General features: G+C 31.7%; 4 protein-coding genes across 9 annotated transcripts in view; 2 read left to right on the plus strand and 2 right to left on the minus strand.

The window, feature by feature from the left end:
- Nucleotides 1-3,589: 3,589 nt before the first annotated feature.
- Nucleotides 3,590-27,807, minus strand: LOC132723702 (deoxynucleoside triphosphate triphosphohydrolase SAMHD1-like). Of its 2 annotated transcripts, none has more exons than XM_060708484.1 (17): nucleotides 27,752-27,807; nucleotides 19,108-19,362; nucleotides 16,135-16,201; nucleotides 15,122-15,212; nucleotides 14,475-14,635; nucleotides 13,687-13,802; nucleotides 12,898-12,968; nucleotides 12,358-12,504; nucleotides 11,531-11,578; nucleotides 10,749-10,913; nucleotides 9,679-9,770; nucleotides 8,876-8,932; nucleotides 8,104-8,302; nucleotides 6,910-7,005; nucleotides 6,222-6,326; nucleotides 5,300-5,437; nucleotides 3,590-4,615 (listed from the first exon to the last, which is right to left on the minus strand). In XM_060708484.1, exons 2-17 carry the CDS (start codon nucleotides 19,340-19,342, stop codon nucleotides 4,472-4,474), a joined length of 1,932 nt encoding a protein of 643 aa, XP_060564467.1. In that variant the 5' UTR covers nucleotides 19,343-19,362; nucleotides 27,752-27,807; the 3' UTR covers nucleotides 3,590-4,471. The 2 variants fall into 2 exon arrangements, with proteins under 2 accessions (XP_060564467.1, XP_060564466.1); XM_060708483.1 differs by lacking the exon at nucleotides 27,752-27,807 and adding an exon at nucleotides 21,767-21,918.
- Nucleotides 27,787-40,818, plus strand: LOC132723703 (uncharacterized). 2 transcript variants are annotated; one of them, XR_009624781.1, is made up of 4 exons: nucleotides 27,787-27,917; nucleotides 31,468-31,568; nucleotides 34,198-37,420; nucleotides 37,683-40,818. XR_009624781.1 is itself a non-coding variant. In XM_060708485.1 (3 exons), the coding sequence occupies exons 1-3, from the start codon at nucleotides 27,880-27,882 to the stop codon at nucleotides 34,983-34,985; spliced, it is 927 nt and encodes a 308-aa protein (XP_060564468.1). In that variant the 5' UTR covers nucleotides 27,787-27,879; the 3' UTR covers nucleotides 34,986-37,662. The 2 variants fall into 2 exon arrangements, 1 of the variants encoding a protein (XP_060564468.1); XM_060708485.1 differs by lacking the exon at nucleotides 37,683-40,818 and having other exon boundaries at nucleotides 34,198-37,662.
- A 7,648-nt stretch (nucleotides 40,819-48,466) lies between these two features.
- LOC132723704 (acyl-coenzyme A diphosphatase FITM2-like) lies at nucleotides 48,467-49,618 on the minus strand. Its single transcript, XM_060708486.1, has one exon. The coding sequence runs from the start codon at nucleotides 49,600-49,602 to the stop codon at nucleotides 48,670-48,672; it is 933 nt and encodes a 310-aa protein (XP_060564469.1). The 5' UTR covers nucleotides 49,603-49,618; the 3' UTR covers nucleotides 48,467-48,669.
- A 1,993-nt stretch (nucleotides 49,619-51,611) lies between these two features.
- Nucleotides 51,612-72,089, plus strand: part of LOC132723705 (uncharacterized aarF domain-containing protein kinase 5-like) — a 26,729-nt gene continuing 6,251 nt past the window's right edge. For 2 of the 4 annotated variants that reach the window (XM_060708487.1, XM_060708490.1), the window contains exons 1-12: nucleotides 51,612-51,760; nucleotides 56,109-56,447; nucleotides 56,831-57,095; nucleotides 57,428-57,568; nucleotides 58,816-58,929; nucleotides 59,621-59,752; nucleotides 60,490-60,573; nucleotides 60,966-61,047; nucleotides 61,715-61,885; nucleotides 63,285-63,495; nucleotides 70,194-70,268; nucleotides 71,085-71,297. In XM_060708487.1, the coding sequence (XP_060564470.1) occupies nucleotides 56,161-56,447; nucleotides 56,831-57,095; nucleotides 57,428-57,568; nucleotides 58,816-58,929; nucleotides 59,621-59,752; nucleotides 60,490-60,573; nucleotides 60,966-61,047; nucleotides 61,715-61,885; nucleotides 63,285-63,495; nucleotides 70,194-70,268; nucleotides 71,085-71,297 (1,775 nt within the window). In that variant the 5' untranslated portion in view covers nucleotides 51,612-51,760; nucleotides 56,109-56,160. Of the gene's footprint in view, nucleotides 51,761-53,230; nucleotides 53,279-56,108; nucleotides 56,448-56,830; nucleotides 57,096-57,427; nucleotides 57,569-58,815; nucleotides 58,930-59,620; nucleotides 59,753-60,489; nucleotides 60,574-60,965; nucleotides 61,048-61,714; nucleotides 61,886-63,284; nucleotides 63,496-66,510; nucleotides 66,695-70,193; nucleotides 70,269-71,084; nucleotides 71,298-72,089 lie in introns of those variants that run through there. The other 2 variants (XM_060708489.1, XM_060708488.1) reach the window with 2 other exon arrangements.

The raw sequence follows: 72,089 nt of genomic DNA on the forward strand, positions 1-72,089 counted from the left end.
CAATCATCAGCAACTAGTGAATATTTAACAATTGATTGTGTCTTTATTTCGTAACAAAAAAAGGAAAAAGAAATTCAACGGTTCAGTATAGAAGAACAGAAGAAATCCTGTCCTAAATCGTTACCAAACCAATGGTTCAGGAGAAAGAATAAAAGAAACCCCGTCCTAAATTGGTACCAAACCAATAGTTTAGTAGAAAAAAAAAATCCAAAAAAATCCCATCCTAAATTGATACCAATCCAATGGTTCAGTAAAAACTAACACTGTCCTAAAATGGCTGACTAAACAGAAAGACCAAGAAAAATATCATTTTTACTTACTGTTCAGTATGTATGTATATGCAAAAGTATACATAGCATTAATATGTAATTTGGCATGTTTACATAATAATTGGTAAAATGATCTAAACATGAAAATTGTGCTATGCAGACTAAGCAATACATTATGAAAACATTCACACTAAAAATAATATAGTGAATAGTAATTCTCTGTTATATTTCTGACCAGCATCTGCCTTTTCCTTCCCCTAATTTTTCTGCAAACTATACCATTTCTTATCAAGAGATTATCTGTAGTAGACTAAAATACAATTATTATATAATTACAAGTAAATGTTAGCATATGGGTTTGTTATCATAACATCATTAATATTCAATAAAAATGTAGTTCTATAAAGAGATTCTCCTATGACATATTATCACAGTTTAATGTCACTCGGCTGAACTATACTAGCAGGTATGGACAAGCCAGGAATATCTAATGGGACAAGCCAGGAACATCTGACTGGACAAGCCAGGTATACCTGATGGGACAAGCTATGGAAGACATGCTAAATATACAATAATGTCACTCAATTCATCTATAATTTTGACTGTTAAATCACCGAGAATGTATCAGACTATTTCACATTATACCAGTTATATTACCTCCAAGATAGGGGCTACACTAGTTATATTACCTTCCACACTGTGTGAGACAGGACATGAAGAAACAGAATCTAAATCATTAAAAAATACAATAATAATTATGTAACAGCTTGAACATATAAACATGTATAATAATTATTCAGTAAAAGATCAATAACAACTTACTAAAATGGATAAATTACCAAACAACAGCAAACAATGTAAGTAACAAATATTTTCAGTCAGGCCTGCAGAAAAAAATGTAAAATTTGGCTTTGGCTTTTTCTTTAATCACTTTATGTGTTTTATTATATTCCATTACAGAAAAATTCAGGAATAAAAGTACTGGTAATCTTTAAAAGCAAAATATCTTGAAAATCCTTTATACAGTAAGTCACATACTCATTGTTTACCAACTGCAGCAGGTGTAAAGTTCAGAAGGATTTCAATATCACAAACCTTTTGCAGATGGCCATGAACGCCCCAAATGTTTGAGATCTTGGCCAATAATAATAACATCAAAAAATTATTGAGATTTGAAGCTGCTTGCTAAACTTTAAAACAAGTACTATGCCAATGCCAAGGCGAGTAGGACTGCTCCACTATTCTTTGAAATAGTTCAGCTAAAATGACCAACATCAGTTATATAGATTTAGACAGGTTATATGACCCTGTATAAGGGTTGTTTGTATATATAACCGGTGTTGCTAGACTCGGGTTATTTTGCAAATAACAATTTATATCCTCTCAAGAATCTTTATAACAAATTTATAAAACTGCAAACTTCCTTTTTTAGAGAGAAAAAATTAAATTACTTCATAAATCAACAGTAGCCATGTATATAGATTATATAAATGTCTTGATTATCCAATGAAAAGAGAGGTTACAAACGTGCAGTATTATAATAACAAAATATAACAATCACATTATCCTTCATACATGGGAAAGACTAAACATGGAAAAAAGTGTTAAAACAAAACATGCATCAAACATTAACATAATCTATTAATCACAATGTTATATATAAGTGAGAATGGATTATATGACTAAAGGCCACACTTTAGGTAGCAAGTAAAAAGGGTAGATGAGCAAACTAAACTACTAAAAAGGTAAAACAATGCACCATAAAAATATGCTGAGAGGGTGGGTGTGTGGGTGGAGGTGGGAGGACTGACTGTGTATTAAATACAATCTCACATTAGAAAACAAAATATGCAAACTAAAGCTAAGGACGTTTTATGACAAAAAGTAAGTATATACTATATACTAATTATATTGGGTGAAATAAAGCAATACATATTGAAAAGTTAACACAAGAAAAATTCTAAACAATCAGACTTAAAAAATCAACAACTGACAATGATTTCATTAAAAAGAAGAAAAATAAACAATAAAACTGGATTTTTTTTAAAATCTATTACCGGGGTACTCCCTAGATTTCTCTTTTCTTAAAGCTTAATGTATATTACTTTTAAATTTACTTTTAAATAACAAAACTTAATAAAATCATATGAAAATATTGGCTTAATGAACAGAAATTTGTAATTACTAAAATCAAAATACATGTACTTTTAAAATCAGACAACTAAAATTATATCAATAAAATCATTGGACAATATATTTATTAAAATAATGCAAATTTTCAAAATATTTGGATAAAACAAAAATATAAACAAAAATTAAGGTTATGAACAAAAGCATGGTTATAACACTTAAGAAGCACATATTTTAATACATGTAAAGATAAAAGTCAAAATATGTCTTGAACAACTGTTTGTCAAGTGAAGTATATTGACATTTTTTACAAAAGATTTACTGTGCTTGAAAATCTAAAATTAAAACGAGCACTTTCTGCTTGTAATGAGTAATCCACATGACCAACCAACCATGAAGCGTAAATAAAACATACAACAGAACTTTGAAACCTCAAACCACTGATATCCCAAAGAATGATGATTACTTCAAATACACATTCAAACTGCAGCAAAATTACTTCTCTTTCATATAAAACGAAACAAAGGTGATCTTTTACACCTGAAGACTTCAATCTGGAATAGTATTTGAGGTTCACACAAGACTCTGGTCATTAATTTTGGTATTAACACTTATTAAACCTCAAATTGAAATTGAGGAAAAAAATAAAAAGGGACAATACCAGTCACCTAAGTCAAGAAGTGCCTACAAATCTCAAATATTTTTCAAGTTTCAATAGGTTATTTCCTATAAGACAAAACAAGTTATATACATTAATAGAAAAGTTTTAACATTGAAAACAAAGTGATATTTCTAATAAATTGACTTAGTATATTTATAATGCATCTATTGTGGAGAAAAAAAACAACAAAACATATTACCTGATGTTTTTAAATGCAATTGGCAGATGAACACTGGTAAAATAAACGAGCTGAGCTATAAATAACTAGCTAGCAATCTTTTACAATATCAGAAATGAACACAATTCAAAACTGAGGTAAAATGCATTAATGCCAAATACAAACTTGGTTGGCAATGACTAATTTTGCGCCACAAGAATCTAAAATGAACACAAACATATACAGTATATTGAATATGGGACTTAATTGTCTTTGGGTTTCATTGATCTCAAATGATATGTTTATTGATTTAGACTAATTTTGTGTCTCTTCAAATTTCTTATAAAGTGTCACACCTCCATATTCAAGATAACTTTAATGAAATTTTACAAAGTGTTTAAAATAGAAAAAATTTTTTTTTTAAAGCCTTGAAAAATAATCTAAGCTAGTCTTAGGCATTTACAATCCAGAAAATCTAATTAAAATGGGTCAAAATTATGCCAAAAATATCTCTATGGTCTTAATAGTAACAGAAAAAGTAAAATTCTAAAATAAAATAAAAAATTCAGCCAAGTCTCATGGATTGTGAACAACTTTACATATTCATAGTCAGTTTCATTATTTTCTTTTATCTGTAGGCGTGGACCTTTAAAACTTTAAATTTTGAATTTGTAACACAAATGTTTTTGAAAAACCATTTTGCTTAAGTTTGTTTCTTAAAAGATTGAGAGTGGCAGTGTATACAATAAAAATCTAATTCACACTCAGAAAATTCATCTTAATAAAAACTGGGAGGAATATAGATCTAGTTTTCCTTCCATTCTTGTAATCATTTACAAAAAGAGATACAATTCATATTATTATGATATACATTTTAACATAACAGTAAACAATTAATAGGTTACTTGTATATAACTATGTTTCTGTGCAATATTTAAACACCCCTATACAATAACCAGTACTAAAAATTTCCCATATTTTCAACACTCTTAATTGGTATGTTTCCACTTCAACTTCTGTTTGCTTCTACTGTTATCAATTTTTTATTTGCTTTTTTTCTCTCAATCACCAATTAATCTTACTCTCAAAAGTATCATCTAACTCAACATTCTTAAAACTGTAAGTTCTCTTAACAAAATGACAATAACTACTTTGACTTTTCTATCTAAGGTATGGCTTGTTCTCAATATTAAAGCCAGGACAAATATAAACCACAACTTATGATCTCCTCTAATCTCCCCAGCAAACAAATATTTAGAAGGAGAGGCGGGACTTAAATTTTCCTGCACTTCCAGGTGTGAGATCCTTGGAGTTTCCATTCTGTACAGAATTTGTAGGCGTGGCTGGATCTTCCTGTCTCTTCACTGGGGTCAGTTCAAGGGAGTTCACTTCACCACCCTGTGTTCAAATCATACAAAATATGTTTTACACTTTTGATGATGTCTGAAGGAAATACTACAATCTCACAATTTTATACCACCAGTAACAAAAATCATGTTTCTTTTTGGCTAATCATGCATGTGATAGGCAAATAAATGCCTATACCCAGAGGTCTTTTTGAACTCTTAATTCTTAAATTTCCTACAATTTCTAAAACATTCCTACAGTGTGGCCGAGTAGTTAACACGTCAGACTAGTAATCTCAGGATTGCTGACTGAGTGGGTTCAAACCCTGTCAGGGGCGAGCCTTTGATTCCTTGAGCAAGAAACTTATTATTGCTTAGTTTGTTTGTTTGTTTGGGTTTTACATCACACCGACACAGTATAGGTCATTTGGCTACTTTCAGCTTTACTGGTGGAGGAAGACCTCAGGTGTCCTACTGTGCATTATTTCAGGCATGAATGTTATTGCTTAGTACTAGCTGGTTCCAGGAACAGATTCGAGAGTGTTTCAATAAACTTATAGCTTCCTTCACAATCAAACTAAAATAAATTAGTATAAAGTAAATTTCCTACAGTTCCTACAGTAGAAAGTTAATATAACAGAACATATTTTATTACACACAATATAAATATCAGTGATCATCCAATGAAAACTGATGTTACAAACGATTAATATCAAAATTAAAAATTCAATTTTACCTTTGGTGGCGGATGATTTTTATCCTTACACCAGCCTCTGAATGCATCTTTCACCATATTTAACGTTGGCTCATCTACTTGCTTGCAGTATACTCGGATCTGCTGTTCAGCAAATGTTTCCGGTAACAGGTTCGACACCTAGGAGTAAAAATTTCTAAAAATATTATTCCAGGAAATCATGATATCATTTGTATCTGCATTGGAGAATTAATGCAAGAACCACACAAAAATAAACTACATTGTATATATACATTGCATATTTAATGTTGACTGTTATTGTTTAGGCTTAAGGATTAAATCAGTACATGACATGTAGAATAGAATACAACAGAATAACTATTATTTCTAATCAAGTGTCGTGTTAACTGACATATAAATCACAATAATAATGAGATAAGATCAAATAAAGATGTTAAAGAAAATAAAAGTTGATTCATACTATAGTAGTAACAATGAACTTAAAAATATATGTATGTATGTATATGACAATCATCAACAATAGGAATTGATGTCAAAATATAAAATGCTTATAAAAAGCAACAGATGTTACATAGTATTATCAACACAGTAACATGAAGTCATACTGAACTATCAAGGTCTTTTAGAACCACAAACTTTTCCGGGGGTGGCAAAATCAATTGTCAGTAATGCCCAGGTTGTCCCACAGAATGTACAGACAAGCGAAAATTTTGAAGAATTTACTACATAGATATTTTGTGGACATATAAGAAATGTTTCAGATAAAAATGGACACGTCAATATGTGATTTTGCTGGCTCTACTTTCATAAACTAGCTAGCCAGTTTTCTCACATGGAGGTCAACAATCTGAAATGTTTGCCAACTGCAAAGCTTGGCACCCCCCCTCCCCCACTCCCAGAACAAAACAATAGGACTCTATTTCAATTATTTCTGTTAAATCACCTGGTCTTTCCTGACTCTCACGGCTCTGTCTGGATTTTCCTTGCTGTAGAATCGTACATTGTCTATCGGATTCTTATCCTTCATTCCATAATCCAAGTATACCAACTGCAAATAGTACAAGATCAATATATATAATATTATTATTCCATGCATTCTGACTGACAATATCATACCATTAAATTGAATATAAAACAAAATTAATTTATACCAACTGTAAATACATGTAGAACACCATTAATATATGGATTTAACTCATTACAGGACTGGAGCAGTACCTCGACGCTTGCAGAAATCATGATCACAAATAGACAAATATCGTTTTTTTCGCCGATTATTACATTTTTCATTCATTATCATACATAAATCGGAGTGAAAAGATGAACTAGACCTTTTAAAGTTCACTCTGCTGGGTAAAAAGGCAAGATTTTACCATTTTACCATTCTAGCGCCTTGTCCGGTATATACCAGACTAAGGTATTTAGTGTGATGCTCCAATCCTTTTTAGTCTCACTTTTAATATATACCATATTCTTCCATGAATACAGACTGACAATAGCATACCATTAAATTCAATAAAAAGGATTAAATTCTCTCTTATAATAACAATTACAACACACTTACCCCCCTCCAAATGCCATTAACCACTATTTTTCAAAATCTGACAAAACACTTATTTATATATACATACATGTACAATGATACTGTCATCTCTTAGGTTTGAATTCTTTCGTTCCATTGGATTTATTCTGGAAATTATCTCCCCTGTTATCTTTGGTAGCTGGTGCTAAAATAAGAATATTAAAAGATGTTCAAAAGAACAAGAGTTGTTGTTAAGACAGCATGCTTGACTATTCTCACTGCCTGACAGTAAGAAAAGGTGCACAATTCTGTTAAAAGGTAACTAAGAGTTATGGGACCTGTGCTGTTAGCTAATCATAGAGAACAAGTGTGTAAAGTTTCAATTAATTTTCTTCCGTAGTTTTAGAGATATCAACTTGCATGCAAAAACTTAGCCAAAGCATGACTGCCACAGAAATGCCTTGGTGAGTACAATAGCTCTCTTTACTCTTTTGAATAGTGAAGCTAAAAGGGAAAGAAAATAGATTTGCAACAAAAAATATTTCATTTCATGTTTGTCTAGATATAAAAATGATTAGATATAGTTTTCTTGAATAGCCATGCTTCAGCAGTTTCAGTGTAACCTAGAAATAGAGCTTAAAAGTCTTTCCCTTACTTATTTGCTAAATTTCAAAAAGGATTAATCTTATATCCCATTAAAAATGGCTTTTGGCAGTCATGAAATTGTTAGTGTCATAGATATAAGTTTTTAACATTTTTCAAAACTAAAAATAAATAGATTACCTCTCAAATAAGTATCTTATATACATTAACTTATAAATATAATATAATGTATTATAAAAAATACATTCATGCTTTAATTCTGTCTGTACTACTCACCTGTAAAAAGTTTTCCAACATCCGTAAACAAAACAAGGGCAACATTGATGCAAAGATGCCCGTCACAGAAGTATTTGACAAAGATGTCAGCATTATAGATATGCATACAGGAGATATACTCTTGGCAATATCTGTACAATATCTGGATACTTCACATCTCTAGTGACCTTGACCTAAATTACATACATGTGTCACACTTGTAGTCATGATAGTTATCATTTGTGTTACAAGCCATCAATCAATGTTGACTAACTGGTCCCCGTACACATCTTGTTTTAATCTTTCATTTGACATCTCTATGTGACCCTGAATTAGGTACATGTAGGAGGGAACAGTAGCCCATCCCGTCAGGAGTGTTCCTATAATACGACCTGTTTTTGAAACAGGCTTTTAAAAACTATTAGAATGCATGCGCCTCACTTACCTTTGAAATAGTATGTTCATGTTTAAGTTGTGTCTGACCAACACACTTGTAAAGATTTCTTTTCATGATATTGCTAAGGATTTCTCTAGATTCCTGTAGTTTAGGGTCTGTGGAGTTGAGGATCAGGAAGAACACATGATCTGTCATCTGACTGTACGCCTTCATGTCATGTATAGTGTCTGACATCCTTACCTCACTTCTATAATTAATATATTAACATGGTATTATTTCCTACCTCACTTCTATAATTAATATATTGACATAGTACTATTATTCTAGTATTTCTTTCGGGTAAAGCGTTAAATGACTCAGTGAGGCAGACTTTCTGAAAGGCTAAAAAATCTGCCAGACCTCTGGTCAGACAGGCTAGAAATTATTATCAGATTGAAAGAAAATCTAAGTAAATACAAAACAGTTAATATTTAGCTTTAGTTATTTATATTTACTCATCATAAAACACCTTTCAAAAACATAATTCCAGCTATGTACATAAAAAACCTAAATGTATATTCATTATTATATCATATTTAATTTGTTCTTTGAATCAGGCTTCCCATATTTTGGCAGTGGTTAGTAAAGACATTAAGTCACATGCATATCTGTCACTTGGATTGTACATGTACCGAATAAGATGACAAGGCAAAGCTGTAAAAAGTTATTTTATCCCCGATTATTGAGAAAATGAAGAATATTTGACACTGTTTGGGCATTATTAGTTTGCTCTGAGGGTGCGCTTTTTTTATTATTGCTGTCGAAATAATATAAAACTTACCCATCTTTTCCAGCAAACTTAATGCAATCATTTGCTTTTATCATAGCTTCAACAAGCCTGTAAATATATTAATGCATTCATTATTATTACAAGTAAAAGATAATCAATATAACAGCTTATGAGGTTTTTTTAAAATAGATTTTAAGCCAACAAGTACTGTCTAGGATTTTAAGTCAACCAATTCTGTCTAGGATTCTTAGTAAACCAATACTGTGTAAGATTTTAAGCCAACAAGTACTGTCTAGAATTTTAAGTCAATCAGTACTGTCTAGGCTTTTAAGCCAACAAGTACTGTCTAGGATTTAAGCCAACAAATATTGTCTAGAATTTTAAGTCAACAAGTTCTTTTTAGCATTTCAAGCCGACTAGAGTTATGATTTAATTCAACCAGTATGTTTAGGATTTTGAGCCAACCAGTTCTGTTTATCAGCTCTTTCTAGGATTTTAAACCAAAAAGTTCTGTCTTGATTTTCAGCCAACCAGATCTGTCTAGGATTTTAAGCACATCTGGTCTCTATAGGATTTTAAGCACACCAGTACTGTCTAGGATTTTAAGTACTGTCTAGTTTTGTGCCAACCAGTACTGTCTAGAATTTTAAGTCGATCAGTACTGTTTTGGATTTTAAACCAACCAGTATTATCTTGATTATATGATATGACAACTGTGCAGTAAGTACAGACTCTATACCGTTAGCTTCCAAATTTCATCATTTTGATATTAAAATCCCACTATTAAACTAGTAATGGACAATTCAGAATTCAAAGACGGACAAATCCATTACAATTATTTCTGATATACTTACATAGTATCTATTACATTTGTGGTTTTATGCTGGTATGCCCGTCTGTGAAGTGTACTTCTTGTGTGAAACATATCATATAAGTTTCCAACCTCCTGCATGGAAAGAGCAACAATACTTTATGTATTAACATCCTGATTTATGTTAATATTTATGACAATCTAAAAACTATTCTTATTTGTAAAAGGTTGCCATGTGCACAAGACATGTGATACCCATAGAAATTACCTAGCAATTTTTCTCTCTATATAAGTGGTATGGAATAAGTAACCCATTCAAAATCAAAACTTTCAGACCAGATCTGTTCACAATTCTGGTGAAAATTCACAATCTTGACCATATTAGGCTACAAATTTATATGTCTTTTTACATTTTTTTTTAATATAATGACATTTTAATTCTAAATTTGGTATTGTTTTTTGAATTTTTTTTTTTTTTTTTTTGGAAAAAAGCATTTGTGGAACTATACATTCAAACTGAAAGTTGAATTGTTTCTAAAAAATAACATTGCAATTTATTTCACCAATTTTTTGTCTTCTTCAGTTATATCAAAAGTTCTTAGAACAGCATATTTGTGCTGAACCAAGATCTTTCATTTTTAAAAACCTTGACAGTATTATTGATAGTTTTACACTTAGTTTTATACTAAGTCTTAGGTTACAAAGATTTCCTAAAAACTGATCATATTAAAATGTTTCAAATTGTTTCAAAACAATATAGGATATTTGTCATTAGGACTGTCAATTTACCTTTTGGTGTCCTGTTGCAGTTTCCAAACAATTATTCATAAGCTGTAAAGCTGAGGGATATAAATTTTTGTTGACATTTTTGCAGTTAGTGATTTGGTGTTTTGTTAAGATGTCAAATAACCACATTACTTTTACATTTAGCTACCTTATTGACAACATCTTTCACATTCAGTGCTATTTTCTTCAGTTTATAAGCATTCAACACATAGTCACTCTAAATCCATCACTACAACATTATCAAGCACATGTTTGCTTTTTCTAAAGACAGAAAAATGTATTCATATCCGAGACTTAAGGTGCCATTAAAATATCAAGTAACCATACCTTATCTCTTGAGCAAATCTGCCATTCACCTTCCACGTGTAGAACCCGTGCAAAATGTATACATCTATTGTGGTCAAAGTTATTCTTTATACCCAGCATATGACAGTCTCGAGCAAAATAATCCCATTTATCAACATCTATACCATTTCTCTTGTTGGCAACAATCTAATGTTTAAAAACAATATATGAGCCGTGTCACGACAAAACCAACATAATGGGTTTGCGACCAGCATGGATCCAGACCAGCCTGCGCACCCACGCAGTCTGATCAGGATCCATGCTGTTTGCTTACAAACTCTATAACAAGTAGAGAAACTGATAGCGAACAGCATGGATCCTGATCAGACTGCGCGGGTGCGCAGCGCAGGCTGGTCTGGATCCATGCTGGTCGCAAACCCATTATGTTGGTTTGTCGTGACGCGGCTCATATAATTATGTTCTTGATTCATACATTCAATCAGAGTTATAATTTTGATCCTTGAGAAACTTTCAGCACAAATTTTTCGTAAATGTTGGATTCTGCCTAAGCTGACGCTAGTGTGTTTTAAGTCTGGTTGCATTAACCACTTCCATCATAAAACAGGGCATTTGCCATGTTTAATTTGTTAGGGGATTTTAAGATTCCATTTTGACTATAACACTTGTATAATTGCTTTAAAAAAGAACCTGCTTGTTTTGTAGTTATATCACCTACACATTTATAATTCCCTAACAGAAATGTAAGACACATAACAGCTTGCCTTTGGCCGACAGAAACATTGAACTTGTTATAAAAAAATTACCTCATATAAAAAGCTTTTGTTTCTCAGTCTTCCTTCATATGGCCAAGTCTGAAATACACATTTTCAACACTGCATAAATTGATTAATTCATAGCATACTAGTAAGCATGGAAAGAAAACTAGGGGTGTCAGGGATAGAAAAAATGTCAACCTTTTAAACGGAGAACAGACACCGTGTTAAGCGTTTATTCCACCATACTTAAAAAATCCTTAGATTTTCAACATTTACTTTGTTTCTTTATGACAAGATATGACATTTCATTTGTGTCTTCTTGAACTCAAAATGATTACAATAAATATCTGAATAGAAAGTGACTGTTTTGTGTTAGGGTTGTACCATACTTGAAAAATACATCGTTGAGTGCAACTCAAATACAAACCAAATTGTTATATCTTCTTATCTTTGTTAAATACTAACTTTGGTTACCGGTTATTGAATTTTCTAACCAGTTTTTAGCTAAAAACCGACCGTACCTGTTTAAACAGATAAACATGACATCCTTAAAGAAAACAAAATTTCAGGGGAAAACTATTAAGTATAAGTGCACACCTGCTTTAATTTCTATACTCATTGATCTAGAGTATTCATTTGTTTGTTAGCTATATAAAAATATAGTTAAAAGGGTTGAAAGGACAAAGTAGATGTTCTCACTAAAACTTTTATCAGGGAGTAAAAAAACAAACTGAATAAATCTTGAAAAAAATACAAACAGCAAAGTATGTAATCAATAATCACTTCAGTTTAGCAACAGCATATCCCATATATGACATATGTGTTACAAAAAGACAGATCTTAAGTATCAGTACTTTAAAGAGGTGACCTCTTACCCCAGGTTCATAGTTTTTCTTTGGTCCAGTGACTTGTTCTTCGATGAAGGTTATATCAGTAGCAGAAAGTCCTTCTTGCTCAAACACTGGTCGTAAATCATTCTCCTCCAACATGTAATGGAACATCATACGTGACGCATCTTCATGCTTTTAATGAAAAGAAATTAAACAAAATTTAATATAAACTTAAAGTGACACATCTTCAGACAAGTAAATAAATCTTCAACAAGAGCTGCCGTTAGGACAGAGTGCTCGCCTATGCACAGTGCTTGATAGTAAACATGGGCCTGGATAATAAATATAGAATTTTCTCAGTAGTTCTATCAAAATCCATGTTAAAATGGACCTTCGAGAGTGACCTGTTAAACTCTCAAGTAAGTGTCTGAAGTTTCAAATTTCCATTTTATAAAGTTAGGATGATAGGGTTAACCTTTCTTTGACATAATTCTTTATCAAATATCAATACTTACAATAATCTGAACAAATTTTTAAAAAATCCTGTTTTAAAATACAAGAAAAATTGCAAAAATATCTTTTTACCCTCCATTTACTGTCTGGGCACATATGAGGAATAAATTTACCATCAAATAAATGAGAGAAAGGTCCATGACCTGCAGAAAAGAAAAAAAGATATCAGCATATATGTTCCTTTATACATAAACAAGAGCTGTCAGTAGGACAGCATGCTCGACTATTCTCAGTGCTTTGCCTGGATAAGGTAGAATTTTCTAAGTTCAATAAGGGCCATTATTCTGTCAAAACCCATGTTACAGTTATTGGCCTTGGGAAGTGACCTTCTTTTATGCTCTCAAATAGGCGTGTGAAGTTTCAACCAATTCCCTTCAGTAGATACCAACTTGCACGCAATAACCAAAGTGTGATGCAGACACCTAGGGGAGTACAATAGCTCTCCCTATTCTTCAAAGAGTCAAGTTAAAAATAGCACATTTCATGGACACATAGTTTCAGCCCTCAAAAACAACTTACTGACTGACTAGTATAAACTAGAATTTTTTAATGTAAGCTGAAATAATCAGATTAAATTGAGTTTTCTTTCAAATAGATTTCAGGGCACACCAACATTGAAAACGTCATATCACAACTTCAAGACTGTGTTGGGGAAGAAAGTTCCCCCAAGTCATTTCTGGCATGATACAACATTGATTTTTAGCAACTTAACAGGATTGCTTCCTCAAAGAAAGAATTCAACATACGTTTAGAAATCTGAACCCAAAAAGGTGAAGGAAAAGTGATTTAAAATCAAATCCTCTCAAAAGCTCCTGGTATGTTTTCACTTATAATGTGCGAATAAAGTTTTCAAAAACTCACCAAGATCATGGCAGAGACCAGCTATTTCCACACAAAGAACGTCTTTTTCAGTTATACCTAACTTAGGTTGTCTGGCCTTTAACGCTCGAACAAGTCGTCCCGCAAGATGGCACACCCTGAAATATTATACGAAATACAAAAATATTTAGAGTCATTCAATGATTTCAAACTCTGACAATATAATCAGATATGAAGCCCAAGTGGACATATACAAGTTACCTCAGTTTTTGGAAAAGTAGATATCAAGTCCCCAAGTGGACTTATATCACTCACCTACTGTAAAAGTGGTTAAATTAACGATGCAGAAATATTGGCGAATTTTGCAAATTGACAAAAATTGCTAAAATTTCCTCTAACGTAAATATAAACCAATCTATTATTAAATTCTACCCTTGCAGGATTTGCCAATATTTTGTAACACGAAATGTCTGGAATTTTAAATTAAAAACTTTTGGACATGCAGAAATATCCACTTATACAGTAAGTAAATGGAAAAGTATAAAGTTCTTAAGGTCAGTTCATTTTTGAACCCAGTTCTAAAATGATTTATCTAACTTTTGAAGAGACAATGTCTTTAATCACCATCTTATGTCTGTGATTTTTAAGTTACAAAAAAGAAAGAATTAAAATCTGCTTTTTGTTTAAATAGTATAATTATGGAGTTTCTATTATAAACCTGAAATTTCTTATTAGAAGATTTTTTGACGGAATTTTCCCCAGTTTTACTGATTTTTAAAGAAATGATAAAAGAAAAAAATTAAACTGTATTTCGAAATGCATATATTTACCCTAAAGAATGTTCGAATCTATTATGTGTAGCTCCTGGATACACAAAGTAACAGGTTCCAAGTTGTTTGATGAAGCGCAACCTCTGAAACTGTGGTGTATCTATTATCCTAACACACAAGGGATGTAACTCTATGTGTCCATGAATTGGGTCATTAAATATCTGAAATATGCATATCATGCAATAAGATATACAGACATAAAACCATTATTACCAACCAGTGAAATTTTATACTTATATGCTCATGTTTCACCAGGTAAGGAAATGAAATGTAAGACCTTTTTATCTTTTATTTTCATGACCTCATAAAAATGGATATGTTAATAAAAAAGCCACTTCAAAACACTAAATATTCACAACTTCCATCCTGTGGGAATACAGTAAATTATATTTTATTTGCTGAATATACTTTTTAAAACATATTTTTCAAATTTAAATTTCATATTGATACTTCAAAGAAAAATCATTAACATGGTCCTAATAAACATTTAAAACATTTCTTTCAATCAATGGACACAAATAAGACAAATGGATAGGAGGGAGAGAGGAAGGAAATAAAGAAGGAAGTATAGAAAGAAGGAAGGACAGAGAGAATGAAGGACATAAAGAAGGACAGAAGGAAGAAATTTCATATTTACAATCATTTACCTTTCTATTCCTTTCATCCATGTCAATGTCTATCACTTTCATTGTGACATCCTCTATAAACTTCATAACCTGCAGCTTCTTCCCAAGTTTACTGTAAAATATAAGAACATTTTTTGTTCGTCTGTATTGTGTGTGTGTGTGTGGGGGGACTTTCCAGCTGAACTGGTGAAAGAAAACCATAGGTGCCCCTCCTTGCACTATTTTTGGCACTGGCATTTTTGCACTGAGTAGAACAACTGATGTCCTGCAAGCTAGCTGGATAGCTTCCTCACATCAAAGAATTTAAACTCCCTGGTGTACCTAAATACAATTATTATTTTCACCATTACATTACTAACATAATGATACTTGTTTTATCACATATTATTGACAATTGACATGTTAAGCCACATTGGCACATGGATGTTTTATAGCTTTACTGCTACAAGTCTGAGCAGACCGTCTTTCCATAAATCTAGTTTGATATAAAAAGCTTTGTAATATGAACAAACTATGTCTTTAGCAAGATTTGAACACAGAGGATTAACATCAAGTCACAAGAAATCAAACAAATTTCATAATAAAAATTAAAGCACAAATTTAGGTTTCACTACAACAATGTTTCATAGAATTACAATAAAAAATATTCTATTTATACATGTTGCAGAATTTATCTATTAAAAGATTTATGATGGTGGTGGTGTAAGTAGGTTTCACTCCGAATCACAACAGTAAGCCACATTGAATTCACCAGAGCACAGTTCAACCACGGCATCGTTCCTGGGCAGGCTGTCAAGCAGTTTACCATGGAACTGAAACTTCTGTACATGCAAAAGCAGAGGTACAGTGGGAATGACACTAGAAAGGATTTCATAATCAATCATAACGAAAGTGACCTGCGCCGTCCGGGAATCAAACCCGGGTCGCCCGATTCACAGTCCAACGCTCTACCTATTGAGCTAAATGGACGGCTGCTTATTAGATTTATGGTTAGAGAATATGTTTATTATAGAATAATTAATACCAGCACTGACCTTATACCATATCTATCCAGGTGATCTTCGGTCAGTTTAGGCAGGACACAGCCTGGTATCTCTTGATCTACAAAACATGTATCAATTCATTCAATTATCACTACCCTCTGGCACTAATTGTTAATTATCAATAAGTTGATAATATATTGATAACAGACTGATGTTATGGCATACTGACCAGATAAGTGAAAATTATATACATGTATACATATGTATACATGTGTTTTCTGCAAGCGAGAATGCAGGACAAGTTTACACAGGTAGAGAAAGAGCCTTTCATTTAAATTCGGGAAAAATAATGCAAAATTTCTGCAAAAGGGAGAAGAAAAAAACAGATGAAAACTGTATTTTGGGAGAAAACTACATGATTTCAAAGCCATATTGTGTAAATTATCAACCGTCACTTTTATATGTCTTAAAATTGTAAATAAAATACATGTATACTGAGAATCCATGTTTTAATCAATAAGTTTTTAGTCAGGACTTAAGCTGTATAATGAAAACTTTATATTTTCTTTAACTTGTATTCTAGACAAAGGAATAAGGAATAAATATATTCATTAGATATTAAATATTCATTTCAAAATCTTTTTGTTCTTTTTTAATGTAACATGCCTCCAAGTTCATGATTATTTTGATGAAACTATCAGCATTTTATTCTTAAGAATATGCAAATGAGAATAACCAGATTTCTTTTGTTTTTATCAATATTTGAAATATGTATGCAAAATATGCCCATTGTAGACCAATACATTTTAAATAGTCAGAATCTTTAAATGTGTATGGTTACATAAAAATAAATACTACTTAAAATAGTCATGGGTTTGCATAATTTACCTTTCATTTGTTTAAAAAATTGTCAAGTTTTGTAATCTTTTTATTTCTTATCCCCCTTTCATAAATTAAAGTACTAAGTATAATATGCAAGTTGTTGAGATACATGTACAGTCTATTGTTTGATGAACAATGTCAAATGTTTTGGAAAACATGTAACATTGACAGCAGTAATACACTACATTCTTTCCCACAGTTGTCACAGTTTTTTTCCTTATTAATAAGTGAAGGTTGCAAAATAGGGTACTTTAAAATTGAGAGACAATAGATCAAAGAAATGCGATCAGAAACAGCAACAGCTGTTGAATGACAATAAACAACTTTGGGCCCTTACAAACATGCCACTTTTTGAACCTAGTCTCAAATAACATTTTCTAACTATTAATGGACTTTAATCCAGCTTGTATTTTTGGAACTGTCCATTATCAATTTAGGGGATAATTTACAGTTTGTGTATATTATATCTAGTTTTTTGTGGAAATGAAATACTCTGAATCCCAAGAGAACATTTATCTTCTGTGTATTGTATATATTATAAAATTATGTATGATATAAATGCCCTTATGTTTTTTTGTAACATTATAATAAATTGTAAGGTAAAATAGTGGATGGATCCCTGACCCTATTTTACCTATTACGGGGACAATAAACTGAGTTACCTCTTGGGCTTCAAAAAAAAATAAAAAAAATTTAGGGGATATTAATATCTAAAAGCACACAATGTCTCGGACACGAATAATTTTTTCCTCTATCTTTAGAATGGGCAAATATGAATTCTATTATGTTCGATATTTGTTTTAGAGCATGTAAGAAGCTTATCAATATCACCTGAAGAAAGTAGCCATGCATAAGAAAAGAAAATTAATTGTCATAAAAGTTGCAAAATGTAAACAAAGTACCGGGTAGTACTTTTTTTCTACTTCCATACAAAATAGTAAATTACTATAGCTGCATTAATTTCTAAAAAAGCAACAGAAGTGAAACATGATTCTAGTAATTGGCCAACTTTTTTGGAAACTATAACAGGCGATCAAAAATAAAAACCTTTTTAGAATTAAAATTAAAAGCATTTCTGGGGCATAATGGGCTTTTGAAATTAAAATTTCCAGCTTGTCAGCCAACAGTATAGTCTGGTCAGACTTAAATTTCTTACATTTTTTTAACTACAGAAATGAAATTGAAATAAGATATAAGCTTATAAAGTATGGATTATTTATAGTCAACAGATTAATGATGCAAGACTTAAAACCCATCCAAATGTATAAGATATATTGATTCTATATCTGATTAAACAGAAATAACTCATCTTTAAACCTTTCAATTCTATATACTTATTTAATATGGGAGAAACTTAACTGCCTTGACATAAAAAAGGTTACATCAATGCCTTCAAAATGATCTGTATATTTAAGTAACACATAATATTACATATATTTTGGATAAACATGTTTATAATGTTATGAAACATTACATTCCAATTACAAAATGTCATTACTTTCACGTAGGAAAATATTATTAATTTCATCTCGTACAAAAAGCAAATTTTCCACTTCAACGACCTAATCAACACTTAAAACTTAAGCAGTGACTTATTTCCCCATGAAGTACTGTGCAAACATAGTCAAAGTACATATCTGACATCTATTAAATTTTGTAATTTAGTTTTCTAAAAATTAAATAATGTTTATTTAAGTAAAGTTTTCATTTAAACTTAGATTTAATGATTAGCCACAGTAACTTTCAATTTGAGTACCAGTAGATGTTATTTTTACAAAGAAATTGTTATGAAGGTTTGAACTATCATGGGTTTTAACATCCAAACTCAAGAGCCAAGCTAGTTCTGAATTACCATAGCTTGGCTAAAAAATTTCTCCTATGAAATGACCTGAAACCAGCATTTCATTATGACTATTTACATGCGTATAGGGAAACAGTTTGTGTTGCCTAATTGGAAATTTTGTAAGTAATAATTAGGTAAATTGGAAGTCACCACAATTGCCAAACTGAATTTAACCACCATTTTGGGAGAGAAAAAAAGCAATTTCTAACAGGTCCATTTAATAGTATAGATCCATCTAACGATGAAGGCAACACTGGTAACAACATCAATCAGACAAAAGATTAATTCAAATCATGTACCTTTAAATATGTCTGCCACATCCTTAAGTCCCTGCTCCTCTAACTTGAAAGCCAGTAAATCACTATTCCATGTCTCCCAATCACGGTTATGCGATCGTGAACTGTTGTTCTGGTTCGTGTTTTCATACGAATTGCACCGGAACCTTTTCGGTGGTCTGGGAGCCTCTTCATTGTCATCAGATTCCTGTGAGAGCGGGACGAGGTCTTCCTCCAATCCAAACAAAGAAGCTGCCATCTTGTCCTACAACCAGGACACTGAATTTCAAAAAACTAGAAAATAAATCCTTAATATGAACCTATCCACCTGCAACAGATGTGCTGTATTAAGTTTTTGTTTGTTTACTTTGCATAGATTCACATAACACTGGGAAGATAATGTGACGACTGGAGGAAGAAAATGTCAAGTGGTCCATTATGCATCTTGCCGAGTTCAATACCTTTTTAAGATAAGCTAGAGACTATAATTATATAAAGTATCATCAAATCTAGATATCCTTGTTTTCTTTATGTGAGCTAAGATTTATCCAATAATATGTGTATATCATGACTGTACAGGGATTTTTTTTGGCTTATTTTATACATGTAGCCGATATTCAGTCATATTCCCAATTGAAAATAGTATATTATTTTCCCAATCCACAGGAAAAAATTTCTAATTGAATGTTGCAAAATAAAAATATTGAATAAAAAATTCTAAAATACATGTATTTTTGAAAAAAGGGCTTCTTCACTGTAAACTTATGGTGCTTAAATGTTTGAAGATGTCATCCTAGACAGTGATTTATCAATGTTTGTATTCATTTAATAACTGCAAAATTTTATTCATGATTTTTTCCCAATCATCACTGAAATTCCCAAATCCATGGGTATGGGTCATGTTCCTTAAATCCTGGGAAAAAAATCCTCCTTTTAAAGCAGCATGCCTCTACATTCAAGTTAATTTTAATTATTTTTACGTTTCAAATTGTCATAGAAAAGTTGAAACTAGAAATGCTCAAAGGTAATCAAAGTGCTGCAGCACTGAATGCGACGGACATGCAACCGGAGAGACATTAAGGCTTCTTTTAGAAAAAACAAAACAAAAACAAAACACAAAATATATAACAGAGAAAATTCGTTCCATACAAGTTCGAGATTTGTAGAGCAATATATTTTGTGTCCCAAACTGATATAATTCAGATTTTCTACTTTCAAGCACTTAAATACAGAATGAAATTTATGCCTAAAAACTCTGGTCAAACTTGTAAATCAGTGTCCTTATCGATTTATTCCAAGAAATGATATGTAAATAGAAAAAAAAACTGTTAACGAAATATTTCTAAAATAAAACCAGGCAAATAAACTTCAAACATAAATTAATACATTATACATTCGAGAATGCTATTTAGAATTGCTTCGTGTTATATCATAGTGGGCATATAGACAATAAAATATAAGTCATTTGTATTTTTTATGTCTCATTAAAAAAAATTTTGGTTAAAATCATCAGCAATTTATAGTGTATTTTTTAGATTTTTTTTATTTACAAGGTAAAGATGTAGAGGCCAGAGCACATCGTTTTTATTTTAATTTAAATGTCACTTAAGCACTACAGTGTTTAGTTGTCCTTTTCAATTTCACACTAAATTCCATTTTCAACTTGTTTGCTTCTTACAATTGTATAGAATTTCTAAAAGTAAATAATTGGTTTATTACATGTATAATGTGTACTCCCTAATCGCCTGTCCAAAAATCAGAACAGGTGAAGCAGAATCTATTTTTAGAATAGCGAAGGTTAACTCATATCATGACCTAGAAAAATATGTAAACAAACCACAAGAATCGGAAGTAGAACTGATATTATAACTTCCTTACCATGAAAGACTACATGGCGGTCAAGTGTTGAAAATTAAACTCTCTTCTTACATGCATTTTCAAAAATAGATATTTCTACTAACCATTGTACTGTATCTAAGATATTAATAACTGCTGAATATTCAGCTAAACCCGCGGTATGAGTCATGAAAATAGTTCTTCTTTTATTAATGCGCGAGTTATCCTAGAGTCACGAAAAACTTTTGATTAACTTTCGATTTGTTAATAATAATGTTTTGTATAATGAAGAAATATTTATTTCCTACTAATAATGTCTTGGAACTCAGAGGTTACACCTTTATTGTAGTATAATTTGCTGTCCTACTTTTTCGACAGCGGTAAATCGTTTCGGCAGTAATTTGCATATTGCGCAATAATACTACGGGACTACAACGTTTTTATCAATAATATACGTTCATATTTTAACTTGGATAACTTAATTTGAAATTGAAAAGGCTAAATATGAAAGATTTTAAGATATCCAGACAAAGTATGGGAGTTTTGAAGGATCAAATTCATGTACTATTTCTTGGGCTGTTAATCGGTTTAGGACACACTGCGCGATTGTAGCCAACGAATTCCCATGCAGATGACTTAGCTCTGAACGCGCCTGAGGGCGCGTCCGTCGCAAAAATGAACAAAATTTAATTTTTATGGAATACTTATATATAAAAGTTTGCTTACAAAAAATTTCTTTCCAACCAACTACAACAACCAACAATGTATGTGATGGATTTAAAATAAATCATGTTCAAGCTAAATCTAAAATGTTAACAAAAATATGACTGCACTAATTAAACGTTACCCGATTTAAACAGTTCCTTCAATAAATCTCCTGTAGATCCTACACAAAAACTTATATCCACTAAAATAACTTTTACAGATTAACTAGATGTATTAATTCAATTAGTCATAAAGAGATGACGCTACTGTATAACATCTCAAATGAAGTTGAACCAATGACACAGGAGTTTAAAGTACACTTGTTCTCAGCTATGTATAAATACTGTAGTATCTGTATTTTGCAAGTATGTATATTTATTGATAATACAACTATATCACAACAATAAACATACTTATTGTCCAACAATATTGACCTGGCACTTCATTAATATTTGTAAAGGTCATTCAAATAAATACTGACCCGTCCAGGCAGTATCTATCGAATATATTTACTTACTTCGAACGTCAGTGAGTTGTAGTGTATTGGTATAGATGTCGGACTACAGATCTGAATGTCACTGGTTCGATTCCTTACTGCCTAAGAGGGATTTTTAATTTAGACCATTTAACAATTGAAATTTTACATTCATACCGACCGTAACGTTTACGGAATTTACCAACTACAAGGTCAAATGCAAGAGTGCCAGGTCAATGTTGTTGGACAATACATACATATCCTTCAAGCATGGAATTTAAAAAAAAATCAATAAAAGTATACTGATAATAATAATGTACTGATTTTTTGAATCAGAATTTTTTTTTTCAGTCAACTACTTGTATGTGATGGATAGAAAATAAATCTTGTTAAAGTAAAAATCAATAAACCCATTAAAAATGTAAGATCCTATTCGTAAGACTGTAAAATGTTACCTGCTTTGGAATTGTTCAATAAATCTCTAAGTTTGCAAATAAGGATTTTATATATAAAAGTCCTTTATACTTTGTGCTAGCCTTAATCTCCTGTTTTGTGAACTGGATTTGCCCTGCTATCTGTTAAGTTCACATTTCAGTATATTAAAATACAAAATATTTCAACCAACAGTAAAGAGCCTGGCCAGACTTCATGGATATGTATTCTGGCCCGGCTCTGTTCTAGTCAGGTTTCAAAGGTTTTTTAGTTCCGGTTCCCGGCAGGTTAAGGGTTAAGAAATGATTATTTTCAATCTTTATGGTCATCTGGTCATTCTGATGGCACGACTTTCAATTTAGTAATAAATTAAATCAAGATAACACATTGATTATTTAAGGCACAAACATTATAAACAGCTGGTTCTATAACTTTAGGTCTTTGACCTGATTCATCACATGCCACAATTTCGCTGATTATTTAAATAAATATAAACTATGGTTTAATATTTGCATTATTCATGAGAAATTTATGGTCATATAAATTGTTTCTGACAAGTACACAAGTACTTGGTCACAGTCATTCCCTTAACCACTTCATCCAACAGGAAGAAACAAAACAACTAACTTCATTGTATTTTTTGGTCTCGCAGTGGGACTGACTGGCTGACTGATTGACCGTGTATTTCATTTCCGTAATATACATTACACATAATTACAATACATATACATGAATTCATATATTTATAAATTTAAAATAAATTCATATAATCTTTTAATCATTGTAAATTACATATCATCAAATGTAATATATATCAATCAACATATATTCATACTAATATATGTTAATATTTACATTTTTTTATTTCAATAGATGGTTATACAATTTTTGTAACAATACTGTAATTTTGATAGTAATCTTATTTATGTTAACATACATTATGTTTGTTTCTTAAAGTTCATAATTTATGAAGTATCTATACACACTAAAAACTAAATAAAATGTGATAAATCAATGAACAGGTCTAGTGTATCACCAGATTAGTGCATAATGCAATAATATATGTTGATACCAGCCTATCATCATACATTAAAACTTTGAAGAGTGAAGACCCATTATTTGAAATAGAGTAGTGTGAAGCGTGGCACCTGAATTTTCTACAAATAGCTAGAGCTGTCATCAATAGAAACAATATTGATGTCAGTGATTTTTTTCACTTAATTGGGAAGAGGCCTTAGCCTCTTGATTTTGGGAAAAAATATCGCTAAAACTGCTTAAAGCAGGTTTAAGTTAAGATTTTTGGGAAAACTGCATGATTTTAAAGAAAATTTCAATTGGGAAGAGGCCCTTTTTCGGAGTCTGTTATATAAGCAGAAAAATCACTGGATGTATTGTTGATACTATTCTGTCAAACAACAATCAACACACATTTGAAAAAATCGATAATTTTGACTAATGAATTCATTATAAAAATTAACCCAAAACATAATTTTACATAAGTGAATCTTCATTTCAAACACTATGCAATCATTACATATTGGACAAACTTCATAGAAGTGATGACAAAAAAAGGGTCTGAATAAAATCATACAATGGCCATTTATAAACAAGACACATCATCACATGGAAAGAACATATATTTTGTGACAATCATTTAAACAGGTTTGAAAGTAAATTATAGAAAAGAAATTACATGTATAAGCAATCATCAATATATTGGTATATCGCTGATTTTTGTCATCCAATATCGATATACATGTACTGTTGATATGCTTTAAACTGAATCAATGACAGCACTATAGATAGCATTCCTAAAAGTATCCTGAAATTAAGCCGCATTCTTGATGTTCTTCGTCTTAAGAAAGTTGATGTATTCGTCTAACACTATGTTTGTAACAGTTACTCTTGTAATTGTAAGAGACACTATCATTTCTTCAGTGCAAAGTTTTGTTTTGCCCTCGTCAGTCAGTCCCAAATAAGCTCTCCCAGTATCTAAGTTTGTGACCCTTATCAATATCATTTCCCAAGTTCTTTGTCATCTAGGCCACCTGTCTGTCAACTTGTCTAAGTTGTTTTCTAGCATTCCGGAAAAAAAGAGTAGGTACTTTATTTCTGGGTAAGCTTTGCTTAAACTTTAACCCACCTCTATTACCTGGGTTAATTTAAACAAAATTTATCCTAGTTTAATTTCATCTAACTTTTAAACAATTTGTAAACCTAATGATAATCCAAAAGTTTACTTAATCATACATATGATAAATTTAAACAAGTGGTTTAATTTAACCAACTATTTTACAATTGGACTGTAATCATCCAATTCACACGTCATTTGGCAACATGTGTTACTGTTACGTATGTGTTTTATTTTCCGGGTCCAATACAGTTGGATAATTTAAATTCCATTGATTGAAAATAATAATACATTTATTTCCTATCCATGATTCGACGCTGTGTTATTGCAAAAGGATTTGTGACATCAGTATAAAACATGTCGCAGTTAGTACTGGTTTTGACTGGATAACTTAATATCCTAATGGATGTTGTTTTTTGTTTTTTTCCAAATTGATACATGTTTGGCCCATATTTTAAATGCGCCCATGGCCCTTTGCTGTCGATTTTCCTCCTACACAGTGATCTCCCCTTATCAGTATCGAGAGATCTCGATTTTCCAATCTCCTACGCAGTGATCTCCCCCTATCAGTATCGAGAGATCTCTGCCATCACACACATTTTTATCGGTATTTTATATTTTTTAGCTTTTGAATTTAATTTTTCATTATTTTGTACACTTTTGATAATTTTTTGATAAACTATACGAACGTAAATACAAAAAGTTAAAAATAAAACAGAAAGAGAAAAATGATGTTAGATTTTCTATTCAACTGTCGATATTTACATTTTTGAAATTTGATGTTACATCATGTGACTTTCATCATCATATCAAATCTGCCAGGTGCAAAGGGAAATCACTGTGTGGAGTTTGCCGATTTTCCTGTGCCAATTCATTTTTTTGTCAATAGTGCAAAATCGCATTAAATTTGGTGAATCATCATGAAAATATTTCCAACAATTTAGTATATATCCAAAGACCAAATTCAAAATAACAGCACTTCTACTTTCACTTAAATGGTGGAAACAGTTGTTTGGAGGCATTCAGTGTGTACAGAAATACATTTTCTGATTACAACGGAATGGGCATGGACGCGGTACCCGCGGGGAGTACTAGCAAGCTTGACGAGCTGGCCCTAAGGGCCTGCTTGCAAAGCGAGCTTTACGGTAACGCGAGTACCTGCTAAGTGATGGTTTTGAAAACTTTCGTCCGAAGTACCGAATTGGACACATCGCAACTTTTCTAATTTAAAGATAACAATAATAAATGAGGAATTCTGAATGAAAACGGATGTGTAGACTGGTCATCCGCGCACTTCTATGGGAACCATAATTGGACAGGGAACCGGAATAACGGAAGCTGCATATAAAATATCGAATGACAGTTTTAAAACAGAAAATGTAAAATGAAAATTAAACGATAACTTTAACCGACTTTTCCCGTACATATGTTTCATTAAATGTACATTTACCTCTTCTTTTTTCAACAAACAAAACATTCTAACACTATCGTATAAGCAAAGAATGCCCGACTACAATGCACACGCTGTTCTTATTATCTCCCTGTGTATTTTCATATTGAGGGCGCCATTTTGTTTGAAAAATATGATAAATCCAAACAATTTTTTGTCGAATTTTGATGTGAAAACTATCTAGAATGAAAGAAAATGGTCTAACTAAGAAAATGAATCCGAACACCAAAATCTTTTATTAAGTCGTTAACGCTGTACAGACGTTTAAAGTATTGTTTACGTGACGTCACAATGTAGCGCCAAACAGCACATGCAAAACAATCAAATCAAGTACGCTATTTTAAAGTTGCAAACGTGTTAAGTTTTGCATTTAAAATGATTTATTTCACTTTTAATAATCTTTATTTCGCTTGAAAAATTATAGAGTAAAATAAAATAAACAAAGTTTTATCAACCTTTACTAAATTCGTTATTCTCAAAATGTTTCTACACACGTAACGACAGTTTTTTTCATACCACTGGAACAGCCTTTATTTTTCATACCACTGGAACAGAGCCTCTAAAGAACTTTTCTATTGGAAACTCTGAGGCGAAAACAAATTTAACCACCCAAACATAAAGTCCAACATTATAATAATAATTATATTTTTTCTTGGCGTGTTAGAAAAAAAAACTACAGAAAAAATAAAGGGGCGAAACCATTTTTAACACAGTACGTGTGACGTCACACGCACTCATTTGTTTACAAACATTGGCCGATTTGTAAATTTAATTAAGGTAATTTCATAGCACAAATGATAAAATACATTAATTATATTCATTTAATCAGGTCTAGGATTTCATGATATTTATGGACAGTCTGTAAATTTTTGGACAATCCATAATTTTATAGATTTTTTTATCTGTAAATTTACAGACATTAAATAAGAAAATAGTAGAAGTGGCATTAAAATTCAAAACCGCAGGTTAAAATGAATAAGTCTATGTATTATTTGATTAAATGTATCACTATGGTAAGATTCAGAACAATTTGATGATTTTCAATTTTCACTTTTAACAAAAATTTCAAAATCATCATACAAAGATGAAACTCACTCTATTACCTTTGTAAATATAAACAATCAATAAGACAACTTGTTTTAAGCTGCGGATTTTAGTGTAAAACTAAAAACAGCAAATTCCACACTGAATATCTGTAAATTTATGGACTGAAAAATCTTAAAATTTCTAGACTGTCTATAAATTTAAAGACAGTCCATAAATATCATGAAATCCTAGACCTGTTAATAGGAGGAACCAGAATAAACGGAAACAGTGTATAATAATAAAATACCAAATGACAATTTTAAAACAGAAAATTTAAAATAAAAATGAGCGATTATTTCATACTATTTCAAGTTAAAAGTACATCGAGCTCGCTTCGAGGCTTTGCCTTTTTCATATTACATATATATATCTATATATTGGGGCGAATCGTTTCGGGGCGAATCGTTATCAATTCATTTTGCAGAGTTGCTAGTATCATGACCATAAGCCTATAGTTTTTGTTGCTTTTTATTATGGACATATGGAGGCTTAATTAAAGAAACACATTTATACAAAAAGAAACGTTTCCTTAAATATTTTTTTGTGTTCTTACCGCTCTTTTTGCAAACTCCTTACATCCCTTGGCAGAAACTGATAAGGGGAGATCACTGCGAGTTAACTCAACTCTATTAAATCCTACGATTTTCAAATTTTATGTAGCACCGGGACACACAAACAAAAATGTCAATTTACAGAAATGCTTTTCAGAAGCTGCACAGGTAAAAACTCATGATTTAGGCTTGTCAGTGGTTGTTCCGATAAAGGGACTAGTTGATAGAATGAAATCAATCAATAACTTTACATGTTTTGTCAAGACAATTCCAAATAATGAAAATAACTTTCGAACTTGAGTAGAATTCGGATATTAACTTACAAATGTAGCATTTGCTTGTGCACCAAAACGTTCTTGCATAAATGTATTTCCTTACAATCATAGCTTGACAGTCAGACTGAGACAGTGAGACTGACACGTAATTAAGGTGTCACTGTCAACCGTTAGTAAGTAATAGTAAATGAGGTGCAAAAATGTATTTTATGATACTGAGACTATGAAAAATTTCAATAAATAGGATTTTTTTCCAACTGGTCTTAATGACAAAAACTAAGAAATAAATCATCTGCTCGGAATCGCTGGTTGGCATAATTCCATGTTATTCGTTCAAAATATGAAATAACGTGCAACCTCTGGTGCGGAAAACTCTTATGAATTAGGATTTTAGCAAAACATGTTTAGTGTACATGTAAACCAGATATTTCTTGCAGGTATTTTGTACGTAAACAAAACAAATAAATTGATGGTGTTCAGCCTATCATCGGAGTGCTCAGAATATTCCGTAAATATAGGAACATAAAGGTGGGCCGCTGCACTTGCGTCAGCGTTTGGAAATTCCCGTTGTTGTTGTTTTAACGTTATTTTTTAGTGTGCTTATTTATCGAAAAGGCTATGTTAAAGTAACTTTTTATATTTACCATAGTTCTTATCAATGAAATGCATTTTTATTTTCTGATTTTGTACATCATTCTTTCACCAGAAGTGCTATTTAGTTCGCGTCTGCTAGCAATAGTCTGAATTATGTAGACGCTCATTAAAAGAGCTCTGATTTCTATATTTAGCTCAAAATGATTTCAAAATGGCGGCGCCCAGTTATAGTTAAGGATTTTTTCACAGCTCATTAGGTATAGGATATATATTTTTTTGAAATTTTTATTGACTTTTAATTTGATTTCATTTGAATTGATATGTGTCATACATGTCCTTAAGAGTGCTACAGCCCTCCAGGGCCTTTGGCCCTGCATGGACTTTCTGGGTATAATAAAATGTTAACAAATATTTCAAATGGTCTTAAATTGTGATTGGTAAAATTCTAGTGCATTAACTGTCATTTAAAGAAAAAAAGGAAGTGTGGAAGTGATTTAAAGTATTTTCATGAGTCAAACTTTCATTGAAATTTCAAGGTTAAAATAATATTTATAGTGAAAAAAATATATATAAATGATCATATATATCCATTTTCTACATGTGTGTGTTACAAAAATATGTGATATGAGCCTATTTTAGGGGAAAAAACAAATGTCTCTAAGACTATTTAATTAGAGCTGAATTTATAATGTAATCAACAATGAATGTTTTTAATCACTATTGATTACATTTAAAATTTTTCATGGCAACCAAAAGAAAAAACTTTAAACATCTTCTTCTAGAAAACCCAAAGAGCTAGAGCTTAGATATTAGATAACATCTTCTAGTGAGTGTCTACCAAGATTGTTCAAATAAAAGCCCTGGGGTAAAAATTGGCCCCGCCCCAGGGGGTCATTGATTTTCCCTATATGCATATAGTAAAAACTTAAAAAAAATCTTCTTTTAAAGAACCCAAAGAGCTAGACCTAAGATATTAAGCATGAAACATCTTCTAATCAGTGTCTACCAAGTTTGTTCAAATAAAAGCCCTGGGGTCAAAATTGGCCCGGCCCCAGGGGGTCATTGATTTTCCCTATATGCATATAGTAAAAACTTAAAAAAATCTTCTTCTAAAAAACCCAAAGAGCTAGAGCTTAGATATTTGGCATGAAACATGTTCTAATGGATGTCTACCAAGTTTATTCAAATAAAAGCCCTGGGGTCAAAATTGGCCCCGCCCCAGGGGGTCATTGATTTTCCCTATATGCATATAGTAAAAACTTAAAAAAATCTTCTTTTAAAGAACCCAAAGAGCTAGACCTTAGATATTAAGCATGAAACATCTTCTAATAAGTGTCTATCAAGATTGTTGAAATAAAAGCCCTGGGGTCAAAATTGGCCCCGCCCCAGGGTCATTGATTTTCCCTATATGCATATAGTAAAAACTTTAAAAAATCTTCTTCTAAAAAACCCAAAGATTTAGAGCTTAGATATTTGGCATGAAACATGTTCTAATGGATGTCTACCAAGTTTGTTCAAATAAAAGCCCTGGGGTCAAAATTGGCCCAGCCCCAGGGGGTCATTGATTTTCCCTATATGCATATAGTAAAAACTTAAAAAAAAATTCTCTTAAAGAACCCAAAGAGCTAGAGCTAAGATATTAACCATGAAACATCTTCTAATCAGTGTCTACCAAGTTTGTTCAAATAAAAGCCCTGGGGTCAAAATTGGTCCGGCCCCAGGGGGTCATTGATTTTCCCTATATGCATATAGTAAAAACTTAAAAAAAATTCTTTGAGCTAGAGCTAAGATAATTAGCATGAAACATGTTCTAATGGGTGTCTACCAAGATTGTTCAAATAAAAGCCCTGGGGTCAAAATTGGCCCCGCCCCAGGGGGTCTTTGATTTTCCCTATATTGCATATAGTAAAAACTTAAAAAAATCTTCTTTTAAAGAACCCAAAGAGCTAGAGCTAAGGTATTTAGCATGAAACATCTTCTAATGAGTGTCTACCTAGATTGTTCAAATAAAAGCTCTGGGGTCAAAATTGGCCCAGCCCCAGGGGTCATTGATTTTCCCTATATACATGTAGTTAAAACTTAAAAATCTTCTTTTAAAGAACCCAAAGAGCTAGAGCTAAGATATTTAGCATGACACATCTTCTAATGGGTGTCTACCAAATTTGTTCAAATAAAAGCCCTTGGGTCAAAATTGGCCCCGCCCCAGGGTTCATTGATTTTCCCTATATACATAGAGTAAAAAGTTAAAAATCTTCTATTAAAGAACCCAAAGAGCTATGGCTAAGATATTTAGCATGAAACATGTTCTAATGGTTGTTTACCAAGTTTGTTTAAATAAAAGCCCTTGGGTCAAAATTGGCCCCGCCCTAGGGGGTCATTGATTTTCCCTATATTGCATATAGTAATTAAAAACTTAAAAATCTTCTTTTAAAGAACCCAAAGAGCTAGAGCTAAGATATTTAGCATGAAACATGTTCTAATGGGTGTCTACCAAGTTTGTTCAAATAAAAGCCCTTGGGTTAAAATTGGCCCTGCCAGGGGGAGGGGGGGGGGGGGGCAAAAGTCATTGTTTTTCATTATTTGTGTATAGTAAAAACTTAACATCATGAAACATCTTCTAATGGGTGTCTTCCAAGTTTGTTCAAATAAAAGCCCTTTGGTTTAAACTGGCCCCGCCCTGGGGGCCTATGTACAGGTGAGCCACCCCAGGGCCATCATGGCCCTCTTGTTATTTGAATATTAAGAAAAATTGGGTTATTGTCTTACTGATAGTAACAGATGAGTGTTTACACTACATTTGGTCCTCGTTATTTGGTTAACCTACATGTATGGCATGTTCCACATTTCAGGTCATACCCATCACTCAACTTGATGATTCAAGTGAGTAAAGATCTGAATGGCGTGCAGGTTGTTTTACCAGGACTCAGGTTTGATGATATTAATCATACAGGTAAGGGTATTTCCAATATCAAATAAACTTATCAAAGATTTTAGGAGTTTTGAAACTGTATTAACTTATTAAAGGCTGTTTGAATTATCAAAGACAGTAATGAGTATGACAGATTAACTTACCAAAGATTGCATGAACTTTGTCAAAGAGAGTATGAATTACCAAAAGCATTATGAATTTATTAAAGACTGACAAACATATTAAAGAGCACATGAACTGATCAAAGTGACAAGAATTTATCAAAACCACAATCCACATGAACTTGTCAAAGAACACAGACCACATGAACTTATCAAAGACAACATACCGCATGAACTTATCTAAGATCACAGACCACATGAACTTATCAATTACCACAGACCACATAAACTTATCTAAGACCACAGATCACATGAATTTATTAAAGACCACAGACCACATGAACTTGACAAAGACCACAGACCACATACACTTATCAAAGACTTGTTTAAAGAAAACATAGCAAAGAAAATATGAATTGATCAAAGAATGTATGAATTTATGAAAGACTGAATGAACATATCAATTACTGTTTACACTTATCAAAGACCATATGAACTTATTAAGGAGCATATGAACTCATTAAGGACCGCATGAACATATCATAGACCCCAGTCTAGATTTATTACTTTTTAGCTCGACTTTTCTATGAAAAGGGGAGCTATCCTACTCGCCCCGGCGTCGGCGTCGGCGTTGGCGTCACACCTTGGTTAAGTTTTTCGTACCACCCCACTTTATTTCAGAAGTATTACAAGTATGGCTTTGAAACTTACCATACTTGTTCACCATCATAACCTCCATCTACAGACAAGAGTACATAACTCTGTCAAGGTTTTTGACAGAATTATGGCCCTTTTTTGACTTAGAAAGTGTATTGAGCTTGGTTAAGTTTTTTGTACCACCTCACTTTATTTCAAAACCATTGGAGGTATTGCTTTGAAACTGACCATACTTGTTTACCATCACGACCTTCATCAACAGACAAGAGGACATAACTCTGTCAAGGTTTTTGACAGAATTATGCCCCTTTTTGACTTAGAAAATACATTGAATATGGGTAAAATCCACTTATTGCCTTAACCCTTTGAGATATTGCTTTGAAACTTTTAATGCTATTTCACATCATTACCCCCATCTGTACGCAAGAGAAGGTAACTCTGTCAAGGATTTGTTTTAAAAATTAAGGCCTTTTATCGACTTAGAATCTTGGTTAAGTTTTTAGTACCAGTCCACTTTTTGACTGAACTGTTTGAGATATTAATTTGAAAGTTGGAATACTTGTTTACAATCATGATTCCCAAACATGTCCAGGAGAAGGTAATTCTGTCAAAGATTTTATTTGAATTATGGCCATTGTTCACTTTAAAAATACAGAGATTCTTGTATTGCCTTTTACTGCAAAAACTTTTTTTATTGGCAAGCAATAAAAAAGTCGAGCGCGCTGTCTTACGGACAGCTCTTGTTTATTAGTCCCCTACCGGTTTAACCGGAGGGGACTTTAGGTTTACCCTCCGTCCGTCTGTCCGTCTGTCTGTCTGTCCGTCTGTCTGTCTGTCTGTCTGTCAGTCTGTCAGTCCGTCAGTCCGTCCGTCCACAAAACTGGATCCCGCGATAACGCAAAAAGTACTGAAAATATTTTTATGAAACTTGATATATGGATAGATGGCAGTATGGAGATTATGCACGTCTTTTTCTTTTCTTCCTATGTTGAAAATTCTGGTTGCTATGGCAACAAATAGTCTGAAAATATGGCAAATTTAACACATAAACTGGATCCAGTGATAACTCAAAAAGTACTGAAAATATTTTTATGAAACTTGAAATATGGGTAGATGGCAGTCTGGAGATTATGCACATCTTTTTATTTTCTTCCTATGTTGAAAATTCTGGTTGCTATGGCAACAAATAGCCTGAATTTCAAGATTTCTGATTTAAATTTTTCAGCTTTTTCACTATATGTTCTTTATTTCTTAGGTGTTTACTTCAAACTTTAAATATAAGTTCCTGGTCATCAACCACATCATATTTGACAAGGTTTATAACTCTAGCACAAAAAATATTAATATTACCTCCCTTGAACTTAGATTTTTTAGGGGAAAAATGTTGTCTTTTTTAAATAACTTCTTTATTTCCTAATGTATCTACTTCAAACTTCATATATATGTTTCTTATTATCACTCGACATTTTTGAGAAGGTTAAATACTCTAGCAAGACTATTTCCAGAATTATGTCCCCCTTGAACTTAGATTTTTTTCGAGAAACTGGTATTTTCACTCCAACTTCTTCATTCCTTATAGGATTTACTTTAAAATCCCACATCGTAATAATATGACAAGGTTGTATAAACATAATTTCCTTACTAAGCATGGAAACTTAACACATTACTGTGATATAAACAAACTTATTTTATTATGTTTTGTGGTCGATATTTTCAAATACAGACTTCATCCTCAAATTCATTATAAATGTCAATACACAGGAGTGTATGACAATTAAAGAACTTTTTGAGGGACCGGTAGGGGACTACTGTATTGCCCGCAATACTATCAAATGCTTGTTATTATAGATCTTGCATTTTTTCTTAATCTTTGTTTTAAAATAATTTTTCAGGTCAGCCAAACATGGTCACAATGTTTGATATGATGAGCCATGTGGAGACGGCATCCTTTGGTCATGAACCGTCCTTCCTGGACTATCTTGCATTGCGTCATCAGAATCTCCGCGTTTTTGTCAAATGCTGTGTTATGGACATCAGTAGTAAATTCTATGAAACGACAACGCCTAAAGCACCACTGGACGTCCAAGTAAAATTATCAGACATTGGAAACACTACTTTTACCACTACAAATGAGCTGTTTTGTGGCGGGAACTTGAATCCATCAATAAGGACACGGAGCGTGTATGCTTTTATTAATAAGAAAACTAGTAAGATTGAGGCCGTACCTGAATGGTGGAGAAATAGATTTGCCCCATTGGTGAAAACTCCGTTGGGAAATAACAGACCGTTTGTCACTCCAAAACAGAAGGCAGAGGACACTCATATCAATTGCTTTACAATACCTTTGACAGATACTGATCATAATGAAAGGACAAGGTGCGCATCTTATTTGAGATATTTTACTGAGAACACGAGTGTGGCATCTAGGAAAGAACTTTTGAAACACATTAAGTCCTCGTTCCATGAGTTCCATATCAAGAGGCTGTCAATGGTGTACTTTGGTCCAACAAATTGGGGAGACATGCTCACGTCCGAAACATGGCAAGATGATCGACCACTGAATATCATGTGTGAAATCTGTAAAGATGGTAATCTTAAGTGGTTTGCGGAGATGGAACTTTATAACAAGGTGTATGGGCTGCCGGAGCTGGAGACCACTCATAACTCAAATTCACAATGAAAAGATTAAATTTGTGTGTTTTTGATTTTTTTGTTTATGTAAGGATTTGTTAGTATTTAATTGAGTTTATTTTTCAAACTTCATTTGTTAAGATTTATTTTTGTCAATAATAAGGTTTAGGACTGAAGTATAAGATAGTTTAGAATTTTCATCTTTTGAATGTTTTATTTTTTTGTTTCAGACATATCAGAATATTTTTATTAGACATTCTGTCATACAATATGAAAAAGAATATTCAGTAATGTTTGACTTAGATTCATCTTAGTCTGTAGTAAAAGTAAAACACTAAACCTTGAACCTGCTTGAGCCAAAAGTGATCTCCCTTTGCCACCAGTGTAGAGCCAGGCTAGCTTGCACCTTCTGTGTGTTCTGACCAGCTGCTATATTGTTTGTGGCTCATATTTCTATTATGATGTTGAAATCCCTTTAACTTTAAATGGTCTGTTCCATGTAAATCTATTACACAAATTCAGCAGGTTATGGGGTAAGTATCTCTTCTACGATTTCATCCCATATAATTTAACACACATACATTATTAATGTAGGGCTAAAAAGATCCTAACTGTTATTATTTTATTTTCATTTTATTGATGGAATCTGTTTTGATTCTGTACTACAGTGAGAATTTTTGATGGGTGATTGTTAAAAAGCATACATTATATATTATTACCTACTTTATAGAACTTTGGTGAAGTTCACTATATGAGTACAATTCCAGGGTTTGTGAGTTTTATTCCCCATGCTACTTGCACGAAAATTACTTTTACTAATAGTCTTTTGGAAGAGACTTTAAACCAAGGATCCCTTGTTATATTAATACAATTACGTGTTAAAGTACCGGTGGCTATTTCTGAAATGAACAATCTCTGTACTGTTCGCACCATTTCGGAAAAAAGCAAAATGACTAATTATTTTATTAAGCCAGTATACCTGTATTTTTCATGCGGCAACTTTAAATAGCACCACAATGACAATCTTTAATATGCCCCAATTAGAATAGAATCTGTCCCAACATTTTTATTATCTCTCTATTTATTTTGGAACATATATCCTGCTCAGGGACTTTGGCGTCTCTGTAAGTTAAACTAGTCTTTATTGTATATTTACTTTGTTTGAATTGCCTCCCTTTATAACAAAAATGTTTCATTTTGCTGAAAATAACATTAAATGAATTGTATGTACAGTGACTATGACTAAATTATCATTTCTTTTCTTTTACATTAATCAATTGCCTCAGAGCAAAATGTTTGATTTTATAAGGTTATTAATGTGTGTTGTTTATAATGGCTTGAAACATTTCGAGGGACGTCCATGGCTGAGTGGTTAAGGTCGTTTACTTCAAACCACTTTCCCCTCATTGCTGTAGGTTCAAATCCCACCCGAGACTTTTGATTCTTTCATGTGAGTAAGCTGTCCAGCTAGCTTACAGAAATGTTGGTTGTTCTACTTGGGTGACTGCTCATGCTTGAAATAATGCATGGAGTGGCACCAGAGGTCTAGACTTCCTCTACCAGTTTCTTTAGGCTGGAATTTCACCATATGACCTATACCATGTTGGTGCGACACCAAATAAAAACAACAACAACAAAAACATCAACAAAAAACATTAAGAAAAAAACTTGTAGCATACTTTATCAGACCATTTGTTACCATTTCTGTTTACTAATTTCTTGGAGTGTTTGTATTTCATTTTGGTTACTTCCCTTTCCTTTGTTTTATGTATATCAAAAGTGTTTACTGTTATTTACTTCGTAGAGTATTTTCTTGTCTTAAATGGTTACAATTTCAAGACAAAGGTGAATTTTATCAGTACATGCATGTGCTTAATTTCAATTTCTTGTTATTTTATTAATTTAAGAAGCAGACATTTTTGTTAGATCCATGTTTAGTTGGAAAATATTAAGCGAATACCTCATTGATTGCTTAGTCTGTTCTTTTTTTAGATATGTTTTATCTATAGAGGCATACGATTTTCAGGATTTTTTTTTCTCAGAATTTAAATAAAGGCAGCTATGTACAATTTTCCAACATGTAAATAGATTCTGACAGGTATGTAGAATTAAAATGTAGTAGGAAAAGACTGCAGCTGTTTAAACAGATTTGCAACTGTTAAGAAAATCGGACACCTGTTAACAATTTACTTGCCTCTCATTTTTGCTACATGTATTTGGATGTTGATTAGAAGTGGTTTGTTGCTGGAAGATGTATTTTATCTTAAATTCATTGTAACTTTTGTTGTTATTACCTTAATGCTTGTGTAAAAAATCATGTCTTATATATCTAATGGTAATGTTACTGGAGCATTATTCAACTCTACTAATCTTTTCTGACTTCTCTTTTGAAACAGTCAAATGATCTATTTTAGGTCACATTGCTGAATTTGTGAATGGACTTGTCCAATGACCATTTTGAAACAGTCAAATTATCAATTTTAGGTCATTTTGCTGAATTTGTGAATAAACTTGTCCTACTTCCATTTTGAAACAGTGACAGATTATCAATTTTAGGTCTCTTTGCTGAATTTGTGAATAGACTTGTCCAATGACCATTTTGAAACAGTCAAATGATCAATTTTAGGTCACTTTGCTGAATTTGTGAATGAACTTGTCCAACTTCCATTTTGAAACAGTTACATTATCAATTTTAGGTCACTTTGCTGAATTTGTGAATGGACTTGTCCAAAATTATCAATTTTAGGTCACTTTGCTGAATAATTGTGAATGGACTTGTCCAATGACCATTTTGAAACAGTCAAATTATCAATTTTAGGAATATTTCATTGGAAAATTTGAAAATATGCAGACAGTAGAGAACCTCTGAGACAGAACGGATGTCTGTGTTTATCAGCTTGGCTCTGTATTTTGCAAAAGAGTTTTGGGTCTTGGTTTAGAATGCATTAAATTTGAGTATATGTAGTTTCAATATTTAATTGTAATAAAAGCTTACGGTGGGAAATTTATTTTGATATTGTATTTGAAAAATAATTACAGTATGCTAAAATGTACATATGATAATCCTTGAAAAAGATGATTTATTATACCAGTGTACTTGAAATGAAATTGTAATTAAACTTTATTTTCAGATATTTTTTTTATATACAAGTAATTTAGATGTAGCAAGTTTTTGAAAGGTTTTTGCTCAAATTTGTTTTATTGTTGCAGTCTCCATCATCCCTCACGATCATACTCAAATTTCTTTATATTTTTGTTCACTTTCATAGCTCTGAAAGAATCTCCACTTTTCTAGAAGTGTTATTCCTTATAATATTGTACTTATTAATGTCACGTAATGGACTAGAGGCCTGAAGCATTTCATAAATAGTTTAAACATGTTTATTTTAGCTGGATTGCAATACAAGTTCTTGTAACATATTTTTATCCATTTTAAAGTCTGCTGTATGGAACTAACCAATACTGGCGTCAGACAAGGAAACATGGTGGTGACCCAAGTAAGGCTCAAACCCATGACCTCTGGGTTGAGAGGCAGATTACCTTAACCGCTAGGTTACTGCTATAATTTAAAATTTGTAAATAAAGTTGAAGAGGAAGATTCTAAACTTACTATGTTGATGACAAGTTGGAAAATGTATATAAAACAGATTTGATTATTATTGTTAATGCATTCATGCTTCATCATTCAATATTGCATTGTCTTGTTCTAATGCTTTATTAGTTTGTTATCAATCAATATGGCCTATATGACTGATATGTGATTACAACAGCATTCAATATTGTATGATTACATACATGTTTACATGTACAATGTATAATAATTGCCTCGGTAAATGAACATTTATATAAATTGTCAGTCTGACGAGAATCACCACTTAAATCATAAGCACTGTATGTTAACATAAAAAGATCTGAACTTTAGCCAGATTGCATTATTGCTTAATTTTATCAATAATGGTGAACAGCTATTCATGTTGCATGCCTGCAAGTACTGGGATAGACAGAGCTACTTGTACATATGGTAATTAGCATATTGTTTATAAGTACATGTAGTCATATTCCAACAGAAAATAAATGCACTTGAGAGCTGCAAGTCTGTAGGTGAATATGAAATAAGTATTCAAAATTTACAAAACTAAATGTATGTTAATAGGAGAACATGTAAATATGTTAAAAAATGAGTACATGATCACATCCCAAGTTAGTTTTTGCATGACCTCTGCAAAATTAACATAGTTTGTTATTTTTATCACCATATTTCTATCCTATTACTAGTGGAGTATTTTGGGGAAGGGGTGTGTCCTTGGTTGAGTGGTTAAGGTTTCTGACTTCAAACCACTTGCCCCTTACAAAAAAGAACAAATTTCATGAAATGTAAATCTTGTGATGTGTTGTTTTAAGGCGGAAGCAAGGATCTGTGAATTTTCCCCTTATCAGTTACACATTGTTAAGGGATTTTTTAATTTCCACTGGCTCAGATTTTCACTTGTAAAGAAAAAACTACTTGTCCATTGTCCATCTACCAGTCCCCAGTCGACAAGTCGGGCATAGGATTTCCACACCCCAAGCTACCTGAGAGCTAGATATTACGGCTGCAAAGGAAGTCATTTTTGATTATTTTTTCTTGCATATCATAGTTACATAAATCATATTTCGGAAAGAAATTACGAAAACAACTAATATTTTCAGCTTAGTCTGCATGGGTAGATTGAGTTGCCGTCAGCAAGCTAAGAATCAATGAGTTTTCATGACAGAATATATTAAATTTAGCAGCCCTCTTATGTCATACTACATGACTGTATGGTGGCATAGGAATATCTTTATTACTGCTGGCACATTTGGCATTAAATTCTTTCATTGCCTACCTCATTAATGTTTTTTTTTTGTCTCAGGAAATAGATCAAAATGAAAGATCTGTTTTATATGCCAAACTAAAATGATATAATACTCTAGTCTATGGTTTTAATGTGACTGTTGTTAATTGGTGGAGTTATTTGTTGTTATTTGATAAAAATTATACCCAAGGTGCATAAATTGACAAAAAGTTTTAAATTTCTGATAAAGAATATTATGCATGTATAAACTTATTGTTAAATTTTCTAAAAACAGCTGCATATTTTGTTTTCATTAATTCTTATTTAGAAATATCCATAATGTTTTTATAAGAACTTGATCATGCAGTTTGTTTATCATTTAGATTTGTTTACATGTTTTTCAACAAGAAAAATTTCATGACAATGGTATTTAAATATGCTGATGATTTTTATAAGCTTAACCCTTAACCTGTTAAAATTCTAAAATGGACTTGTCCAGCATCTAGTTTTGGAACAATCCATTATCAAATTCAGGGATATCAAGATAAATGTTTTAAGTTGGTCAGCAATATAGATCCTGGTCAGATTGCTCAATACTGATGGCATTAAAGGCTAAACCCTTTCACGCCCAGCAGGGTAAGGGTTAAATATAAATGAATTGTTGGTTTTTCTTTGTTGTTGCTTTGTTTAGTATTAAAGAATATACCGGTAATATTTATTTATCATACATGTGTATCCAAAATAAGAACTTTTTACAGTAAAAATTAACCACTTTTTTATTGATGTGCCCTCTGTGTAATGCTATAATTAATTTGCCTTTACAATATGTTTGTTTAATGCAAACAATGTCATGTCAAAATATATGCACAGCTGTGCATTACTGTTTTTACGTAGTCACAAAAGCGACACAGGTATATGATAAATAAGAAATGTTATATAAAAGAATGGAAATAAACACTGTGAGTTAATAAAATAAAAATATGTATTTATTGTCTTTATGATAAAGATAAAAATGAAATTAAATGTTTTTGTTAAAAGATATTATTGAAATAAAAAGATTTGTTTTTTTTTTTTGTAAAAAAAATATTTACTGGAGGAGGCAGAAACCAATCTGAAAATAAATATTTTCAAGTAAAAATTTAAGAAATTACAACATACCCTCACTACTAAGGTTTAGATCTTAAAATATCTCGGTGTCGAAAACTACAGAATACTTAAAATAAATGTTATGAAGCATTATAGAAAATTTCCATTGATGAAAAAAGAAACGTCTTAGAAAATATTTTTACATAATTTATTATTTATATATACAATGTATATGTATGAATAACTTATTTAACTATTAAGGACATGGGATATTGTTTTTGTTTTGCAACATGTGTTGATTATGTATGTTTATACATGTATGTTAAATGAAACATATAATTAACCCTTAAACTGCAGAATTTCTTGCTACACTTGCTTGGCTTCCATTTTTGAAACTGTTTGTTGTCAGTTTTTAGGGATATGAAATTTTAAAGCTGGTAAGCCAACATTAAAGAGCCTGGTCAGGCTGTACGGATAAGTAGGCTGGCCTGGCTCTATACTGGTGGCAATGGCTCGTTACTTTTAGTTCCAGTTGGTTAAGAATGAATGATTTAAGATTTTAGAGAGCAGTCATAAGATATAACAGAAGTTATTGTGAAAACCTAGTGAAAAAAAAACAAAACTTTTTAGTCTTTTGTAATCCATACATGAATTTCCAGAACAATACATGTACATCTTTTGTGCGTTTTTACGATGAAATCAAAAACTCTTTTAGTGACCTAGTCAAAGCACATAGATATTTATTTATCATGATTTGATAGCTAGAGACAAAAATACAGGTATTTTAATTTTACTTTTGGTATTATTCTATTTTAAGTAAAGTCAATGACTCAATGCATATATTGGAAACTTAACAACATGTTCAGCATACAATGTACATGTATATCAATATTATTTATATATGACACAACATATATACATTATACCAAAGAGAACACAAAAATGAGTTTACAAGCTTATATTTCCATTATGGTTCTTTTTAATGGTGGCATGACAGAGTGGCTTTAAAAAATTTAGTAAAAATTCAACTGAACTGAGATAGAACTTATGGGATTCGAACTTATTTTTCAGTTTACAAACATTGTATCATTTTATATCAGAATTTTGTCTTTTTTTTTTTTTTGGTTTCAAATGAGATTGTTTATAGATTGCTTGTTTTGGAATTAATTGATTGTTTTTTAGATTAAAAGTTTAAATAATATGACAGTTGTTCTATGTTTTTGGTTTATCTTAAACTGGTTATAACATAGTGTCCTAAGTGCACCACTTCCCCCAACTTGTTTTTATAGATGTTGTGTGTTGTCATACAATATTGATATAAGTTTTTGCACAAGTATGTAAGTTAACTGGTATTTTTAGATAAAATCAACTACTGTGTTAATAATATGCTAAATTGTTAGTTTTAAATTATTATCTTTGTCATCGGAATAGTTTCCATGTAGAGAAAAGCAAAGTTATTTTTATGCTATAGTTAAAAGCAAAATATAGCAGCCTATGTGAGTGAGTGATTAAGGTCAATAACTTCAAACCATTTACCCCTCACCTCTGTGGGTTCGTATCCAGACAGGGACTTTGAATTCTTTCATGTGAGGCAGCTATCCAGCTAGCTTATGAAACGTGTGGTTCTACACAGGTGCTCAGTCATGCCTGAAATAATGCACAGAAGTGCACCTGAGGTCATCCTCCACCTGTAAAGCTGGAAAGTTGCCACATGATTTTTACTGTGTTGGTATAATGCAAAAACCAGCCCCCCCCCCCCAAAAAAAAGCAAAATACATGTATGTTTGTTTGTCCTCAGAAAGGCAGTAGTTGGAAGTCAAAAGTGGAAATGTTGTAAAGATCATTGCTGTTCTAAAGTTCTGTCGATAATTTGGTACCCCAGGATCAAAGGACTTCGCAAGGTAAATTAATTTACAGCAGACCTCTCTTTATAGGTTCAAACCTCTAGTGTCATAGCCTTCAAAGATGCTATTGCTAAAGATCTTTAGTCTGAAGGGTTAAAACTGTCAACTCCAAAGTCAAAACAAACATTTTTCTCGATTAAGGCATTTATTGTATAAAAAACAACACAAAAAATGCGGCATGAAATGGAAACATACCTGAGGAACAAACAAATGTGTAAGCAAATGGATTCTTTGAAAAATAAAAATGGTTAAATAAATGGATAAAATGCTAAAAATACCCTTGAAAATATAATGAACATACAAAAGATCCTCAAGTTTTACACAAAAAATAATCATACTAACATCAAAGCAAAAGTACAACCAAAGACATAAAATAAAATACCAGTACATCAATAATTACTTAACAAGATATTCTGATTCAGCTGGCACTTTCTAACCCTTCACCTGCTGAATTTGTGTAATGGATTTGCCCTGCTTTAAATTTGGAAGAGTCCATTTAAAGTTTAAGGGATTTCAGCATTCAAAGTACAAAATCTGAGCTTACCAGCAGTATAGAGCCTGGTCAGACTGCACAGATGTTCAGGCTGGCCTGACTGTATACTGATTACAAAGGGTAACTATTTTCAGTCCAAACAGGGTAGAGTTAAACATTATCATATGTTTTACCTCTCCTCTCCACATAACATATCGAAACAAATTATCTTTGAATATGTATTTTCTGTACTTCCAAATAATGATATAAAATAAGATAAATAGTACCGAAATTTTAGAAACACATAAATTAGAACAAATGTTTAGGATAATAATTCTCACATTTCAGCAGATTGACTTTTCAGACACAACACAATATCAATTTTTAAACCAAACAAAACAGGCACAAACAACTAACTGTAAGAAATGTAAAAAACTACTCCTTTTACATAATGACTAGCTGAACAACAATTATATTTATATACATGTATACTGTTTACACAAAAAAAAGTTAAAAGTTACCCGGCAGACAATTTTACTCAAGATATATGATCATAGCTCTTAGTAATGTTAAAACAATAAATACATGTATGTCATTTAATATCATATGGTGGTTTGCGATTTTCAAAAGTTATATCGGCTCCACAGAGGTTTTTTGACAAGACAGGACTCATTAGGAAATATTTTTTCAAGAATTGTGTACCATTTCATATAGGTCTGAACCAATAACTTTTCTGCAAAATTTCAGATCATTTGCTCTCTCTGTTTTGCTAGAAGAATTATTTTTACTGTGCAAAATGATCCCACAAGGAATAGTGTTAGATCACTTTTACTTCAAATCTGGCCAAAACTTACAAAAAAAATAGATTTTCAATCTAATATGAGTACATATGTCCCTATGTTATCTTTTGCACATTTTGCCATTTTGAGCACCCCAGTTGTTCACTTAAAGAATTTCAAAATTTTATGTTTTTACAATTTTTGGACCTCAGTGGCGATCTTTGAACAGTGGAGTAAAACTCCTTCATATATTATTTAGGTCAAGATTATAGGAGAATTTTGGCAGAAACACTGACTTTTAACTTAGTTTTAAGCAACTGATTAGCTGCACAAACATACACAAATACATAAAACTGGCATTGTGAGAACTAAGTAGAGCTGACTGACTGCATGCGGGCTTGACAAAAATTAACCCACAATGACGTCACGCCAAATGGGGGATTTATAGCCAACAAACTTGACACTAATTGGTCACATAGCATGATAGGTACTCAACATACCTGACTATGTTAAACACATGTGTTTTACAACATTTAGAGGCGATGTTTACATAATTTATACTGTATCAGTATATTGTATGAACATTAGCTTAAAGCTATATAGCCCTGTAATAATAATAATACTGAGGTGTATGGATTGATATTTAAAATAAAATCAATCGATATTTCACAACAAATTTAAAACTATAGATCTTTTTACTCTGTAAACACAATGTAAATATTACATCACAACTGATATCTTATAAAACAATGGGTAAATTTTACAGATGGATTTCGAAAAATGGAAAAATATACATGTATGTAAAATATAAAAAGTGTTGCTCTTATGTTATACTAAATGCATAATATTATTCTATAGTCTCAAACAGAATATCAACTTTAAATGCATTTTATAGAAAAAGCTAACATGACCTTTATGTCAGATACTAAAAATGCTTTGTTAAAAAATGGTATAACAAAATTTTTGTGTGAGTCTTATAGCTTAAGTAACTGAGCAATTTACAATAACAACATTCACATGTTATGTACATTACATGTTATAATACATGTTTAAAACAGCATTTCAGTATAACACAGTAATATACATGCATTTAACTTTATTCACAAAGAATTCATGTGTCTAATATTTTACAAATAAAAAACCTTATGTGATCACCTTACAACAATCTTTATTAATAACCAAATACATGTAGTGGCAAACTGTACATCAATGCAGTATAAAAGTTAAAGATTGAGTGAGAAACTTAGGTGGTTAAACCTAGATTTATATATAATATATCTGATGGATTGCTTCAAGTGAAATTTAGGAGCTCTGGCAAAATGGTATAAGTTTCAATGCCTTAATATAAAGTTGTTCAGGTACAAGTAACATAAAATTATTACTTGAATCTTTTAAATTTCTGATTAGTTGCCAACTGCAAGCATCATCTCAAGTGTGATTACTATCATTAAAACTTTTTTCATGACATAACCATGTAGACAGATAAATATGAAAATTTAGGTATTAAAACAAAATCTCTTCTAAAATTTGCATTGTACAAATCTGTAAACAAAAATATCAACTTCATATTATCATACAACTTTGTCAGTTTGTGTTCCACAGATGGTGGGGAAAAAACACATAGTACAGAGGGATTGCATAACCACTAGCATTTTATATAAAAATATCATGGTAATTAATACTGATAATTCATGTTGACATTCCTGGTGATCTTATGATAATTTATGATAATAAACTTAACCGTACTTTTGCTAATTCTTAACAATTGTTGCTCAGGATGGATGCAAACAATTACTGTCTAACTCTATGATGGCATCTTCAACCATTTAAGCACTCTTACGGTGAAGAAGCCCTTATTTGCAAAGATTTTAGAATTTTTATTCAATATTTTTGTTTTGTAACTTTCAATTTTTTCCTGTGGATTGGGAAAATAATATACTATTTTCAGTTGGGAATATGACCCAATAACGGCTATAAAATAAGCCAAAAAAATCCCTGTAATGCTCAACACTGAACATTCTCTCATCAATCAAATGCTAACTTTACTTGAAAAACTAAGTTATTATGATAAATAAGTCCTGTATAACACTGACTTATCAATAACAAAGAACTGTCAGTCAATTACCCTCAATAGTGACTAAATCGTTTCAATCTGTAAAAGGTTTAAACAGTGAAATATAATTTATGAACATTTTTTTCTTAATATTCTTATCTTTTACTAAAAGGTTTAAAGCAGTAATACATCTAAAACATAAAACATATCCAAACAATTTGTACTGCTCAGAAATAAAAAAGTTGTTTAGAATAACTGAAGTTAAATGTGCAAAAGCAAATAATAGTATATCATAGGTTTTGTTCTTTAAAGTTTAACATCATATTTATGTTAAATATAAATTAAATACAATGTATTTAAAGAGTATGAACAAAATCTTTATCAATTAAGAAAAGAATTTCCTTATCTTTTAAGTTATCAGTACAACTTTATCTTTTTCTCTTTTAGATAATAAACATTATTACTTTTTGTGTCTGTCTAATTAATGCTTAAACCAGTATATCAGCATTTGTAATCCTTTGTAAATTGTATTGAATGTACCATGCATTTGTACTGCAATAATTTCAATAAAAAATACCATAACATGATAAGTATTCTCTGATACTACTACGGAAAAAACATTTTAGAACTACAATAAACAAGAGGGCCATGATGGCCCTGAGGTCGCTCACCTGTATATAGGCCCCCCCAACCCCCACCCCCCCAAACGTTGCAGGGCCAATTTAACCCAAGGGCTCTTATTTTGCACAAACTTGGTAGACACCCATAAGAAGATGTTTCATGCTAAACATCTAAGCTCTAGCTCATTGGGCTTTTTAAAAAAAGATTTTTTTAGAGTTTTTACTATACACATATAGTTAAAAGCAATGACACCCCTGGGGCGGGCCAGTTTTGACCCCAGGGCTTTTATTTGAACAAACTTTGTAGACACTTACTAGAAGATGTTTCATGCTTAATATCTAAACTCTAGCTATTTGGGTTTTTCCAAAGAAGATTTTAAGTTTTTGCTATACACATATAAAGAAAATCAATGACCCCCGGGGCGGGGCCAATTTTGACCCCTGGTCTTTTATTTGAACAAACTTTGTAGTCACTCACTAAAAGATGTTTCATGCTTCATATTTTAACTCTAGCTATTTGGGTTTTTTCAAAGAAGTTTTTTTAAGTTTTTGCTATACACATATAAGGAAAATCAATGACCCCCGGGGCGGTGCCAATTTTGACCCAGGGCTTTTATTTGAACAAACTTGGTAGACACCTATTAGAACATGTTTGATGCTAAATATCTTAGCCATAGCTCTTTGAGTTCTTTAAAAGAAGATTTTTAAGTTTTTACTATATGCATATAGGGAAAATCAATGACCCCCCGAGGCGGGGCCAATTTTGACCCCAGGGCTTTTATTTGAACAAACTTGGTAGACACTTATTAGAACATGTTTCATGCTAAATATCTTAGCTCTAACTCTTTTGGTTCTTTAAAAGAAGATTTTTTAAGTTTTTACTATATGCACATAGGGAAAATCAATGACCCCCTGGGGCGGGGCCAATTTTGACCCCAGGGCTTTTATTTGAACAAACTTGGTAGACACCTATTAGAACATGTTTGATGCTCAATATCTTAGCCATAGCTCTTTGAGTTCTTTAAAAGAAGATTTTTTAAGTTTTTACTATATGCATATAGGGAAAATCAATGACCCCCCGGGGCGGGGCCAATTTTGACCCCAGGGCTTTTATTTGAACAAACTTGGTAGACACCCATTAGAACATGTTTCATGCTAAATATCTTAGCTCTAGCTCTTTGGGTTCTTTAAAAGAAGATTTTTTAATTTTTTACTATATGCATATAGGGAAAATCAATGACCCCCCGGGGCGGGGCCAATTTTGACCCCAGGGCTTTTATTTGAACAAACTTGGTAGACACCCATTAGAACATGTTTCATGCTAAATATCTTAGCTCTAGCTCTTTGGGTTCTTTAAAAGAAGATTTTTTAATTTTTTACTATATGCATATAGGGAAAATCAATGACCCCCCGGGGCGGGGCCAATTTTGACCCCAGGGCTTTTATTTGAACAAACTTGGTAGACACTCACTAGAAGATGTTTCATGCCAAATATCTAAGCTCTAGCTCTTATGGTTTTTTAAAAGAAGATATTTAAAGTTTTTTCTTTCGGTTGCCATGGCAACCAGAGTTCTGCATGGAATTAAATTCTTTGAACAATTTTTAAAGGTGACCACCAAAGGAACATTCCTGTGAAGTTTGGATGAAATTGGCTTAGTGGTTTATGAGGAGATGTCATTTAAAGTAAAAGTTTACGGACGGACGGACGCCGGACGGACGACGGACGGACGGACGGACGGACGCCGGACGAAAAGCAATCACAAAAGCTCACCCTGTCACTTTGTGACAGGTGAGCTAAAAACAACAACAACAGAAATGAAAAACATGCAAACAATATAATGCTTAAGGTTAAAAAATATATTAGCCTAGCAGTTTAAAAAGTATTTTGTATAGATTAATTTTGTGTTTGATAATTTTATGCAACAGCTGGTAAGAATCACTGGGAAACTTCAAACATAATGATTATCCTACATTTTTTTTGTAGCTATTATAAAATTACATTTCATCAACTCTGCTTCACTTTCATGTAATTTAAAGCACACTCTCCTGGCTTTGATGGAAGGTATGAAGACTTGGTCTCAAGAGTTAGTTGGTATGTTATAAACCAGCATCCGACGGAAACAAATGCGGCAGTCACCTTCTGAGTTAGTGTATGAAATCTGTATACCACTGTAATAATTAACATGAATTCACAAAATATTGTCCAAAACGTCAGCAGTAGAACTACTATCTTGATGTAAGGAGTTAGGCTTTCATAAGAGATTCTTGCTTGTGAAACTTGTTGTTCTGTTAAGTTTTTCTTGTAAGCTAAATCTTCCTCTTTCAGCAGTGAATCTAGATTTGTCCAACCTTTGAAACTTTTAACCTCTTCAGATACCGTTAGAAGAATGTGAATTAGTAAAAACACATGTCCTGATATGTCGAATCCCAGCCACGCCCTTCCTGCTTTTAAGCAATCATACTTTCTTTTATGAGCTGAGAATGAGCAAACTCCAACAACTGAATCAACATATGTAAAGGTTTTGGTTAATATATACCACCAAAATGTAGAAATCACCAATCTACTCAAGTGTTTGCGTACAACATCTTTCCAATTCCCGCACGTGTACACAAAGCTTGTTAGAAATATATATGCTCCTAACAATATCAAAGTCCATCCAAATCCAAAAGACGTAAACATTCTATTGAATATATTCTTCTTGTCTGAAAAATACGACTTGGGTAAAGCGAAAACGTCAGAAAACACTGATCCGATCAGCACACCACAGAGGTAAACTCCTATTTTTACGGCTGTGTCTATATGTAGGACCCTCTTACACAATGACATAACCAAAATTGAGAAGAAATGGCCAACATGGGTTGGTTCTGGTAGCTTTTTCTTCCCAGAAATTTTATTTCTAGATCTACTCGCTGATTGTCTGACACTTGGCGACGCCATTTTGAACGAAAAATGATCATGTGATATCGACCTTGATAAATTCTGCCCTGCTGTAATTTTCCGGTACAGCGCGATCTCCAATTAGAAAATAGTCTATCCCTTAGGTAAATTTTCCTGCACTATGTATGTATATATATATAATATATATAACATTTTACATAACAAAAGCAATATAGCCTTTTGACCGACATCTAATTTTGTGCAAACTGTACTATTATATTTTTTCGGGGACCCAAAAAAGTGTTTTTTAAATGGCCCTGATTTTATGTTTTGTACATATGCTTCTATATCGACGGTTTTTTTCGTCTCTCTGTTTTTTTTAAAGTATTAATTAAGTCATTCTTGCTGGTTGTAAATGGTTTGCTGTTTGAACATGCTAATTTTCCGTTTATTTATTTATTTATTTATTTATTTATTTATTTATTTATTTATTTATTTATTTATTTATTTATTTAATACATTTTATTTATCTAATAAATTTTGTTTATTTAATAAATTTTATTTATTTAATAAATTTTATTTATTTAATAAATTTTATTTATTTATTTATTTATTTTGCGAAATTGCAAATGCAGGTAGAAAATCACTCAAAATATGAATCTAATTATGAGCGATTACTATTAAGTAATGTATATGTATTTACTTGGTCATATCATAAAAAACGTATATTTAGCAATACCCTGGTATAATCCGTATTATTATTATTTGGTGGATTAGTTAATTTTCATTGTCATCGATTTTTCCTATACCTTTGTTCTAACAATATACGGTAATACATCCAAGTCTCGAAAAATTAATTACATCCTTTACTAGATCGGCACTATACTAACAAATGTTTAACGCGAACACAGGGTCTTCTATTTATTATTCCTAGCTTTATCTAAAGTGAGATGGTTTTGGGGGGTCATCATTTTAGCGCTGTCCATCCACTATGTATGAGAAAAGTTTAAATTACTTACTAATTATAAATTCAGCATAAAAAGATCAACCCCGGGTCGCGAATCAATTCAATAATTTATTCATTACTTTTGTCTATTTCTTACTCTGCAGATGTATGCATTATTGTAGTGAAATGGTTTATGGAAATGGCGTCATTTGAAGCCAAGATACTGTCATAAGCATGGCTTGATTTTGAAAGACTGGTAGCAGCGTTAGATACATGCCTTTAAAAGTGTGTTCGATTCTATAATTGTGTTATCAAAAAGGCGGTACTCCTTTTAAATTTTCAACAAAAAAATATTAAATTGGAAAGGGCAGTACTTAATCAGACCAAGCAAGTCATTTTCTCTTACTAGTTTTCTTTACTTTCCTTTTAATGATTCTTCTTTCTTGAATAAAAATTCTCACATTTAAAGATTAGTTAAATAGCAACAACAGCAACAAATATGACGCGTACAACATATATGATAGTGGGAATAGAACTTAAAGATGAAAGTCTATTTATTTACCATCGTCTATAATGGCTGATATCCCTGAAACGTGTAATATATGTTGTAATAATTGTCAAGCTGTCATTAGCAATTAAACTGATTGCACCGTTGTAAATCTTAATCAGAAAAAATATGATTTTATAAAATACTGTTCATAAGTTTTGTGTCAAAGTTTAAGTTTTACAGGTTTTGTGCCAAAGTTTAATTCAAAATTTAATTTTGAATAAACAGAATATCGAAACGAAAGTAAAACGATGTATAAAAAATTTACAAGTGAAGGCCTCAATACCGATGAAATTGCTATTTTGATGTTTCTATTTTATTCAAGTTGAGATAAATAAAAATATATCGTAATAAAATTCATAAAACATGCAACTTTTATCGCTTTGACTATGAACAAAAGTCTTCCAGATTATATTTTCAGATATATATTTATTTTGATATCTAAACATTGCGATTTATTACAAGTATCTTTTTTATGAAACTTCGTAAAATAAAAATGCCCCAGGGAGACGGAAATGCACGATAATATTATTGTATATTAGTCGAAAATTTTCTTGACAGTTGGCCTGACATGTGCCTTTTGAAGTTCAGTGAGCAATTCACCGTTCTAAAATGTATATTTGGAATTAAGTTGTTGTTTTTTCATTTTACGAAAATAATGGAATAAATATCTTGTGAAAGATTAAGGATTACCTATATTATTTGGACAAACACTGTATTATTTTGTAAGTGATAAAATATAGTTTATTTCCTGTAAATAAGAAACTGCAAGAGACGATGAATCAAGCTTAATCTAGTATTTATTATATTAAGTGTTTGGGATGTTTATATCAGATTTTTTTTACAAATTATATACCCGTATTTTGAATAACTATCTTCTGGCGATTTTATTGTTTAAAGATTTATGTTAATCATATATAAGTACTAGTATTGCTATAGCAACTGATGTATTCGTTTTATGAAAGTATTATTTCATTTATTTGAAATAAAAGGTGTCATGGTCATAAATGACATGGTATCGAGCATAGAATATTTGATTGTTTAATTATGCAATAGATTACATATAGATTAAGTCATAGTACACCTATTAGATAATTAAGATAATTTCATCACTTGGTAATAACGTAATAGATATAGGTTAGTCTTAATATTTTGACTGCAAGACAGACCTATTTTACAAGATCGATGTCGGTCTTGAAGCGAATAAGATAATAAAAAGCTCTGGTGCACAATGTGTTGGGCTACATTTTGTAGATATAGGTCGAAAGTGAATTTTTGTTCTTTTTGAAATATCTTGGAATAGAGACGTCATTCATTTGTGCATTATTTTAAATGTCTGAAAGAGATCTTTTTATATATATATCACACTTCTTCAATTCTCTGATTACTGTGTGTAGGCACTGCTTAAATAGTTTTAAGATTATTTAATTATTGATTAATTCATTTATTGGCATTGGAACCAGTACAGGCACAATGGCAATTAATGTGATTGCTTCTGATGTGGCGATGGGTTAATTAACTATACCTTTTGGGAAGTTTCGTTTTGTCAGAGACGTAGATACATAACAGAGATAGGCAACTTCCTAACCAGTTAAGATACATGTATCACGCGTGCTTGCTAAACTTAAAACTTGTAGCAATTAAAACTTTTTTAAACCAGATATCAAAATCTGTAAAATAATACATTTTCTGAAAGCTTACACTTGTATACATTTGTCTATGGCTACAGGTTAAAAAACATTACAGTTCCTATTTAAATAAACGATTCATCATTTTTTGAAGAGAACTACTTATTTACTTTTGTTTCATAACTACATGTATGCTTATGCAAAAAAAAATAAAAAATAATAAAAATCTTGTAAACGGCATAGGAAGTTATCATGCAATATCTTAAACTGCAGCAATAGATAAAACACTTTACTTTCAAACGGTGTACAAGTCAAGTCTACATCCATTAAGTTTCAATTGCTACAAAATGCCTATTTTTCACATTTTGATGTATGAGTGGTAATTCAGTGGAGATGCTCACTGTAATCTATATCTCTGGTTTTGTTCTATTATCAGACGGTATTACATTTATAAAACTTTCTAGATTAATATTAACTACATCAATGTAGTAATGGTAACATTATGATAGGTAACACAAATTGTACTGTACGGAAAGGTACGGCATGCATAATATCTTTTCTCCAGTTATGTTTCTTTAGGTTCTAACCCTTCATATGTAGCAGAAATTTCGCAAGGTTAAACAATTGTTTATCGGAATTCTGGATGATCATCAGCTATAACTTGATTTTGTAAACATTGACGTAGTTGTGTTGAATTATTTTCCCATCGTTTTATTTGAAGTTTCATTCAACTTATGTACTTATTGATGCTATTACATAAATTACAAGTTGTCCGTATTCGGATACAATAGTTTTCGGACGTTGTTTCACTTGAGAGATTGACATACATTTTCATTGCACGCAATGATTCGAATCCGTGCAATGAATTTTTTTCTTTGATTGCTTTGCATAACACAATTTAAAATCACATAATTTAAAATGTCAAATTTTGGTCGTATTGTATTAGTTTAGAATCTGTGTGCAGCAAAATCCTTACCCTTTCTATAACTCTCTAACCCTTACCCTAACACTAACACCTAACCTAACCTTTGGTTCTAGCTGTAATTTGAGTGATATTTTGTAGGAAAAAAATATTGAAGAAATAATACAGGGAAAAATCATAACGTTAAAAATAACCTCGGACAAATTCGAAAGTCTGAAAAGATTCATCAATCTATTTACACATACTGACAGTACATCTGATCATTACATGTATATTCAATTAAAATTGATACTTGGTCAAATTAATGGCAAAAAAATTAAAAATGATCTTATGTGCTGAAATCATGCTAAAATGACATTTTTTAAAGTCCTAGTAATAAAGTACTAGTGAATTACAGTCAACCCGGCCCCAAGTCAGCCCGGCCCCAAATTGGTCAAACCGGCCCCAAACCAATTTTATTTCTGGTCAACCCGGCCCCATGTTTTTTTATTATTTATTTTGCTTTAAAATGTAAATACTTATCAAGAAATAAGACAAAAATTAACAACAAAAACAAAAGTTCAATGATGATATCTTTTATTATTTATTTTATATAAAAAGTATCAATATCAACTATCAATATCAACAAGCAACTTGTATATTATATAGTTCAACAATGTTCCTGACACACCCCTACAATGTTCATCACATATAAACACTTCATTCGTCGTCTTCCTCTGCCTCGCTTCTATCTAGTATCGGCCTGTACATGTTGGACACAAGCTTCAACAGGGCGGTTGCGGATAGCTCTTTCGATCGATATCTGTGAAAACAAAACAAAAAGTTATAGATAGTTATCAGTGTAACTAGTTTATATTGGTACTAAACGATAAATTATTAATGTTTCTTTCCAATATTAGCAAAATAATGGTACATTGTACATGACTCAAGTTAATTTCTTTAATTATTGTTCGAACCTTCAAATTACCATTTTTATTAAATTCAAAAATGAAATTGTCGTATTATCTCATACAATTTTCCAAACACTTAGTAATATTCCAATACCTTTTTACACAGTAAATATTCTTTGAAAAAAAGTTAATAAAAAACGAAACAAATATTAATTATAATGATGAACGTATTCAATAAAAACATTCAAATGAATTGATAAAATATTGTTTGAAACAATATTTATAAAAACCTTTTAACTCGAAATTCTATGCATTTCTTCCTAATTATCGCATTAACACTCACAAAACCATCTTTAATTTACATCGAATAAAGACATGAAAGATACTACCAACTTATTAAAAGGATTTGTTTTCACAGCTATACCTTTTTTGTTAATTGATTGCTTTAAACTGTTTGATTATCACATCTGAATTAATGTTGATGTACATATAATTGTTGATGTTATATAAAAATTCATCATCAATATTGCGTATTAAAAACTTAATCGACGCAATTAAATTTACCGACACTTTTTGTTACTGTTGTTCTATAGTTAATAATCTTCAATTAATAATAAATCATTTATAGTTTTCTTTGAAAAATATATATTTTGGGGCAGGAATGACCAATTTTGGGGCCGCACTGACCAATTTTGGGGCCGGGTTGACCAAATTAAAATACCGTGGGGCCGGATTGACCAATTTTGGGGCCGGGTTGACCAATTTTGAGGCCGGGTTGACTTGGGGCCGGGTTGACTTGGGGCCGGGTTGACTTGTACCGAGTACTAGTATATATTTCTGTATAAATTCCATGTTTGTTTTAGTTTGAAGCGAAAATATATTTATACATGTTTAACGAAATTTAGATGCCAACATAATCACCAAGTAGTTTTAAAATTAGTCGTGTGACTTTAGCAAACCCTGGAAGTTACAATAACAGATATTGTGGATATTGACTTATTGTATGATTGAAACAAGTCTAATTAATCCATTCATTTGACATGTTCTAAAGTTAACATTTCCAGAGATCTTTGTGGCAACTATTGTGAAATCTTATTCTTAACGCTCTAACCTAACCAACGTTGGTCAAGTTAGGATACTACCATTTTTTACTTTACAAGGAGAAAAGTTCCGTTCCTCTGACTGCCTAGTGTATTTATTTTGAAGACATTTACAGAATAATGAATGAAAAATTCAAATTGGAGGAATAAAATTTTGCCTATGTCTCCCTTTAACATTTATTATTGTTTTATTTGCCTAAAAGGTAGATTTATTCACAAATTGAACAAAACCATGTGTGTTACACAATGCTGGTGATTATAACTGGACATAAATTTTTGTGTCCCATGAACTTGCAAAGGATTACCTTTAGTGGAGGATAAGCCTTATACAAAAATTCAATTTTAATTGATTATAAAAAGTAGCCGTTCAATGTGTCAAGTGCAGTATTATTAACTTGAAAAATGACATTGCCATATTTCTTAATTTGATATATATATAAAATATGCATCCGATACAGCCAAGTGTCACAACCTCTTGCCATACTCACACATTGATATTTTCACCTAAGCAACATTAAATTTTAATTTTTCAGACTAGATAATGTTACACAATATGAATAAAGAAGTCTGACACAGAATCAAATCATGGCATCAAGAAGACTGTTTGAGGTCTTAACTTTGAAAGGGAAACAGTCAGTGTGTCTAAAATGCCTGTGTCAAAGATCAGAAGGAAATTTGAACCTTGTTCAGAAACATGTTGTTCGTAGATATTCACAGAAAGATGTAGTTAAACCCACTTTGTCCAGAAGTAAAAGGTTTGGGCGTTTTATGGCAGCATTATCACTTGTGTCAGGAGTTACTTACCTTTGCTTGAAAGAGCAATATAAAAGAAAAGTTCGGGTTACTGCTGGTGGATTTGTGAGATTTCTCAGGTAGGGTGAGATAATTGTTTATTGTTACAATTTTAGCTAATTTAGGTGATGAAGGTGTAGAAACTAGTGAATTTAGTATTAATAACAGCATTCTTACTTGACACATTGAGTTATACCTTATTGAATATCTTTTTTTCTTTGTAAAAATGATAATGTTTTTATGAAATAGTAATAACTTTGTGTTTTATGAAGAAAACCTTAGATTTTTTCATCAAGTATGTCTTTCATGGATCTAAAAGTGTAAGACATATTTAAACAGAATGCAGAAAAGTAATTGGCTGCTACAAACAGTTTTTATTTTTTAATAAATAAAAAACCCCTGACATTCTCAATCATATCTTTTATTACATTTAATCTTATATTATCTTTCTTTATTCCAACAGGTCAGCTGTGATAGGCTTATCAGTTTCTATAGACTACAAAATTTCATTGTGGAACCTTGAAGATGATTCAGTAGAATATGATAAAGCCGTCAAGTTGTGTCATAAACGTTCTGCAGAGAAGCTGCTAATGGGGTGCCTTAATAACGGTGGTCTTTATGTAAAACTTGGTCAAGGGCTTGTCTCAATGAGTCATGTGTTGCCAAAGGAATATGTAGACACTCTAGTCATACTTCAGGACAAGGCTTTGTCTATGGAACCTCAGGATGTAAGAAATTTGCATTAGATAGTGTTTTCTTTTTACTTGTTTTGCAACAATTTTACTTGTTTTGCAAAAATTCATGTCCATAAAAATGGATTTGTTGAATGTTGAGTTTATATTCAACAAACTTGACATTATTATTACAGTTGTTAAGATTTATGTGTTTACATGTTTACACTTAAGTTTTTGTTAACATTACATTTTGTTTTATCAAAAAAAGATGACAGTTTTAAAATTTCAATTAAATTGATTTACCAAAGAACTGACACTGTCAGGTTTGTTTTGAAAATTTTATCGTGATTGAAATTGAATATTTGTCGATATTTATTTCTTTTTAGATGGAAGAACTGTTTATTGAAGATTTTGGTGCTTCCCCGCATACAGTATTTAAAGAATTTGATGAGGAACCTATAGCCGCAGCTAGTCTGGCCCAAGTTCACCGTGCTGTCACTCATGAAGGCAAAGATGTAGCAGTAAAGGTGAGAAACTTGTAGAAGTATATAAAGACATGGTAAAATGATTGCCTGGGTTTCTGTTAAAGTGTTACTTGTCAAAATTTTTACTGATTTTAACAAAAATACAGAAATGTTCTAAATAGTAAAATTTTAATCAGTTACACCTACAGGGATCCAAACTAGCTTTTGACAATGTCTTTTATCTAAACTATTGGAATAACCAATAAATCAAGACTATGCATATTCTGTATGATAATTAATATAATTATTAACAAGGTAGAAATATGGCTATGTAGTGAACAATTTAGCCATATTTTACATCAACATATCATTTGAATAAAACATATTTCTTGAACTCTTGTTTTTACACACCCTGTTGTATTTTGCCCTTGTCAAAAATTTGTCTGAAAATAACGTTAAGGTAACTCATGGTGACCTTAAAATGTCCTGTCTGACCTTTCATATTTGAATATTATGATTTTATATGTGCATAGGTAATCTATTAGATAGTTTGAAAATATTTCACTCATAAATTACAACCACTGGTCTGGGTGTCTGTTTCGTGATATTTAAATTTTTATAGACAGCTCCTGACCAGGTCAAGCGGAGGTCGTTTACAATGTCACGAGGAGTGTTTTAGGTGTTAAATTTAAGATTTAATCACCAGTTAAATGATCTGTCAGTTATAACTAGAATATTATGTCTAATTTCCTGGTATATATATGTAATATTTTGAGTGCAAATTTAATTACAATTAGCTTTAGCCTTGGGCCGTGACTAGGAGTGGTAATAGATACCGCAATGAAATCTTGACAGTTATATGATTTGTAATGTATTAGTTATCACCTTAATTTTGTCACAAATTGTGTTAAAAGTTCCCAGCCCCCGTCACCCCATTAAAAAAAAAACATTAAAAAAAAGAGAGTAGATTTTTGTAGAAGTTATTTTCAAATCAAAGTTATATACATGTATTAAAAAAATAAACTTTTTCTTCTCCCAACTCAAATACATTGTATTAACAGTGTTACCTCTGCAAAAAAGGCCCTCTATAGAATAATAAACTCTTTACAGCATTACTAATCAAACCTTACAAAATAAGACTTTTAAACAAATTTAACCTCTGAGGAGCAACACCTCTCGGCAGAAAACATTTTCTTTGTCTCCCAAAGGGTACTGCACTGCAGATATTGTACTATACATAATTGTTTAAGTACATAATTATATCATTAATCAATAAATAAAAGGAACTATTCACTATTTGTATATTGCAGATTCAGTATATTGACTTACAAGATAGATTTGCAGGTGATATAAGAACATGTGAGATTTTGTTAAAGGTTATTGGTTGGATGCACCCAAAGTTTGAGTTTGCTTGGGTATTACAGGTAAATTTTAACATCTTAATTGTAAATTATGTTTGGTTAACTCTGAGCCACCTGAATTTGTGTAATGGATTTTGCTGAGCTTTTGAAATTTGTGCAGTTCATTTAGACATTCTGAAACTTAATGTGATGAAACAATAATTGTGCTACCAGTAGTTTAGAACCTGGTCAGACTGCAGAGATGTGCAGGCATGCCTGGCACTTTACTGGTAGCAAAAGCTAGTTACTTTTCTGTTCCAGCAGGTGAAGGGTTAATTATCATGACCTTGAACAATTGACCTACCACAATACTGAAATATTACATATTGCAACATTTGAAGTTTTTCTTAAACAGAATTCACAAAAACAAAATGAGATTTCCATTAAGACTGGTAATCTGGTAACAAATTAGAAATAGTGGGATTAAATATGTTGCAGTGTTAAATGACCATGATTTAAACGGGTTTTAGTTGAGATTTGTTTCAAGTCAATCTTCACTACATCATATTTGTTAATTGATAGTGAATGCAACTATCATTTGTAATCACTGATCAATGTAATGAATTGTTTTACTTTTATATACCATGATTAAAACAACAACATGTTTATAATTATACATATACATAGAACATAAAGGGTCAGTGTTATTTCATAAGTTATATAATCATATCTTGAGTGAAAAATATTAAAATAAGAAATATGTTTATAATTGTAGGATATGAAAGGGACCCTCGGTCAAGAATTGGATTTTGTAAATGAAGGATCTAACTCGGAGAGATGCCAGGAAGATTTGAAACATCTAGGATATGTATATGTGCCAAAAGTCTACTGGGATAAAACAAGCACAGTAAGTCAGAATACAGAGTGAAGAATTTTCAATTTGACATAAGTTTTGATAAAAAAAAATTATATCAATTTTGCTTTGAATGTTTGTTAATTTGATGATTTGTAGATGCAATGTTCAGGTCACAAAGTTTTGTTAAATATGAGAAAAGTTGTCTTCTTTTAATCACAGTTCAGATATACCTTGTATGAAATGTTACCTTTGTATTAACATTAAAAAAAGGTCAATGATTATAAGGGCTAAGGTCACAACTTTCATGTTAAGGAAAAAATTGATGACATTTCTGTTACATTTCTATCATTGGTATCTGTATACATTTTATAGTTTGACTATTCTAAGAATAGGGAGAGCTATTGTACTTGACCAAATGTTTTTGTGGGCACTTTGGTATCTCCAAAAGTACTTAAACTTGTTAAAGGAATGGTTTGGAACTTCACACACTTATTTGAGAGCATACAAGGAAGGTCACAGACCAAGGCCAATAACTCTAACATGGATTTGACAGAATTATGGCCTTTTTTGAACTTAATAAATATGACATTATCCAGTCTTGTATTTTACTATCAAGCACTGAGCATAGTCCAGCATTCACTTTTGACAGCTCTTGTCTTAAGAAGCAGACATTAATATCTCAGGTGAGTGATCCAGGGCTTCATGGCCCTCTTAATTATAAGAAACAGGTATTAATATTGTTTTGTTTTTAAGATATGAATTTTATTTTTCCTTGCCACATTTTTCAGAGAGTATTGACAGCCGAGTATATAGATGGGTGTAAAGTGAGCGATACAGAAGGTATTAGAAAGATGGGTCTTTCACTAAATGACGTAAGTTTAGTTTTCATCAGTGTTTTACTCTACGGTAATATTTTGATATATCATTATATATACATGTAATTTTCATCAGTGTTATGATTATTAATTGATTATATTTATTATAAACCAATCAGTTTTCTAATGACAGTTTGTTCATATTCAACATAAGAAAATGAATTTGGCCACTCAGAGAGAAATTGCATGTATCCTTTGATTATTTGTGAAAATCATGCTGTTATATTTTAGCGATATCTTACATAATTGTCATGTACTACATGTACCGACCTCTACTTTATAATGAGATTTTAGGTTAACAGGGTCAAGGTCAAGGTCTTGACTTTAGGCTAAAAGCTATTCAGTTGATTATTAATTACCAATAATTGTTAACATGAAACTATCTACAGGTTGATCAGAAATTGGTGAGGTGCTTTTCGGACCAGATTTTTTTGACAGGCTTTGTTCATGCAGATCCCCATCCAGGAAATGGTTCGTATAACCAGTGAACTTCTTATATAATGTTTTGTAGTATCAGATATTGCTTATACTCTGAGGTCATTTCTCATGATGAGGTCATTTATGCGACCTATAGTCCTATACATAAAAATACTGAGCCTTTGTAATGGGGTGAAATTTTCACTGTTGTTGGAAAAGTTCAAGGTCCACCAATTTGGGATTTTGGAATTTTTTTAAAGTGAGGAACTAGCCAGATGGCTTATAGAAAATGGGTGGTTCTGCCATCCCACTTTGCCTGTGATAATGCATAGAGGAATAATTGAGGTCTGTAATTGTTGTCTGTCTCTGCCTGAAAAGTTTTGAAAGTTGCCATATTATGTTTTATTGTGTTAGTAAAAGGAATTAACCTTCGTATCAAAGGAACTTCACTGAGGTACAAAAGCCTAAAATCATAAGATTTGAATTTCTGATATAAATCAACTGGGGCACTTAAAACAGAAAGATGGAATCATGACTTTTTACATTGTAAAACCAGAGTTATGGCTGTTTTGCCATTCATTTTTTAATGGTTAGTTAGCTGATGCATTAGCATTTGGTCCTTGCACTGATTTTTGACTAGATTTTATAAATTTTATGAAACAGCCTTTATCAAAATCCAGAATTGAAATTTATTTTCATTTTATAATATGTTTTGTATCAGTATTTGTGAGACAAGGGAAGGACAAGAAAGCTGAGATCGTGCTGTTAGACCATGGTCTATATGATCGGTTACAGCCTTTACATCGAGGATATCTGTGTAACTTATATAAAGCCATCATCATGAGAAACGAGGAGGAGATGGAGAGATATTCACATTTACTCGGTGTTAATGGTAAGTAATTTTTTGCAATTTTGTTGCTAATTTTTTTGTGAGTTTTTGGCAAATTTGTTGACAATAAATGGCAGGCATTTTGCAAATTTATTGCCAATTAATAGTAGACCATTCGCAAATTTACTGTCAATTAATGATAGACAGGTTACAATTTCATTGCAAATTAACAGTAGACAAATTAGAATTTGTTGCCAATTTATTGCATTGTCAAGATGTTATTGCAGGCAATTTATTTCATTGCCAATTAACTGTTAGACAATTATATATTGAAGTGCTAATTAATTTCAGGCAATTCCTAATTTCATTGATAATTTATGGTATGTAATAAATGTAACTAAGTTTAATGTTTATCAATTGTAGTCAATATGCAATGGCATTGCCAATTAATCATAGCCTATTTGTAGTTTAATTGAAAATAAATCATATGAAATTTATATTTCATTTGCAATTAATTGAAGGCACTTTACAAATGTTTTCAAAAATGTAAGAGGTCTTGTTTGATTTAAACATAACAAATAACTTTGCATTTAAAGGCGTCATGTACAGTGCAGCTTCATCTTCTGAATTATATGGAAATAAGTTTAAACATCTTGTTGCATTAGTAAGAAAGTGGTTCCTTTTGTATAAAGATTAGTCTCATGCATATCTAAAGGTATATACAAAGCTTGTGAGTTTTCTGAAGCTGTAGCAAATACAGGTAGTTCAGGTTGTAAATGGAAGTGTGACTTTACTGATTATCTAAGACAAAATTTATTATAATTATTTAAGTAGAAATTGTTCACAGTTTATTTATATTTTAGAAGAAATTGTCAACCATTTATATTTGCGAAGAAATTGTTCACCTTTTGTTTCGGGGTCTGTACTCTCAGTGCCTGAAAGGGAGGATGAAGGGTTATTAAGCCTAGAATACATACATCACCTTTTGTTTATATTTTAAACAAGATCGTTTATCATTTGTTTATATATTTTTTTTTTATATTTTAGACAAGATTGTTTACTGTTTGTTTATATTTTGGACAAGTTTTTGTAACCATTTTTATTTTGAATATTTTGAACTAGGTTGTTATCATTTCTTTGAATTTAAGACAGAATTATTTACTACCATTTTGGTAAAATTTTAGACAGATTTGTTTGCCAATGTTTGCAATATATTTATACCCTAAACAAGATTACTTACTTTTAGCAGATAATTTTGGCATGAATGCTCATATTCATAGGTTAGACATATTTCCTCACCATATTATCACCTTAGTGCAGTAACAGATTAACTCCTTATATAATTTAATAGTAGTTTATCTGTTACTGCACTAAGGTGAAAATATGTTTATATTTCAAACAAATCTGTTTACAAGACATTTCTATTTTAGATTTGGTTGTTAACATTTTATTTATATTTTAGACTACCAGATATTTGCTAGTCTTGTTAGACAGGGCCCAGTGAAGTTCACAAAGGCCCCGCCTCTTTTTCGCCACAAGCCAGTTGACATGAAGGCATTTCGTAAACTGTCAAAACAAATACAGGCGGAAATGAAGGAGGACTTTGAAATTCTTCATGATAGAATATTCAAGGCCATGAGGGATATGCCCAGCTCTCTTCTTTTGATTTTTAGGTAAAGACTTAAAGGTGTCCCTTGAAAATGCACAAAAATATAAAAGTATATTTAATTTTTCTTTCAAAACTGATCAGGTTAAAAAATAAGCAAAAGAACTGTTAACAATTTTTAAAAAAGGTGTTTTTGTTTTAAAGAAAAAATATATAGATAAGTTGTTATTTTTGGTTTCTCATTCTGTAATGTAGCACAGTTTCCTTTGTTACCTCCCTCAGACAAGCAGGTCTGAACTTAACCTGCTTTGAAACTGGAACTGTCCATTCAATGTTTTTAATATTGAAGTACAATACCTGGCCAAGCTGCATGCATTTGCACGCTGATCCATGCTGATCTGGCTTTATACTGGATGTAATGACTATAGATCACTTTTGGTTCAAAGAAGTCATGTACTGTTAAGTTGTAATAACATTGTAAATTGATATCAATGCTTTTTTTAATGCCCCGACTAAGAGAATATATGATAATTGTCAGTCCATCCCACTGTCCTGCTTTTATGCAGCCTGTGTGTAGATTGACAAAACAGTGGAATCTGGGGGCATCCTGGCCTTATTGACTGATTTCTAGTTACATATAGTGAGATATATATAATAAAATGTGTACTTTGAGGTTTACTTCAACACAAGAAAAGATATACTTTTACATTTTTGTGCATTTTCGACTTTCTCAGCTGATAGCAGATAAAAACATATAAAATGTATTCTAGAAAATATTTAGAATATAGAAAAAAAAGAAATACTATTACTGTGTTATCCTTTTTCTTTAAACTTTAAACCTATCGAGTAACAACTCTTGGTTAAAAAGCAAAACTGTAGAGATGTGTGTTTTTTGCGATGTTTTGATATCAGCTGACTTAAATATTGTGGAAGGGTTTTGTTGAATCAACAGTAATTTGCATGCTCAGTTTTTCTTATAATTTTCACTGTTTACATGTTGTTTTTTTATCACGCACATAACTTTTCTTGCATGATTGTTTTATTTTGATTATTTGTAATGGGATAATTGATGTAATTTTATCATATTTTAGGGTTCTTATGTCTTTTAGGAATTTTTTTTTGTTAGTTAAATATGTGTTGAAATTATTTTTTTAAACTGATTTTTTTTTGGAGTGATTTTCAATTAAAAAAACACACTTTCTGTTCCTGTTTGAACAATATAGTCATAACACTGCTAATTTTGCAAAATTGGTGAGCCCTACTTTTAACTGAACTGTTTGTTTGCATTTTAAAAAATTTAATACATAAAAAGGTAAAATTGAACTGCCAGCAGTAGTCATAGCATATCCTTTTGGCATTATAATATAAAATTATTTTAATATTTGATTGTGTTGGAAGCTATTAGCTTTTTGAAACACCCTAGAATCTGCTCCTTGAACCAACTAGTACTAGGCAATGAGTGTAAGGTTTCTTGCTCACGAACGGCTTGCCCCTGACGGCCTTTGAACCCATACAGCCAGCAATTCTTAGATTACTAGTATGATGCTTTAACCACTCGGCCATGCTGCAACTTTTAGCATTATGGAAGTCATTATTGCAGCTAACATTCATCATGATGCAGAGTTCAATTACAAATTTTCCTAACTATTCAGGATGTCGAGAAATGTAACAAAAAGATTTCTATCAAATAAATTTTCCCCCCAATGATAGACAGGTAAAAAAAAGAAACATGTCAGTTTTCATTTTAACTATGATATACATGTAAAGAAGAACCATGTATTTTTGACTACCACACAGAGGTTTGCCACAGCATTTTAGTTTTTATGATAGTTTCAGGGCTTATTTAAATATTTTGTAAAGGAATTCAAGTCATGTGACCTGGAATTTTCTTACTGTATAACTATTTTTCCTTTTATGGAAAAACAAAAACAAACAATTTTTCCTACATGGAAAGTTAGAAACTATTGTGTAAGGGTTATCTTTTTCAAGTTGCTTTTTACTTGAGATATAATTTCTTGTGTTGTTATTTTACCCAGTTGTTCCTTTGTTGTTATTGTTGTTTGTTCTCCTTTGTTATTTTCCTATTGCATTGTGTTTTGTTTTTCTGTCTTTGTGAGTTTTTAATTGTGTTATGGTATAAAATTATGTTAAAATAGCACCTTTCCAGATGAAAAAAAAAATGAAAACAACAACAGAAAAACACCACCAAAACAAAAAAAACAACAAAAAAAACAAACTTAAAAAAACCTTCAAAAAACGAAAAAGATTTCTTTAGAAATGTAATAAAGCCACAATTTATTTGCCACTTGATGACAGAAATCAAATGTATGACAGGACGTTCTAATGTTTACATGTTTAATCACCATATTTCTATCCTGACTGCTAGCATAGTAGGGATATTTCTTCATAATTATTGTAATACCAGTGGGTACTAGGGACTTTGGGTATGGTTACACATCATTATTTTACAATTTTTTAAACATTTTTTTTTAAATTTGAATAGATCATTTTTTAAATTTTCATGAAAATTAACAGAAAATTTGGAGATGTGCTGCTTTAAAGAACACATGTTAATGATTAGCTCCTCAGTGGTTCTTGTGTTGATCTAAGTGTGGGCTGTAAGCTGGTTTGATTTAAGTTTTAAGAACTAGAGAGATTTTTATTTTAGATTTCACTTGTTTCTGCCACTTAAGCTTCATCATACACATGTTTTTGTTTGATGCAGACATGTTCTATTTCTTTTCTAAATTTGTCCTGTGCATTTTGTTAAGTTATTTGAATTTTACTTCAGTGCAGCTTTGTGTGCTTATAGATGTGTGATTTGAAAGTAAAAGTAGTTTTATTTGGTGAACAAAATCCTTCCATGATGGCCCTAGAATATGACACCTTTATTAATAACATCTGTCTTATTTCAATATTTCTAGGTAGAGCCAAATTTCTAGGTGGTGCCGTTTTCCAAGTCTTAAGATGCCAATGCTCCCTGCGACATTGACTTAGCTTTTATCAAGTTTTGCTTAAGTTTTTCGTAGAAATTTATAGAAATTATCACTCTGAACAGATGTTTCATGATATTTTTCAACAGAACGAGAAAGTCTGTTTTGTGAGATTATTTTGCAAAGACCACTGTTGAATAGATCAACTATGCACATTCCAAGTAGACTATCTGATGAAGATATTGCTCATATGAAGAAAATTGCCGCGAACCATTTTGACGAAATTACTCTCGTGTTACGAGCCATGCCGAGGGAAATGTTGTTGATAGTCAGGTGTGTTCCCTATTTACTCACCTACTTGTATAAGATGGATAGCATACAAGATGATGTGTAAATTTTATACTAACATTTAATAGCAGAATTCTTGTACCCTGACTTGTTTGTGGTACGTTTATAAGACGGGGTATGTATGGTGGGACACTTTAATTTGAAGGGTAAAATCTGTCTTATACGTGAGTAAATACTGTTAATGGTAATGTGTGTTTTGTGATTGTGTGTCTGTAAAATGATTTTGTGTTTGTTGTGAGTTATGTTAGGCCAGTGTTCTACCTTAATGCTAGACTTATGCCTTAAATATTTTATAACTTTGAAAGGCTGCTGGGATATTTCTTTAATAAAGAAGCGGGATAGGTTACCATATCATAACTGCAGTGCCTTTAAACATAACTGATAATGAAAATCTTTGTTTTAGATTGAATCATGGAAACAATTGACAAATTATTTGTGATGATAAATACTAAATGTGGTCTTTTCATAATCTGCTCCCATCTTTGTATGATAAATGTTCTTTCTAAATGAAAGCTCAAATGTTTTTGAATGCCAGCTGCAATAAGACATATGCTGGGATTGTTTAAACTGACTCTTTCTGTTGGATGTTAAATTGTAGGGTTATATAAGATATGAGACTTTCGCAAAATAACCAAATAAACTGGAATGGTTAAAACATGTTTGATTTTATGGTATGGTTTTACTTTGTTAATTAACACTAATAATTTCAATAAATTATGCATGATAATATTAGGTAACTAATAAAATAAACTACATGACTTTATGGTCTTAAATCTGGTTTATTTATGCACTTTTTGATTTTGAATGAAAGTTTACTAAACAAAGGGTTTCTATTTTCTAATCATTTGGTTTATTGGCATTATGCTTGGGAACTGTAATGTGATAATAAAAAATTTTTTTTTTTTTTTGCATCCTTGGTTGAGTGGTTAAGGTTGTTGTCATTGAAACATTTTGGAAGCGTGATGGTTTTACTTGGAAACCCACTTGTGCCTACTTTAGTGCACAGAGAGGCATCCAAAATTGTCCATTTATAGTGAAACAGAAACTTTGCCATGTGTATGTCAAAGCAGAAAAAACTCTCTTTTAATAGATATGTGCTAAAAATGTGTGTACTTTACTATTGAAAGAAGGTTAAATTGGAAATTGAAATATTACTTAACATAAGTCAATATTTGCCTATTTATTAAGGTTGGTTATATTAACAATATTTGAGTAATATGTATCCTAATTTTGGTGAAAAAAGAGCTCATTTCAGGTTTTCTATAAATATGTAATTATGTAGATTGTAAGTTAAAACATTGTTCATAATCATTTAAATGTTATACAGATTCAATAAACATCAATATGACACAGAGCAAAATCAAGGTGTAACACATGCTTTATGAGCTATTTTTAGTAACAAATTATGAAAGAAGACTTATCCTCAAAATGTGTTGGAGGGTGCAGAATCTTAAATGAATTTTAAACATAGAATATTTAGAAATGAAATAATTAATTTTTTGTGTCGCCTTAAAAGGCGACATATAGGGGTTACTTTTGTCGGCGGGCGTCGTCGTGTCGGCGTCGGCGTCCCCTAAAGCTTGTCCGGAGCATAACTCAGTCACTATAAGTCTGATTGACTTCAAACTTGGTATGCATGCTTCTTTCAATAACCCGAAGTGCAGTGCACAAGGACCAGTACTCTGCAGTTCTTAATTTTTGAGTTATTGCCCTTTGTTAATTTTCATACTTTAATTTTGTCCGGGCCATTTCTCTTCAACTATAAAAGCTATGGACTCGAAACTTCATAGGATGATAGATCTCATTAAGAAGAAGTGCAGTGCACAAAAACCGGTACTCTGCATTTCCTAATTTTTGAGTTATTGCCCTTTGTTAATTTTCATACTTTATTTTTGTCCGGGCCATTTCTCCCAATGTATAAAAGCCATGGACTTAAAACTTCATAGGATGATAGATCTCATTAAGAAGAAGTGCAGTGCACAAGAACCAGTACTCTGCATTTTTTTATTTTTTGAGTTATTGCCCTTTGTTAATTTTCATACTTTTTTTTTGGCATGGTCATTTCTCCTAAAGTATAAAAGGTATGGACTTGAAACTTCATAGGATGCTTCTTTCAATAACCCGAAGTGCAGTGCACAAGGACCAGTACTCTGCAGTTCTTAATTTTTGAGTTATTGCCCTTTGTTAATTTTCATACTTTAATTTTGTCCGGGCCATTTCTCTTCAACTATAAAAGCTATGGACTCGAAACTTCATAGGATGATAGATCTCATTAAGAAAAAGTGCAGTGCACAAGAATCTGTACTCTGCATTTCCTAATTTTTGAGTTATTGCCCTTTGTTAATTTTCATACTTTAATTTTGTCCGGGCCATTTCTCCCAATGTATAAAAGCCATGGACTTAAAACTTCATAGGATGATAGATCTCATTAAGAAGAAGTGCAGTGCACAAGAACCAGTACTCTGCATTTTTTTATTTTTTGAGTTATTGCCCTTTGTTAATTTTCATACTTTTTTTTTGGAATGGTCATTTCTCCTAAAGTATAAAAGGTATGGACTTGAAACTTCATAGGATGATAGATCTCATTAAGAAGAAGTGCAGTGCACAAGAACTGGTACTCTGCATTTCTTATTTTTTGAGTTATTGCCCTTTGTTAATTTTCATACTTAATTTTTGTCCAGGCCATTTCTCCGAAAGTATAAAAGCTATGGACTTGAAACTTCATAGGATGATAGATCACATTAAGAAGAAGTGCAGTGCACAAGAACCAGTACTCTGCAGTTCTTAATTTTTGAGTTATTGCCCTTTGTTAATTTTCATACTTTAATTTTGTCCTGGTTATTTCTCCTCAAGTATGAAAGCTATGGACATGAAACTTCATAGGATGATAGATCTCATTAAGAAAAAGTGCAGTGTACAAGAACCGGTACTCTGCACTTCTTATTTGTGAGTTATCACCCTTTATTAATTTTCATACTTTATTTTGTCCAGGCTTTTTCTCATAAATTATAAAAGATATGGACTTGAAACTTCATAGAATGATAGATCTTATTGATAAGAAGTGCAGTGCACAGAAACTGCTTCTCTGCACTTATTATATTTTGAGATATTACCCTTTGTTAGTTTTCATATTTCATTTTTGTCCTGGCCATTTCTCCTAAACTATATTGTTCACAAGGCGACACATCCGACTCGCGGAGTTCTAGTTAGGATCTTGTTGATACTTAAAGGAACATTTTGAAACTTTTAGGATTATGCTGGTTATGCACAACATATTGAAAGTTTTCGGAACATATTGTTATATTTTTGAACATACTGATATTGTAAGGAACTTACTGGTATATTTTGGAACATATTATATTATTTTTGGAACATGTTGATAGTTTAAGGAATATATTGATACTTTTTGGAACATATATTATTTTGGAACATATTATATTCTAAGGAACATGTTGATATCTTTGGAACATTGTGATTTTTTTAGGAACATGAACACAGTTCGAGCCATTTTAAGAGAACATGGCAATCCTGTAGACAGATATGGCATCATGGCAAAAAGGTAACTTCACAAACTAAATTTACAAACAAGTCTTTTGGATTAGATTTTAATAGGCATTGTACCTTTCAACCTTTCATCCTGAAGAACTACAGTGTCTGCTGAATAGAGAAATATCTGTGTCCTACAAAAAAATAAATTTTGACAGTGTTTTGAGTCACCCGTGTATAGATTTCTTGGGTAATAACCTTTAACACAACAAGTGGTTCTCACTACCGCCTTACCCTGCTGGAACTGAAAGCCTTTGCCACCAGTATAAAGCCAAGCGGACCTGTACATTTGTGCAGGCTAACCAGGAATTTTACTTTTGCATAACTATCTCTAAATTACTAATAGACAGTTACAAAAATAGAAGCTGGAAAGGTGCATTTAAACAATTTTACGAATTAAGGATATTCTTACCATAACAGTTATGGATTAGCTGTTATTTTCTGATGAATTTAAACTGTAAGGAGGGGCATCCGCGGCAAAGTGATTAAGGTCATTGACTATAATCCACTACCCACTTGCCTCTCACTGCTGTAGGTTTGTTCTGAACCAGCATCTTCAAGTTCTTTCATGTGAGGAAGCTATCCAGCTAGCTTATATGTTACGCTGATGGTTCTACTCAGGTGCCTGTTTGTGCTTGCAGTGATAATAATGTCTCCTAAGGTCCTCTCCAGCAGTAAAGATGAAAAGTGGCCATATGACTGGTACTGTATTGGTGTGACGTAAAACAAAAAAAAAAAAAAAACCCAAAAAAATCTTACTTTAAGGATATGTAAAGAACTTCTGTTTATTGTCAAATGTGAATAATATATTTTTATCTGTGTTATTTAGTGCTATCACTGGTACATACCATAAAGAAGCTGAGAACATCACTGTTGTATCAAGGGCTCAGGCCTGGTGGGAGCGGGTGGTTTATGACTACAGGGTGAAGGCTGAGAGTTGGAAACTCTGGCTTGCATTCTTATACTTACGGTTCCTACAGTTGCTAGGTCGGGCACCGGCTATGGAAAAGGTGAAAAGCTTCATGGAGACTGAAGAAAAGAGGTAAGTTACTTACAATGCAAATTTGTTGTTGTTGTTTTTGTTTGTTTTCAACTGAAAAGAAAAGTAAAATTTTGTTGTTGTTTTGTTTGTGTTTAACAAAAAATGTTGTTTTGTTTGTTTTTAACAAAATTATTGTTGTTTGTTTTTAACAAAAAGAAAACCATGATGATATGACTGCAATGAAGAATAATATAAGCCGTATCACATTACTGTAATGTTACTTTCTTTGTTTAATGATATGCATAAGTGAATTTAAGCTAAATGATGCTAAATCATTGGTTTTATGGCATTTATTGATAAAGGGCAGGTATTTTCTGAACTCGAGGGGGCTTTGTGGTTGAATGGTTAATCATTTGCCCTTTTCCTCTATTGACTAAAAATTCTGTTCAAAATTTCAAATTCTTCCATCTGAGGTAGCTTCCCAGGTGGCTAGGATTGGTCGATGGTTCTACTTATGTGTCTCCAAGGGCTCTTGAGGGGTACCTGATGCTTCCTGTGTCAATATAGCTGAAAAGTCCACATAAGAACTTAATAGTGCTGGTGTGATTTAAAAAAAAAAAATGTCTACAGATGTTTTGTAAAGCAAACAAGAGCTTGTACTTTTTTTGGTTTTCTTGTACTTTTTTGTTTGTCTTGTACTTTGATTCCGTGTTTTTTGCGGAAGAAAATTAATCTTCAGTAGGATTTTTTATTGGACACATTGTATTCTGGAAAATGAAATTATTGTAGATAATTACTGAACTATAGAGTTATTCTTATTTTGCTATACATTATGTTTTGTTAATGAAACTA

Source organism: Ruditapes philippinarum, unplaced genomic scaffold (assembly GCF_026571515.1).
Source record: "Ruditapes philippinarum isolate M1 unplaced genomic scaffold, ASM2657151v2 ctg359_1_1_1_1, whole genome shotgun sequence".
In the NCBI taxonomy this organism is placed as follows: domain Eukaryota; kingdom Metazoa; phylum Mollusca; class Bivalvia; order Venerida; family Veneridae; genus Ruditapes; species Ruditapes philippinarum.

Excerpts from the sequence above, each read along its gene's own strand:
- LOC132723704 (XM_060708486.1), bottom strand. The coding sequence starts at position 49,602 with ATGGCGTCGCCAAGTGTCAGACAATCAGCGAGTAGATCTAGAAATAAA.
- LOC132723702 (XM_060708484.1), bottom strand. The coding sequence starts at position 19,342 with ATGGCAGCTTCTTTGTTTGGATTGGAGGAAGACCTCGTCCCGCTCTCA. Across the intron at positions 11,579-12,357 it reads AGAAAAACTATGAACCTGGG|ACTTGGCCATATGAAGGAAG; the intron begins GTAAGAGGTCAC and ends TGTGTATTTCAG. Across the intron at positions 4,616-5,299 it reads AAAATCATCCGCCACCAAAG|GGTGGTGAAGTGAACTCCCT; the intron begins GTAAAATTGAAT and ends ATTTGAACACAG.
- LOC132723703 (XM_060708485.1), top strand. The coding sequence starts at position 27,880 with ATGTCAATTTACAGAAATGCTTTTCAGAAGCTGCACAG. Across the intron at positions 27,918-31,467 it reads GCTTTTCAGAAGCTGCACAG|GTCATACCCATCACTCAACT; the intron begins GTAAAAACTCAT and ends TCCACATTTCAG. Across the intron at positions 31,569-34,197 it reads TGATGATATTAATCATACAG|GTCAGCCAAACATGGTCACA; the intron begins GTAAGGGTATTT and ends ATAATTTTTCAG.